This window comes from Oncorhynchus mykiss, chromosome 8 (genome assembly GCF_013265735.2).
Source record: "Oncorhynchus mykiss isolate Arlee chromosome 8, USDA_OmykA_1.1, whole genome shotgun sequence".
Classification (NCBI taxonomy): Eukaryota; Metazoa; Chordata; class Actinopteri; order Salmoniformes; family Salmonidae; genus Oncorhynchus; species Oncorhynchus mykiss.
Genome location: NC_048572.1, coordinates 61,922,075 through 61,985,606, shown reverse-complemented (window position 1 = coordinate 61,985,606; position 63,532 = coordinate 61,922,075). Strand labels below are relative to the sequence as shown.

The window sequence follows — 63,532 nt, the reverse complement described above, 5'->3', positions numbered from 1 at the left end:
GGCAGATGTTACGGTTTCATCATGGCATTATGAAATAAGTTTGTGTGTTGTAGCTTCATGATGATCGTAGGCTTAGATGATAAAAGTATGTCAATTGATACAGAGGAATGTAGCAAAATGCATAATAATATGAGTTCATATTTAAAGATCTTAATTTTTCAATGAATATTTAGCATTTTATCTATGAAAAGCTGATTTGGAAATGGTTATTTTTTAGTGCAGAGTAATTGCCATGGTCTGTATCTCAGTGTGAATGCCCAGGTGGGAGGAAAGCTTATTTTTGGGAGTGGAACAAAAATGATTGTGGGGACACGTAAGTTTAATTTACTTATTGCTTAAATACTGAATGAAATGCATTTTGAACAGCAGAAATATGGTATTATTTGGATTTAACCCCAAAAACTCAGAGTTAATATATTCTTAAAAAGTTTACAAAACATTCTGTGTTCATACAATGTTTTTTTATATATATTTTAGTTACTTAAAATAGTGACGTAAAAATGTCTACTCAGGAAGTCAGGGCAAATCAGATTTTTAGTGAGCAAGAATACACTGTGAGACAAAATTACTTTTGCACGTGGGACTCAACTGTTTGTCGAGAAAGGTGAGATTATTTCAAGTATAACATCACTGGGATTTGTCTTTAACAACTACCGTAATTAAATACATAGTTTAGCTACTGTTACCTGATTTGTGTATCTCACTAACTACAGTGTTGCCATTGTGTGGATAAAGGGCAGAACATCTATTCAAATAACAACCTAAAGTTTGCTTGAGTGATTTCAAGATATATCTGAGAATGAGTTAAAAATGCATTGTCTCGTCTGAAGACTTACAGTATTATATAAGTGCACAACAAACTGCTGTAATTGTACTGCAGTTTAATGCTGTGTGGCTACTCTGACAGCAGGAAAACTTGTGTTTGGTAGTGGAACCAAACTTTTCATAAATACTGGTAGGTGATGAATCCATCATCATAATTTAAACTTATTTTTATATATTTAGCATTGAATCAGTTTGGACAGGTTCAGATTGTAACTTTCAACTGTTTTATGCTGAGATGAGGTGACCTATGCATTAGAAGTTTTTATACTGGTGTGTCAGGCTGTGTGAATGATGCCGGTACAAAGATCATTTTTGGGAGAGGCACAAGGCTACTAGTATTAAGTGGTAAGTGCAGTTTGCTTTAGAAAGAAGGTCAAACTGCCTTTTTGAATAATATCATGCAGTCCTTGTTCAGTATTTTCATGGTTTTGCATGTCTATAGGCACGTAAGAATGGAAAAGAGGCTTTCATATGGTGTTACTCAGAGGTTTGTGTGGAGTTCTACATAGATATAAGGACAGATATTACGGTTTCATCATGGCATTATGAAATAAGTTTGTGTGTGGTAACTTCATTGGGCTTAGCTGATAAAGAATGCCAATTCATACAGTAGAATGTAGCAAAATGCATTATAATATCACTGAAAAGCTGATTTGGAAATGGTCCATTTTTAGTACAGAGTAATTGTCATGGTCTGTATCTCAGTGTGAATTCCCAGGGGGGAGTAAAGCTTATTTTTGGGAGTGGAACAAAAATGATTGTGGAGACACGTAAGTTTAATATATTTCTCGCTAAAATACTGAATTAAATGTATTCCCAACAGTAAAATATATGGTATTATTTGGATTTAACCCCAAAAACTCAGTTAGTTAATGTTCTCTTAAAAAGTTAACAAAACTCTGTGTTCCTACGTTTGACTTTTTTGGATGTTGTTTCCATTGGGTAACCAGAACTTAATAGTGAGAAGTTTCTAAAATAGTGACTTAAAATGTCTAGTCAGGAAGTCTGGGGAAATCAGGTTTTTAGTGAGCAAGAATACACTGTGTGACAAGAACAAGTGACAAAATTACTTTTGCACGTGGGACTCAACTGTTTGTCGAGAAAGGTGAGATTATTTAAAGTATAACGTCACTGGGACTTTTCCTTAACAACTACCGTAATTAAATACATAGTGAGATACACAAATCAGGTAACAGTAGCCTAAACTAACTACAGTGTTGGCTTTGTGTGGATAAAGGGCAGAACATCTATTCTAATAACAACCTAAAGTTTGTTTGTTGAGTGATTTCAAGATATATCTGAGAATGAGATAAAAATGCATTGTCTCGTCTGAAGACTTACAGTATTATATAAGTGCACAACAAACTGCTGTAATTGTACTGCAGTTTAATACTGTGTGGCTACTCTGACAGCAGGAAAACTTGTGTTTGGTAGTGGAACCAAACTTTTCATAAATACTGGTAGGTGATGTATCCATGATCATAATTTAAACTTATTTTTATATATTTTTGTACTGATTTTATACTGAATCAGTTTGGACAGGTTCAGATTGTAATTTTCAACTGTTTTCTGCTGAGATGAGGTGACCTATGCATTGGGAGTTTATATACTGGTATGTTAGGCTGTGTGAATGATGGCAGTACAAAGATCATTTTTGGGAGAGGCACAAGGCTACTAGTACTAAGCAGTAAGTACAGTTTGCTTTAGAAAGAAAGTCAAAGTGTTTTTTTGAGTAAAATGTTCAGGATTTTCATGGTTTTGCATGTCTATAAGCATGTGAAAAAAAAGCTTTGATATGGTGTTGCTCAAAGGTTTGTGTGAAGTTCTACGTAGGAATAAGGACAGAAATGAAGGTTTAATTATGGCATTATGAAATAAGTGTGTGTGGTGTAGCTTCATGATGACTGTAGGCTTACATGATCAAGTATGCTAATTGATACAGAGTAATGTGACAAAATGCATTACAATATTGGTGGTACGAGTTTAAAATCTTCACATCTATAAAAGGATAATGGATTATTTGCCATTTACTGTAATTTACCTTGTTAGAATGATTACATATTGGCAATTGGTCTACCCTCTACCACACTTAAATGTTAGAGTATTTGGTAAGGTGTGTAGCTCAGTGTGACTGCCCAGGGGGGATACAAGCTTATTTTTGGAAGTGGAACTAAAGTGATTGTAGAGACACGTAAGTAAAATCTGTAATTCACTGTAAATATACTGTACATGAAGTAGAGGGAGTTAATATAAAAAAGCACTATTCCATTATTTTGTCTTGTTCGAATTTGGCATCTGGTTTTTAGCTGGTAACAAAATACTGTGTGACAAGAGGGAATAGTAACAGGCTTATCTTTGGAAACGGAACCCAACTGTTAGTTGAATCTGGTAAGTAAAACAAAATACTGTGCATTTTTATAACTTCCTAATAAGTTGTTCATGAGAAATAAGGACATAGAAAATGAAAAGAAGACCATCTAGTAAAGCATGTTGTAAATGTATTGTAATCTACCACTGTGTGTCTAACTCTGGAGGGAAGCTTACATTTGGAACAGGAACAAAGCTAATAATTGAGACAAGTAAGAACCTATATTCATTAATTGATTTTTTTGATATCTTTAAATGTCCATTGGATTTTAAACTAGAAACAAATATCTCCCTATAATGAGTTTATAACTGAATCAAAAAGTATTCTTGGTAAGGGGTTATGCCTGTATTCATTCCAATCATTTGATGAATTGATACACAGAGCATCAATTGAATTGTTTATTTTGTTCAAAGTGGGTGCTGTAACTACTGAGCTCTGGTGTCAACCCCAGCAATTCAGATTTTAGGGGTGCAGTTGAGCTATTTGTATATGTGCTTGAACCAGTGAAATTAGTCAAACAAACGTTTTTACCTTATATAATATCTAAGAAAGAGAGATTTACATTTTTCATGAGAAAACATGTCAATATGGCATTCTTGATTATGTCATGATTATGTAATCAATTGTAAGGAATTGACCTACAACAGGCTAAAATAAACTTAGAACATCGCTATTAGTGAATATCGTGAAATCTATATTAGTTGTTATATTCTTCATTCAATCTCAATTTGTTGAATACAAACTATGAGCAGCTTTTCAACATAGACAGTGTACAGTTTATGTTGTGTGGATTCATGTTGTGTGACAACTGGAGGTGGTTCTAGCAAGCTTATCTTTGGGACAGGCACCAGATTACTTATTGAATCCAGTAAGTTCATACATTTTCCCCCTTCACTCAGTCATCAGTAATAAAATGCATTTCATATTTGAAAATTGTAGTGAAATATTAGTTTATACTAGGCCTATGTAAAAGAGGCTGAAATAGATTTGAATATACTGAAAGACAGAGGTAGCTATTGCAACGATCAATAAGCAACGATCAATAAGCAAAATCCCTTCCCAACTGGCACACATTAAATAGATTCAATTTAATTTTTATGAAAGCAAATTGTGCCTGGGATATTTTTCAAAACAAGATAACTACCCCAAAAACATAGATTATGTCAAAATATGCTTCAATATGTTGTGCTTCAGATAGTCAGTCAATCAAAACGGTGTGTTTAAAAATCACTCCATGATTAATTGCTATGGTATATACCACTGTGTGTCATACGGGAATAAATTCATACTTGGTCAAGGAACAAAGCTGATCATTCACTCAAGTAAGTGAAAATTCATTAATAATATGACATTAATCATAGTTGTGTCATTTAAGAATACAATAACATAAGCAAAATACAAAAACTAACCATATAACAGTGTATTCACTGTATGTGAATATTGATTATGATGCGTTAGAAGCTCTGCTGTTGGGTTCTGCTGTTTTTGTTAAGCCTTTAGTTAGTGTGTGAATACTGGAACAGAAAAGCTGATCTTTGGAAGTGGAACAACAGTTTTTGTGCAATCAAGTAAGATTTAAAACAGATATTAATACTGTAGCTCATACTTATACCAATCCTTCACCTTAAAATGATGTTCCAGTCTCACCACGTATATGTGTTGTAAAATGATAGTACTACTCCCAAAGAATTCTAAATGCAATATCTTACATTTTCCCTTGAGATAGTTATAGAAATAAGCTTCCCAAATGTTCTCCAAACAGGACCTCTACAAGTGGCATTGATCATTATCCTGATGAAATATTGCAGAATATGGTTTAATAGATATGTTACGTCATTGAAATAAGATCACAGATCCACAATTCAGATAAAGACAAAATAATCATACTTTTTTTTATTACTATTTTCAAGGTATTATTTCAGTGAATCATCCACTTATTAGAAGACATTCTAGGTTTATGCTGTGTGGGTTCTTGATGTGTGACTCTTGGAGCCAACAAAATCATCTTTGGGACAGGCACAAAAGTAATAGTTAACTCAAGTAAGTTCATTTTCAATATTGTGCTAAAGATTATTTGGACAATTCACACCATGAGGTAATTAATTGAAATGCAAAACAGACATTTAGACCTTAAAAGTTATCCAAAAAGTGCCAAATTAGTCTTTAAGTTGTCTTTCTGTTGAGTGATTCACACAGTTTCAATTGACTATATACAAGGTATTGTTTCAGTGACGAAATCAATTCAATAGCAGATGAGAACAATATTTTGCTAAGAGGTTTATGTAATGTGGGTTCTTGTTGTGTGAATACGGGTGGATTCAAAATCATCTTTGGGACAGGCACAAAATTAATAGTGAACTCAAGTAAGTGCTATATTTTTTTATCAGTCCATAGTTTTGTGAACTAATGCATAACAAGTTAGGGTATGCAAACTGATAGAATTATTCAACCAAAATGTAAAGACCATTTGTGTCCGAAGTTGTGACCATGAGTAATTGCTAAGGAATATAACACTGTGTGACAAGCACCAACAAGGTCATATTCGGTCAAGGAATAAAGCTGACTATTAACTCACGTAAGTGCAAATAAATTTAAAGGACTGGATTAATCATGGTTTTGCAATTTAACAAGTGTGCAACCTTTCACATTATAAAAACAATATAATGTTAGTATTTATTAGTGGTATTTGGAAGTAGAACAACAGTGTTACGGATAACCAGATTCTCAACTTCAGAAAGACAAAATAATCAGGCAAAATCATTATGGGGGGGAAAAAAATCTAAACTGTGTAAGAGTTTCAGTATTTTCCAGTGAAATGCTCTTAGCCTTATAAGAAGAACTTGTAGTTTGCTAAAAGGTTTATGTAATGTGGGTTCATGTTGTGTGACTACTGGTGGAGTCAACAAAATCATCTTTGGGAAAGGCACAAAATTAAAAGTTGATTCAAGTAAGTTCATTAAATTAATCACATTAGTGACTAAATCCTTAAAGTGGCCTATTTACATAGCTTTACACATGCAGACACCAATTACAGTACAGTAACATGTTACATAGTACATCAGATTTTATACCTGTTCGTTTTTTGTGCTTAATTAATAATGTGCTATTTGTTTTTATTCCAACTATCAGTAGTCAGTCAGAGTTGGGGGCTGATTACACTTCATTCCAGTCAATTCAGGTGGTAAAATAAAATGTCAGATCAATAATTTAAAAATCATATTTGAAATTAAATATCCCTTTTAATTTATTGAATTGTAATTTACATTAATTTCCTTAATTGACTGAATTTACCTCATTCTTGTAAGCAAAGCCCCTGTACAGTTTATGTCATATGGATTCATACTGTGTGACTACTGGAGGTGGTAACAAGATTGTCTTTGGGACAGGCACAAGATTAATAATTGAATCCAGTAAGTAAATTATTTTTGGTGTCATTGTGCCAATAATCACTGTCTAAAAGTTGTACAAGATTCAACAGATTTAACACAAGTTAGGATAAATACCTGGCTATTGCATGATCGAGGTTAATACAAATTAAAAAAATCCATAATGTTGTAAACTAATGTAAAACAAGTCCATGTATGCAAACTGAGAGATTTAATCAACCAAAATCTAAAGACCATTTGTGTCCAAAGTTGTGTCCATGAGTAATTGTTAAGATGTCTAGCACAGTGTGACAAGTGCGAACAAACTCATATTCGGTCAAGGAATTTATTTTTTTTATTTTTTTTTATTTTACCTTTATTTAACCAGGCAAGTCAGTTAAGAACAAATTCTTATTTTCAATGACGGCCTGGGAACAGTGGGTTAACTGCCTGTTCAGGGGCAGAACGACAGATTTGTACCTTGTCAGCTCGGGGGTTTGAACTCACAACCTTCCGGTTACTAGTCCAACGCTCTAACCACTAGGCTACCCTGCCGCCAATAAAGTTGACTATTGACTCACGTAAGTGCAAAGGCAATTTAGTAAAATATTGGATTAATCATGGTTGTGCAACCTTTCACATCATTAAAACTATTTTATATGAATATTTATTAGTGTTATTTGGAAGTAGAACAACACTGTTACGGATAACCAGATTCTCAACTTCAGATAAAGACAAAATAATCACCCAAATATTATTTGAATGTAACAAAAGCACTGTTGTTCCAGCTTTGTTTAGTTGTATATTGTTGCAGCTCACTCAGATCTGTCTTGTTATTGTGTAAGAAAAGGTCCTTCATAGATATTGTTCAAGGCAGATGCATTGTGTGACTCTGTCAAGCAGTAAAGTCATCTTTGGAACAGGGACCAAACTAATTATTGAAACCAGTAAGTATTACATCATTTGTCTAGTGCCCCAAACATGCAGAAAATAAGTAGTCCAATTAACCAAGTCATTATTTAATCTGAAAACAACATCATATGAGTGATTAGTAACAGTAAGGTTCATATTATGAAGTAGTTACTGGGAAATACTGTGATTACAAGTCAAATGTTAAGTTTAAGGAGCCGTAAATCAAAGTACTTTTGCTTTATAGTTTATGTGCTGTTGGTTCATGTTGTGTGACTACTGGAGGTGGCACTGGAAAAATGATCTTTGGGACAGGCACACAAGTAATAGTTGACTCAAGTAAGTTCATTTTTAATATTGTTTTAATATAGGGGAAAACAATTCAAATTCATGAAAAAGATGAGTCTGAGTTGATATACCATAAAATAGCCTACTCTATGGTATCGCATCCACATAGCATATTGATTGAATGTCCAATATTACTCATATACTGTAATTGGAACAAAAGTTACTTGTAGTTCTAGCTTTGTTTTTGAAATGACATATTGGTGAAGCTGACTAAGATCTGGGCTGTTGCTGTGTTTGAGAATTTGGATCAGTGACCAAACGGATTATTAAACCAGTTACATTGAGAATAGTTTTTGACCACAAAACATGTAGAAAGAAGATAGTTAGTGTCTTATCCCTTTGGTCCAACAAGCCAGATCATTGTTTAATCGTATTGATATTGTTGCATAGTTTCTCATATAATGAGGCAGTTTATGGTAAATAATGTGATTACACAGAAACAGACAAACAATGTTGGCAATAAAGATGAATAATTGATATCATATCCATATCTTAAAAGATACATTTTCAAAGTAATCCAAATGTGTATGAAATCAAAAAATAAATCCAAGTCCATCGTACCTATGTTAAACTGATCCACACAGTATTTGTCCTAATGTTTTCAGTCTGATTCACAGCTAACTAATTTCCCACTATTTAGAAGATGAATTAGTCTTATGCTAAAAGTTTTATGTATTGTGAGTTCATGTTGTGTGACTAGTGGTGGATTCAACCAAATCATCTTTGGAACAGGCACAAAACTAATAGTTGATTCGAGTAAGTTTGTATTTCAAAATTATTTGGGGGGGGGCAAAAAATCTAAACTGTGTAAGAGTTTCAGTGTATTTTCCAGTTAAATGCTCTTAGCCTTAGAAGATGAACTAGTCTCTTGTTAAAGGTTTATGTAATGTGGGTTCATGTTGTGTGACTACTAGTGGAGTCAACAAAATCATCTTTGGGAAAGGCACAAAATTAATAATTGACTCAAGTAAGTTCATTAAATTAATCACATTAAACTTTAAAAGGCTTAAAAAGTGGTCTATTTACATTGTACTACAGGTGTTATACCTGTTTGTTTTTTGTGCTAATTGATCGTGTGCTATGATGTTTTTATTCCAACTAAGAGTAGTTAAAGTCAGAGTTGGGGGCCGATTTCATTATAGTCAATTCAGGTAGTAAAACTACATTTCAGATCAAGAGTTAAAAAGTCATACTTGAAAATAAACGTCCCTTTTAAATGATTAAATGGTCATTTACTTTCATTTCCTGAATTGACCTAATTCTTGTAAGCATAGACCCTGTACAGTTTATGTCATGTGGAATCATGCTGTGTGACTACTGGAGTTGGTGACAAGATTATCTTTGGGAAAGGCACAATATTAATAATTCAATCCAGTAAGTTAATACGTTTTTTTTGTGCATTGTGCCAATAATCACGGTCTGAATGTTAGACTAGATTCAATAGATTTAACAGAATATTTTAACTTCTTGTGGCTATTTAATGATTACTTAGATTTTTTTTAGTGAGTTTGTAGTCTTGAAAACTAAAGGAAAAAAAAATCATGCATACAAACTGATAGATTTAGTCAACCAAAATGTAAAGACCATTTATGTACATGAGTAATTGTTAAGGTGTCAAGCACTGTGTGACAAGTGGGAGCAAAGTCATATTCGGTCAAGGAACAAAGCTGACCATTGACACACGTAAGTGCAAATGCAATGTAAAAGATTTGATTAATCATGGTTGTGCAATTTAACAAGTGTGTAACCCTTCACATTATGAAAATGATATTATATGAACAGGTATTAGTGATATTTGGAAGTAGAACAACAGTGTTTACAGATTCTCAACGTATCTATTGTTGCAGCTCACTAAGATCTGTCTTGTTCTTGTGTAAGAAAAGGTCCTTCATAGATATTGTTCAAGGCAGATGCATTGTCTGAGTTAAACAAGCAGAAAGGTCATCTTTGGAACAGGGACCAAACTAGTTATTGAAACCAGTAAGTATTACATCAATAGCTCCCCAAACATACAGAAAAATAGTATTTAGTGACATTGCCATGTCTCTTTGGTACAACAAAGAAAGTCATTGTCTCATCTTACTGATATAGTAACAGAGGCTCACAACAAGAAGTACTTACTGGAATAAAAAATATTTTAAAAAATCAGACTTAAAGAATCCAGAGATGAAAGTAATTTTGCTGCAAAGTAGTTTATGTAATGTGGGTTCGTGTTGTGTGACTACTGGTGGCCTCGATAAAATCATCTTTGGGACAGGCACAAAATTAATAGTTGACTCAAGTAAGTTCGTTTTTTATATCAATTTAATGTTGAGGTAAAAAAAAAAATCTAAACTGTGTACAAGTTCAGTATATTTGTCAGTGTAGTATTTTCACCATTATTAAAATTTGAACTAGAGTAGTCTTTTGTCAAAAGGTTTATGTAATGTGGGTTCTAGTTGTGTGACTACTGATGGCCGAAAAATCATCTTTGGATCAGGCACAAAATTAATAGTTGACTCAAGTAAGTTCATTAAATTCAATATTCATGTAATGTAAGGGGAATGGGTCAAAGTTGAGTGTCAACTCAAATATATTAACTTTAATGCACATACATTGTCAATTATTTTAGGATCGCTGTCAATTTATAATATTTGTAAATATTACTGGGAAATAATGTACAAATCAAAAGTTGAGTTGAAGGATCCATAAATCAAGGTACTTTTGCTTTATAGTTTATGTGCTGTTGGTTCATGTTGTGTGACTACTGGTGGTGGCAACAGTAAAATTATCTTTGGGACAGGCACACAATTAATAGTTGACTCAAGTAAGTCCATTTAATTAAATATTTATGTAATGTTGGTAGAATGGAACGAAGTTTAATGTCAATTTAAGCAAGTGCATAAACAAGATAGTGGTGTTAATCGTCATAAATGTAGTGTGTTTTATGAAACAAATAATATTACACATTGCTTTAGGTAAGGTTGAGAATTAGTTAACTAGGTTGATCTCGTCAACTCTTGAAAAATACATTTTCTGTAGATCAATCAATAAACAATATTTGAATCGTCAATCTTCTAAACTAATATTGGATGTAGATGGAAGAGTGATTCAATATCTAATTGGTTTAATCCGGAGACTTAATTTTTATATACCTAACATTATTTAAACAATTGAATCTTTATTACAGTATCCATGCTGCATACACTTACTTTTTGGTTAAGGCACTAGCATTGTGTGACTGACTCTGGACTGAAGAAGGTCATTTTTGGAACAGGAATTGAATTGATCATTGAAACCAGTGAGTAACTCGGGACCTTGGTCGATTCTGTCAATCACAGATGACATAATACTTCAGGCTAATGATTTATGGCAATGTTAAATGAACTCAATGTGTTTAAAGGGAAATGATCAACAACCTAAAATAGTTTGATTGAAAAACAGTAGCCTACTTCACAAACATTTTAAAGTAAGATATTTATGAGTGGTCCCAATCCCAGTGTTTCTGTTATGTAAAATGTTACTGTATGAATGTTGGGACACGAAGACTGATCTTTGGCAGTGGAACAACACTCTAGTAAAGAACTAAATTTCACTCACCAAATTTCTGAAAATACTTTTACTTTACAGAAATAAATAGTTGAATCTGATCTGTTTCTTACAATAAGAATCAAATACTATCATACTTTCTAAATCCTTGTCTGTGACAAGCTCTGGATTTTAAACTTATTACACTAAATTGGTGAAAATGGTTATTGGTCAGGCTTGTTGTATTGTGTGACTGCATCTGGAATCCAGAAAATCCTATTTGGATCTGGAACTAAACTGATAATTGAGACAAGTGAGTGTTTCTAGCTGATTATACACGGGAGACACTGTATATACTTTCTATTATAAAAAAGAACACAAATTATACCCCACTACTATAATATGTTTATACTGTATATTTACAGTGCAGACACCTAAATAATCAATGTAATCCAACCAAGCCACCATGATTATGTTGTCTCCTTTGTAATACAATTTTGTTTAAATTAGATAGTACCAGCAATTGCTAAGATATGCAACAATGTGTGACTTATGGAGACAACAAAGTTATATTTGGACTTGGCACAAAGATGATGTTTTTTTCCAGTAAGTATTCCAAATATATCCCAAGTACATAACATTTTCAAAAAGGATTGCAAAAAAAACTCAAAGTTGCCAGTGTTTTTTGATCGGCTATGTGTGAATGATGGAATATGGAATCTGATCTTTGGAAGTGGAACACTATACATAGAATCTAGTAAGACAATCCTTTACCATTTCCATCAAATGAATATACATTTGTTAAAAGTCTTGTTTGTTACACAAACATTCAATATTATTTAGATATGGTTAATGTAAATGTCCTCATATACACTAGAAAGCATGCAATCCTCAAATTCAACACAATCAACTCTCAACATTCCTTGCTTTCTAATGTAATATGATGTACGATGTCTGTTAAGACATTTTTTTCATGCATGAAATGTTTCTAAACAAATTGACAAACAAAATAGTATAGTGATGTATTTACCCACTGTCCAAACATATTCATAATAAAACCTTTAGTAACAAATTAATGGAAAGGATGGAAAGTATTAAGTAGATGCCTTTATGGTGGTTTTAGAAACTACCACACAATTCTAATCTGAAGTAGATTGTGAAGCAGGTTATTGTTGAGGTCTAATTCAATGTGTGATTACTAACAACCAGAAAGTCATATTTGGAGCAGGAACTAAATTGGTAATTGAAACAAGTGAGTATTTATATATATATATATGCACACATTCATTTGACAGCAGAAACAAACCTTCATTGGGTTCATTTGTAATGATGCAGTGGTATTGAACATTGCAAATGATGTGAATGATTGATAGAACTAAATCTACTTTGGGCAGGTTACTAAAGTTATTGTTCAGCCAGGTTGAAATGATATTATCTTTATCAGAAATTAGTCAAGCATTGAAAGTATCAACAATCTTGACAAAATGTATATGGAAAATAAATCTTATTGTAGGCCTATAGTCAAATGGTCAGTCAAATCATGTCAACAGGTAGGGTTCTTGTAATGAAGCCATTGGCTGTGTGAATACTGGAAATAAGATAACATTTGGAGTTGGAACCCAACTAATTATACAAGCAAGTAAGTTGATTAAAATGTATCAAACAATCAATTAATTTTTATTACATTCAACAAATTGATTTACAGAGCATTAAATTGTTAATTTTGTTCGAAAGTGGTGCTGTAACTACTGAGCTCTGGTGTCAACCCCAGCATTTTCAGATGTTACAATTCTGGGGGTGCAGTTGAGCTAAAATCTACACTATGTGTACTTCAGCCAGTAAAATAAGTCAAACAAGCTTTGTTACTTCATATAATACAATCAAAGAGAAGCGTCTATATTTTTACCATGAGAAAACATGTCAATATGGCATTCTTGATTAAGTAATCTTTTTTTTGTTATGAATTTACATAAAATAGGCTGTAATAGGCTCAGAACAGAGCTGGTAGTGAATATCATTACATCTATATTAGTTATTATATTCTTCATTCAACCTCAATTTGTTGAATACAAACTATGAGCAGCTTTTCAACGTAGACAGTGTACAGTTTATGTTGTGTGGATTCATGTTGTGTGACAAGTGGAGGTAGTTACGGCAAACTTATCTTTGGGACAGGCACCAGATTACTTATTGAATCCAGTAAGTTCATACATTTTCCCCCTTCACTCAGTCATCAGTAATAAAATGCATTTAATATTCGGTGGATTTAACATTTTAGTGAAATATTAGGTTATTGTAATTAATATATTATGCTAAAGAGTGAGAAATACATTTTAGTTTATAATGCAAGACAGAGGTAGCTATTGCAATGATCAATAAGTCCACCATCTTCACCATAGTTAGCTACGGTAGGATATGGATATATAACAGTGTGCGACTGTGGGACAGAAGTTGGTGTTTGGAAAAGGAATAAAGTTAACTGTATCAACAGGTAAGCAAAATCCCTTCCCAACTGGTACACATTAAATAGATTCAATTACATTTTTATGATAGTAAATTGTGCCTATTTTAAAAAACCAAATAAACGACCACAAAAACATATATTTTGTCAAAATGTGTTTCAATATGTTGCTTTAATAAGAGTCAGATAGTCAGTCAAAAGTGTGTGTTTTAAAGTTCTCCATGAGCAATTGCTATGGTATCTAACACTGTGTGTAATACGGGAATAAATTCATACTTCATTGACTCAAGTACGTGAAATACATGTTAAAAGATGAATAATTCTGTACTTGAATCATTTAATTAAGAATACAATAACATAGAATAATACAATAACAAACCATATAACAGTGTATTCACTGTATGTGAATATTGATTATGATGCGTTAGAAGCTCTGCTGTTGGGGGTCTGCTGTTTTTGTTAAGCCTTTAGTTAGTGTGTGAATACTGGAACACGAACACTGATCTTTGGAAGTGGAACAACAGTTTTTGTGCAATCAAGTAAGATTTAAAACATACATTAATACTGTTGCTCATATTTTACTAATCCTTCAATTTAAAATGGTATCTCAGTCTGACCTCTTACCTGTATGTGTTGTGAACTGGTATTATTACCCCCAAATAATTCGAATTGCAAAATATTACCTTTTCCGTTGTAAGAACGATCTGAATAAGCTTTCCAAATAGTATCCAAAAAGGACCTCTAGAAGTGGCATTGGTTATTATTCTGTGGACATTAATCCATTCATCATTATCTTGATAAAATGCTGTAGAATATGGTTTAATAGATATCTTACATCATTAGAAGTAGATAACAGATCCACAATTCAGATAAAGACTAAATAATCATGCATTGGACTATTTTCAAGGTATTATTTCAGTGAATCGTCCACATATTAGAAGACATTCTAGGTTTATGCTATGTGGGTTCTTGATGTGTGACTGGTGCAGCCAACAAAATCATCTTTGGGACAGGCACAAAAGTAATAGTTAACTCAAGTAAGTTCATTTTCAATATTGGGTTAAAGAACTTTAGGACATCTCACACCATGAGGTAGTTTGAATTGAAATGAAATGTTTTAAACAGACATTTATGTTTAAAAAGTTATTTGAAAAAGTGCAAAATGAGTCTTTATAAATCAACTGTATTTATGTTGAATGATCCACACAGTTTTAATTTAGTATATTCAAGGTATTATTTCAGTGAAGAAATCAAGTCTCTAGCAGATGAGAACACTGTATTTGCTAAGCGATTTATGTAATGCACATTCAACATTACTTAGATGGAAAGAAAGTTACTTGTAGTTCCAGCTGTGTATATAAAATGACATGTTGTTGAAGCTGACTAAGATCTGGGCTGTTGCTGTGTCAGGAAAGGTCCTTCATAGTTTTTGTTCAAGTCAAAAAGGAGGCAAAAATGAGGCAATAAGGATGGATATACCATTTATTTTAGATCCATATCTTAAAAGAGCAATTTTCAAAGTAACCCAAATGTGTACAATATCTACCAAATCCAAATATACATGACAAAGACCAGAAGAGTAATAAACAAGAACAAGATAAGATATTATATTCAATTCAAAATACAAATAAAATAGGAGTTATACATAGGAATGACACTATTTACACACTTCATATATACACCCAAATAGTATTTGAATGTAACAAAAGCACTGTAGTTCCAGCTTTGTTTTGTTGTATATTGTTGCAGCTCACTAAGATCTGTCTTGTTATTGTGTAAGAAAAGGTCCTTCATAGATATTGTTCAAGGCAGATGCATTGTGTGACTCAAGCAAGTGGGAAAGTAATCTTTGGAACAGGGACCAAACTAGTTATTGAAATCAGTAAGTATTACATCAATAATTTGTCTTTAGCGCCCAAAACATGCTGAAAATTAGTAGTTAGTGACATTGCCATGTCCCTTCGGTCCAACACACCAAGTCATTTTTTCATCTTATTGATATGGTAACATAAAGGCTCACAACAAGATGTACTTACTGGGAAATAATGTGATTCCAAATCAAATGTTGAGTTGAAGGATCCATATATCAAAGTTACTTTGGTTTATAGTTAATGTACTGTGGGTTCATGTTGTGTGACTACTGGTGGCAATGATAAAATCATCTTTGGGACAGGCACAAAATTAATAGTTGACTCAAGTAAGTTCACTTTTTATATCAATTTAACTTTGAGGAAAAAAATCTAAACTGTGTACAAGTTCAGTATGTTTTTCAGTGTAGTATTTTCACCATTATTAAAATAGGAACTACAGTAGTCTTTTGTAAAAAAAAGGTTCATGCAAAGTGGGTTCTAGTTGTGTGACTGATGGCTGAAAAATCATATTTGGATCAGGCACAACATTTATAGTTGACTCAAGTAAGTTAATTGAATTCAATATTTATGTAATGTAAGTGGAATGGAACAAAGTTGAGTGTGAACTCAAGTAAATTCACATTACTGCACGTACATTGTGAATTATGTTAGGATCGCTGCCAATTTATAATATTTGTAAATATTACTGGGAAATAATGTACAAATCAAATGTTGAGTTGAAGGATCCATAAATCAAAGTACTTTTGCTTTATAGTTTATGTGCTGTTGGTTCATGTTGTGTGACTGCTGGTGGTGGCCAAAGTAAAATTATCTTTGGGACAGGCACACAATTAATAGTTGACTCAAGTAAGTTCATTTTTAATATTGTTTTAATATTGTTTTATATAGTTTCAGTGTGTTTTTCCAGCTAAATTTCACCATTAGTAGAGGATGAACTAGTCTTTTGCCAAAAGGTTCATGTAATGTGAGTTCTAGTTGTGTGACTGATGGCCTAAAAATAATGTTTGGAACAGGTACAAAATTAATTGTTGACTCAAGTAAGTCCATTTAATTCAAGTATTTAAGTAATGTTGGGAAAATGGAACAAAGTTTAATGTCAATTTAAGCTAGTGCAGAAATAAGGTAGTGGTGTTAATCGTCATAAATGTAGTGCATGTTATGAACGTCTGACAGTAATTGCAAAAACATAACACAATTAAGAGTGGCGAACATGGTCTCTCTGTGCTCGTTTTTGTTGAGCCTGTTTTTAGTGTGTGAATGATGGAGTGGGAAAGCTCATCTTTGGCAGTGGAACATCACTATCTGTAGAGACAAGTAAGAAACAAAACATATTATATCTTACCTTATGTGGGGTTGAAATGTATTTATTTCCTCAACTTTTGAAAAATACATATACTGTAGATCAATCAGTCAACATTATTACTATGACAATTACAATAACCAATAACCTTTGGACGGAGACTGAAGAGTGATTCAATATCTAATTGGTTTATTCGAGTTACATTTTTATATACCTAAGATTCTTGAAACAACTGAAGCATTACTACAGTATGTATGCTGCAAACAAGTCATTTTTGGTTAAGGCCCAAGCATTGTGTGACTGACTCTGGAATAAGGAAGGTCATTTTTGGAACAGGAATTGAATTGATCATTGAAACCAGTGAGTAATTCCTGACCTTGGTTGATTCACAAAAGATTTATGGCAATGTTAAGTGAACTCAATGTGTCTGAAAGAAAAATGTCAACGACCCAAATTATTTTGACTTAAAAACAGTATCCTACTTCACAAAGATGTTCAAGTTAAACATTGATGAGTGGCCCCAACCCACTATAGTGAAAAAGGGTTTCTGTTATGTCATATATTACTGTGTGAATGATGGGACTCAAAGACTGATCTTTGGAAGTGGAACCACACTGTCAATAGAACCTAGTAAGGAACCTAATTTCACTCAACATTTACAATTTCTGAATTATCTTTACTTAACAGAAGTACTATTTTTCTTATAACAGTAATCAAATACAACCATGGTTTCCAAATCAATTATCAAATCTAAGATTTAGATTATGTGAAAAGACCTTCATTTTAAACTGATTACACTAAATTGGTGGAAATTGTTATTGGTCACACAATATCATAGTGTGACTGCATCGGGAATCCAGAAAGTTCCACTTGGATCTAGAACTAAACTGTTAATTGAGATACGTTCATTAAAACAATCAGCACTCAATTCCTTGTTTTCTAATGTAATACGATGTCTGTTAAGAAATCTTTTCTTGCGTTGAATGTTTATAAACAAATTGACCAACTAAATAGTATAGTGATACATTTACCCACGGTCCAAACATATTTATGGTAATACATTTAGTGACCATTGATATGGACATTATTCTGTAGATGCATTTACGGATGTTCTATAAGCTATCACACAATTACAACCTGGAGTAGCTTGTGGAGTAGGTTATTGTTGAGTAATAATTCAATGTGTGAATGCTAACAACCAGAAAGTCATATTTGGAGAAGGAAGTAAATTGATAATTGAAACAAGTGAGTATTTAATAAAAAAGGTATGTATATGTAAATGAATTTGACAGCAGCCACAAACCTTTATTTGGTTTATTTGGTATGATGCAGTGGTTATTCAAACACATTATGTGACTGATGGACGGAACAAAATCTACTTTGGGTTGGGCTCAAAAGTTATTGTTCAGCCAGGTTAAATTGTATTATCTTTATCATAAATTAGTCAAGCATTGAAAGTATTAACAATCTTGACAAAATGTATATGGAAAATAAATCTTATTGTAGGCCTATAATCAAATGGTCAGTCAAATCATGTTAACGGGTAGGGTTCTTGTAATGAGGCCATTGGCTGTGTGAATACTGGATATAAGATAACATTTGGAGTTGGAACCCAACTAATTGTACAAGCAAGTAAGTTGATGAAAATTTACAAAAAAATACTTTATTACATTCAACAAATTGATATACAGAGCTTCAAATTGTTCATTTTGTTCGAAGTGGGTGCTGTAAACCAAAGCATTTTAAGATGCATTTCAATTTTGGGGGTGCAGTTGAGCTAATTCTACAGTATGTGTACTTCAGCCAGTAAAATATATCATTCAAGCTTTGTTACTTCATATAATACAATCAAATAGAAAGGTATATTTTTTTGTCATGAGAAAACATTTCAATATTGCGTTCCTGATTATGTAGTGATTATATTTTTATGAATTTGCCTAAAACAGGCTGTAATAGACTCAGAACATAGCTATTAGTGAATATCATTACATCTATATTAGTTATTATATTCTTCATTCAACCTCAATTTGTTGAATACAAACTATGAGCAGCTTTTCAACATAGACAGTGTACAGTTTATGTTGTGTGGATTCATGTTGTGTGACAACTGGAGTTGGTTCTAGCAAGCTTATCTTTGGGACAGGCACCAGATTACTTATTGAATCCAGTAAGTTCATACATTTTCCCCCGTCTCTCAATTATCAGTGTCAAAATGCATTTAATATTCGGTGGATTTAACATTTTAGTGAAATATTAGGTTATTGCAATTAATATATTATGCAAAAGAGGGAGAAATGCACTTTTGTATCTGCTGAAAGACAGAGGTAGCTATTGCAACGATCAATAATTCCACCATGAACACCATAGTTAGCTGTGGTAGGCTGTTTCTGTATGGATATATAACAGTGTGTGACTGTGGGACAGAAGTTAGTGTTTGGAAAAGGAATAAAGTTAACTGTATCAACAGGTAAGCTATATTCCTTCCCAACTTGTACACATTAAAAAGATTCAATTACATTTTTATGATAGTAAATTGTGCCCGAGATAAAAACATATATTATGTCAAGATGTGTTTCAATATGTTGGGCTTTAATAAGAGTCAGATAGTCAATCAAAACTATGTGTTTTCTCCATGATTAATTGCTGGGGTATCTAACACTGTGTGTCATATGGGAATACATTCATACTTGGTCAAGGAACAAAGCTGATCATTGACTCAAGTAAGTGAAAAAACATTAAAATATTAATCATAGTTGGATCATTTAGTTAAAAATACAATAACATAGAAGAATACAATAACAAACTATATAACAGTGTATTCACTGTATTTGAATATTGATTAGGATGAGTTAGAAGCTCTGCTGTTGGGGGTCTGCTGTTTCTGTTAAGCCTTTAGTTAGTGTGTGAATGCTGGCGGTCAAAAGCTGATCTTTGGAAGTGGAACAACAGTTTTTGTGCAATCAAGTAAGATTTAAAACAGATATTAATACTGTAGCTCATACTTATACCAATCCTTCACCTTAAAATGATGTTCCAGTCTGACCACGTATATGTGTTGTAAAATGATAGTACTACTCCCAAAGAATTCTAAATGCAATATCTTACATTTTCCCTTGTAAGAACGAGCTGAACAAGCCTTCCAAATGTTCTCCAAAGAGTATCTCTAGAAGTGGCATTGGTTATTATTCTATGGAACTTAATCCATTGATCATTATCTTGATAGAAGGCTGTAGATTATGGATTAATAGATATCTTACATCATTAGAAGTAGATAACAGATCCACAATTCAGATAAAAACAAAATAATCATGCATTGGACTATTTTCAAGGTATTCTTTCAGTGACTCATCCACTTATTAGAAGACATTCAAGGTTTATGCTATGTGGGTTCTTGATGTGTGATTGGTGGAGCCAACAAAATCATCTTTGGGACAGGCACAAAAGTAATAGTTAACTCAAGTAAGTTAATTTTCAATATTGGGTTAAAGAAATTTAGGACAACTCACACCATGAGGTAGTTTGAATTGAAATGAAATGTTTTAAACAGACATTTATGTTTAAAAAGTGATTTGAAAAAGTGCAAAATTAGTCTTTATAAATCGACAGTTTTTCTGTTGAAAGATCTACACAGTTTTAATTGAGTATATTCAAGGTATTATTTCAGTGAAGAAATCAAGTCTCTAGCAGATGAGGACATTGTTTTTGCTAAGCGATATATGTAATCCACATTCAACATTACTTGGAAAGATGGAAAGAAAGTTACTTGTAGTTTTTGCTTTGTATATAAAATGACATATTGTTGAAGCTGACTAAGATCTGGGCTTTTGCTGTGTCAGGAAAGGTCCTTCATAGTTTTTGTTCAAGTCAAAAAGGAGGCAAATATGAGGCAATAAGGATGGATATACCATTTATTTTAGATTCATATCTTAAAAGAGCAATTTTCAAAGTGACCCAAATGTGTACAATATCTACCACATCCAAATATACATGACAAAGACCAGAACAGTAATAAAAAAGAACAAGATAAGATATTATATTAAATTCAAAAAATAAATAAAATAAGAGTTATATATAGGAAAGACACCAAGAGACAACAAAAACACTATTTACACATTCATATTCTTATATACAGTACAGTTCAAATAGATCTTTAGAAAGATGAGAGGCACTATGATACAAGATTTGGTGTTACAGTACTTTACTGTAATACCTGTTTTCTGTGCCAATTAACTCTGAGATATTTGTTTTTATTCCAACAAGGATGAATCAAAATCAGAGTTGTGGCTGAATACATTTCATGATAATCAATTCAGGGAAAACAGTTTAGTTTATGTAATGTGAATTCATACTGTGTGACCGTTGGAGGTGGTTCCAAGATTACCTTTGGGACAGGCACAAGATTAATACTCAAATCCAGTAAGTTAATTATTTTCTGTGCATTGTGCCAATATTCACCGTTTAAATGTACTAGATTGGACAGATTTAAGTTAGGATAAATACATGGGTATTGAATGATCGAGGTTAATTTTTTATTAATGAGTCCATAGTGTTCTGCACTAATGTAAAACAAGTAAATTTAAGCAAACTGATAGAATTAGTCAACCAAATACAAGCTGGTTCTTCATGAGTAATTGATAAGTGATCTAACACTGTGTGACAAGTGCGAAAAAAACGTATATTCGGTCAAGGAATAAAGGTGACTATTGACTCACGTAAGTGTGCAACATAACATTATAAAAACATAAACAGGACTACTAATGTTGATCATACTGGAATTGGAACAACAGCATTTACGTATAACCAGTTCCTCAATTTAAAATCAAGACAAAATAATCACCCAAATAATATTTGAATGTAACAAAAACACTGTTGTTCCAGCTTTGTTCAGTTGTATATTGTTGCAGCTCACTAAGATCTGTCTTGTTATTGTGTAAGAAAAGGTCCTTCATAGATATTGTTCAAGGCAGATGCATTGTGTGACTCAAACAAGTAGGAAAGTCATCTTTGGAACAGGGACCAAACTAGTTATTGAAACCAGTAAGTATTACATCAATAATTTGTCTTTAATTTGTCCCTTCGGTCCAACACACCAAGTCATGTTGTCATCTTATTGATATGGTAACATAAAGGCTCACAACAAGATGTACTTACTGGGAAATAATGTGATTCCAAATCAAATGTTGAGTTGAAGGATCCATAAATCTAAGTATTTTATAGTTAATGTACTGTGGGTTCATGTTGTGTGACTACTGGTGGCAATGTTAAACTTATCTTTGGGAGAGGCACACAATTAATAGTTGACTCAAGTAAGTCCATTTTTTTTTATCTTGCTCTAATATTGTTGAAATCAATTACTGTGTACAAGTTTCAGTGTGTTTTTTCCGTTAAAGTTTAGCATTATTAGAGGATGAACTAGTCTATTGCCAGAAGGTTAATGTAATGTGAGTTCTAGTCGTGTGACTGCTAATGGCCTAAAAATGATCTTTGGATCAGGCACAACATTGATAGTCAACTCAAGTAAGTTCATTTAATAAAACATATATGTAATGTTGGGGAAATGGAACAAAGTTGAAATGTCAACTCAAGTTAATGCACAAACTGCACGTACCAATGCACAAGCTACACATACACATACATTGTCAATCCTTTTTAGGATAGCTACCAATTGATAGTATTTGCAAACATTACTGCATCAGTTATCCGTAACACCACAGACTATGTAGTAGCTAGTAATCTACATGAGAAAAACTGCAGAGGTTTAATATAGAAACAGAAGCTACTCTGCTGACTTACATTTCTAAGTTATGGTAACTCAGATAATCAATTTGAGTTGATAAAAACGAAGCAATTTATACTTTCAAGTTTAAATATATGAAACATGACAGTGATAGTTCTTGCTCAGCCTGTTTTTAGTGTGTGTATGCTGGAGGAGGAAAGTTCATCTTTGGCAGTGGAACATCACTGTTTGTAAAAACAAGTAAGAATCCATGTTGAAATGTCTTTATTTAGGCTTTGATTGAAAATACCTACAGTAGGGTTGCAGAAGACAACTAAAGCATAGCTCTTAGCATTAAATACGCAATTACAAAGAGTGGACGTTAAAATGATGTCTGAGAAAAATTGTTTTTCTATTCCAACAAGTTCAGTGTCATTTGAAATATATTCTTAATTCACCAATCCTGACAATCCATATTCCTAATCATGTATTTGCTTACTGGTAAATATCAAACATTGTGTGACTTTGGAGTCAACAGAGTTGTGTTTGGGCATGGGACAATGTTGACGGTCAATTCATGCAAGTGCATAAATAAGTTAGTGGTGTGGATCATCATAAATGTATTGCGTTTTAAGAATGGCTTTCAGTATTCACACAAAAAGTACACTATGAAATAGCAATAACACAATTAAGAGTAGTTGCTACTTGGTATCTCTGGTCTCTCTGTGATCATTTTTGTTGAGCCTGTTTTTAGTGTGTGAATGATGGAGTGAGAAAGCTCATCTTTGGGAGTGGAACATCACTATCTGTAGAGACAAGTAAGACAAAAAATATGAAATCAATCAACAGTTAAATTTTTTTGTTGTTGTCCTATTTGCCTCCTTTTTGCCTTGATAAATAATTATGAAGGACCTTTTCTGACACAGCAACAGCCCAGATCTTAGTCAGCTTCAACAACATGCCATTTTATATACAAAGCAAGAACTACAAGTAACTTTCATCTCATCTTAGTCATGTTGAACTTTCAATCAATAAGCTATGTTGATGCGATACCAATGAGTAGGCTATTTTACACATTGGACATAGGCTGAAGAGTGATTATATATGCAATTGGTTTGATTCAGAGATTTCATTTTGATATACTTAACGTTATTACAGTATACAGGCTGCAAACAATACATTTATAGTTAAGCCCCAATCATTGTGTGACTAACTCAGGACTGGGGAAGGTCATTTTTGGAGCAGGAATTGAATTGATCATTGAAACCAGTGAGTAATTCCTGACCTTGGTAGATTCTGTCAATCACAGATGACATAATATTTTAGGCTGATGATTTATGGCAATGATAATTGAACTCAATGTGTTGGAAGGGAAAATATCAATAACCCAAAAACAGTATCCCACTTCACAAACATTTTTAAGTTAAATATGTGTGGTCCTAAGTGAACAGTGAATCAGTGTTTATGTTATGTCATATGTTACTGTGTGAATGATGGGACAGGAAGACTGATCTTTGGAAGGGGAACCACACTGTCAATACAATCTAGTAAGGAACTTAATTTAACTCACTATTTCAATTTTCTGAAATCTTTACTTAGAAGAAGCAAATTGTTGAATCTGATACTTACATTTTTTTAAACCTTTATTTAACTAGGCAAGTCAGTTTAGAACATTCTTATTTTCAATGGCAGCCTAGGGAACAGTGGGTTAACTGCCTTGGTCAGGAGCAGAACAATAGATGTTTACCTTGTCAACTCAGGGATTCGATCTTGCAACCTTTTGGTTACTGGCCCAACGCTCTAACCACTAGGCTACCTGCTGCCCCAGGTTTCCCCCAGGTAGCCTAATAGGAATAAAATATAACCATAGTTTCTAGATTCTGTGAAAAACTCTTCATTTTAATCTGAATTAATAGTTACTAAATTGGTGAAAATTGTTATTGGTCAGGCTTGTTGTATAGTGTGGAACCCAGAAATTCCTATTTTGATCTGGAACTAAACTATTCATTGAGACAAGTGAATGCTTCTAGCTGATTATACACGGGAGACACTGTATATACTTTCTATTGTAAAAAAGAACACAAATTATACCCCACTACTATAATATGTGTTTATACTGTATATTTACAGTGCAGACACCCAAATAATCAATGTAATCCAAGCAAACTGCCATTATTTTGTGTTATAAACTGTAGATCAGTTATATTATCTCCTTTGTAATACATTGTTGTTAAAATTGCATAATAACTTCTACCAGTCATTTCTAAGAGGTGCAACACTGTGACTTGTGGAGACAAACACACATATTTTGACTTGGCACAAATATGAGATGTACAAAAAAGGAATGCAAAAACTATCTTTCACTTCTTCCAACAAGAGAAAGTCAATACTTTAAAATGCTTGTTTGATACACAATCCGTCAACAGTATTTAGATATGATTGATGTAAATGTCCTCGTAGGCTCAATTCCTTGCTTTCTAAAGCAATTCAGTGTTTTCATTAAAAGTTTCAAGAAATGTTCAAACTAAATAGGCCTCTGATCTGATATCTTTACCCCCTGTCTAAACACTTATAATAATACATTTAGTAAGCATTTATATGGAAATGATGCTGCAGATGCATTTATGGATACTCTTTGAACCGTCACACAACCTGGAGTAGGTTCTTGTTGAGTACTAATTCAATGTGTGAATGATAACAACTGGAAAGTCATATTTGGAGCAGGAACTAAATTGATCATCGAAAAAAGTGAGTCTTTTTTTAATTAAACATTCATTTGACAGCAGCAACAAACCTTTTGTTTGTTTATTACTTATTAAAAAAACATAAGTGTTACAACTTTATCAATGTGTGAATGATAGATGGGTCAAAATCTACGTTGGGATGGGCTGATTGTAATATACAGTTGTATTACTTTTATCATCATGTTTGTAAAGCAATGAGCATGTTAACTTGACAAAACAGATATTGAAAATGCATCTTAATGATCAAATGTTCAATCATGTCATGTTAACAGATTAGGTTTTTGTAATGAGGCCATTGTCTGTGTGAATGCTGGATATAAGATCATATTTGGAGTTGGAACCCAACTAATTGTACAAGCAAGTAAGTTGAAGAAAAATGAATTGATGCTAGTACCTTCACTAATTTCATTTTGTCGAAAAGGGTTTTCACATGAGCATTTTTAACTTTTAATTGATTTGTGATAAGTTAAAAGGATAGTGAAAAAAGAAAATAAGATAAAGATCAAAACTTGTTAAAATGACCAAATGAAACTATTATCAAGTATAATGACAATATATGATGTACAATTATGTACAATTAATATCTATTATGTACGATTAATAACTTTGAAACTTTAATTGTAGGCGAGAACAAAGCCTTTAAGCCTTTGAGTGTAAACTGAAATATTCAACCCTTGACCGATTAATGAATCAATTAGTGAAGAACCTCATCCAAATATATGCATTTTTGAGAATGGCAGACCACAGGAGTGCTTTAATGGGAAAAGCTGTTCCATTCACATTGTACAAGAGGGTTTATGTACTGGAGAAAAGTATTGTGTGAATTCTGTAAATGACAAAATAATCTTTGGGAGCGGTACAAAATTGATAATTGATTCAAGTAAGTTGGTTTATTTTACTAGTAATACTTTTACAGTACTTGGTATTTCAAAATATCAACATTATTTTAATTGTCAATCTTCTAAACAAATTTTGGATGCAGACTAAAGATTGATTCAATATCTAATTGGTTTAATATAGTCAAGGAATAAAGCTGATCATTAAAGAAGAATACAACAACAAATGATACAACAGTTTATTCACTGTATGTGAATATTGATTATGATGAGTTAGAAGCTCTGCTGTTGGGGGTCTGCTGTTTTTGTTAAGCCTTTAGTTAGTGTGTGAATATTGGCGGACAAAAGCTGATCTTTGGAAGTGGAACAACAGTTTTTGTGGAATCAAGTAAGATTTAAAAGAAGATATTAATACTGTTGATCATACTTATACCAATCCTTCAATTTAAAATAGTCTCAGTCTGACTACTTACAGTACATATATGTGTTGTAAACTGGTACAATTAAGCCCAAGGAGTTCTAAATGCTATGTCTTACAGCTTCCTAAATGTTCTCCAAAGAGGACCTCTGGAAGTGGCATTGATTATTTTTCTGTGAACATTAATCCAAATCAAATCAAATGTTATTGGTCGCATACACATATTTAGCAGATGTTATTGTGGGTGTAATGAAATGCTTGTCCTAGCTCCAACAGTGACTTAATATCTAACAATACACTCACAAAAATTAAACAATGGAATTAATAAATATGTAAATAATGTGTCATCATTATGATGAAATGCTGCAGAATATGGTTTAATAGATATCTTACATCATTGCAAGTAGATTACAGATCTGCAATTCAGATAAAGACAAAATAATCATACTTTCGACCATTTTCAAGGTATTCTTTCAGTCAATCGTCCACTTATTAGAAGACATTCTAGGTTTATGCTATGTGGGTTCTTGATGTGTGACTCTTGGAGCCAACAAAATCATCTTTGGAACAGGCACCAAAGTAATAGTTAACTCAAGTAAGTTCATTTTCAATAATCTGTTAAAGATCGCTTGGACAAATTAAATCATTAGGTAATTAATTGAAATGCAAAAGGATTCAGATTTGAAAAGTGATCCAAAAGTGTAAAATCAGTCTTTCAAAATGGTACCATAATCAAACTTTCTGTTGAGTGTTCCACATAGTTGTAACTGACTATATGCAAGGTATTGTTTCAGCGAAGAAATCAATTCAATAGCAGATGAGGACATTATTTTGCTAAGAGGTTTATGTTGTGTCGGTTCTTGTTGTGTGAATGCGAATGGATTCAAAATCATCTTTGGGACAGGCACAACATTAATAGTTAACTCAAGTAAGTTCATTTTCAATTCAAATCCATTTAGGAGGGTAGTCTGAACTGAGGTGAAGTACTCTAAAATAGCCTACTCTATGGTATCGCATCAACATAAACTTTCAATCATTTGGCTAACATGACTTAGATGAGATGACAGTTACTTGTAGTTCTAGCTTTATACTTAGAATTACATGTGGTTGAAGCTGACAGAAAAGATCTGTGACAGAAAAGGTAGTTATTCATAGTTATAGTTCAAGGCAAAAAGGAGGCAAATAGGACAAATATGAGGAAATATGGATGAATATACAACTGATGTCAAATCCATATCTTAAAGAGCCATTTAAAAGTGACCCAAATGTGTATAAAATCATGTCAAACTGATCCACACAGTGTTACCATTTACAGTCTGTTTCGCAGTGATTCAACAAAATCCTTTTTGGAACAGGCACTAAATTTACTGCTGATTTGAGTAAGTTCATAAAAAAATATCTAAACTGTGTAAAGAGTTTCAGTGTTTTTTTTCAGTGAAATGCTCTTAGCCTTAGAACATGAACTAGTATTTTGCTAAAGGTTTATGTAATGTAGGTTCATGTTGTGTGACTGCTGATGGATTCAACAAAATCATCTTTGGGACAGGCACAAAATTAATAGTTTACTCAAGTAAGTTCATAAATAAAAAAAATAAAAAAATATATATATATATTTTAAAGGTGGCCTGTTTACATAGTATTTACACAGGCAGACACCAATTACAGTGTAGTAACATGTTGTTGCAAGGTACTTCAGCTGTTACACCTGTTATTTGTTTGAGCCAATTGATACTGTGCTATCATATTTTATTTAAACTATCAGTAGCCAGAATCAGATGTGGGGCCCATTTCATTTCGGGAAAAATCATAAATTGAAAACTAATGTCCCTTCTAAAGGATTGGATTGTAAGTTACTTACATCTCCTGAATTGGTCAAATTGACTCTAACTTGTCAACATAGAGCCTGTACAGTTTATGTAATGCGAATGCATACTGTGTGACTACTGGAGGTGGTTACAAGATTGTCTTTGGGACAGGCACAAGATTAATAATTAAATCCAGTAAGTACATTTTTTTTCTTCTAAATATTGTACTAGATTCAACAGATCACAAGATGTTAAATTAAGATAAATACATGGCTATTGAATGATCCAGGTAATTACATTTTTGAATGAGTCCCATAGTGTTGTGCACTAACGTAAACCAAGTCAAAGTATGCAATCTGATATATTTATATGAGTAGTACTCTATGAGTAATTGCTAAGATGTCTAGCACAGTGTGACAAGTGCGAACAAACTCATATTCGGTCAAGGAATAAAGCTGACTGTTGACACACGTAAGTGCAAATGCAATTTAAAAGATTGGATTAATCATGGTTCTGCAACATAACATTATGAAAACGTATGAATATTGGAATGAACGGAGCAACAGTATATAAAACAAGATTAACTAGTATTTTGTCACAAGGCTTATGTAATGTGGGTTCTAGTTGTGTGGCTACTGATGGCCTAAAAATCGTCTTTGGATCAGGCACAAAATTAATTGTTGACTCAAGTTAGTTCAATTATTTTAATATTAATGTAGTGTTGGAGAAATGGAACAAAGTTGACTGACGATTCACATACAAATGCACAGACTACACACTGTCACATATTTTAGCTGCCAATTTATAATGTGTGCCAAAAACAGATACTAATACTGTATCTCATATATCCATAACCCCACTAACTACTCATATGTAGCATCTGGTAATCTGCACTGTAAAAACTGCATTGCTTCAACGTAAAAACAGAAGTTACCTGGCTGTCTAAATGTTTAAGTTGTCAATTCGGGGAACCAAGTTAAGTTGACAAAACTAGGCCATAAAGTACTAGCGACATTATAATATACAAGTTCATCCAACTTAACATTAAGTCAAGTTCAACTAGCTAAAACATTTACAGTGATAGATTTTGCTCAGCCTGTTTTTAGTGTGTGAATGTTGGAGTAGAAAAGATCATCTTTGGCAGTGGAACATCGCTGTTTGTAGAAAGAAGTAAGGGACCATGTTGAAATGCAATTTAGTTGATGTGGATTTGAATTGAAAGACTTACCGTAGGATTGCGTAAGACAACTGAAGCATTAAATAGGCAATTACAAGTTGAGTGTCATTTGAAATATAGACTTAATTCTCCAAATTCCTAATCATGTATTTGCTTAGATAACAAACACTGTGTGACTGTTGGGGTCAGAGTTGTTTTTGGGCATGGAACAAAGTTGACGGTCAATCCAAGTAAGTGCATAAACAAGATAGTGATGTGGATTATCATAAACGTATTGCATTTAATGAATGACTGTCAGTATTTGCACACAAAAAAATAAGCTATCAATTATCAATAACTCCATTAAGAGTAGTCGCCACATGGGGACTCTGGTCTCTGTGATTGTTTTTGTTGAACTATTTTTAGAGTGGGAATGTTGGAGTGGGAAAGCTCGTCTTTGGGAGTGGAACATTACTATTTGTAGAGACAAGTAAGACATGGTGCCAACAATTGCTGAGACACCAAATGTACTTTAATCAAGAGTGAGCAAAGTCATCAAATTAGTTTGTTTAAAAAATCCATAAAAAAATGACTGCATTATCTTACAATTAAAACATTGATGAGTGTACCAACCCCAAACATTGTGAAATGGTGTTTCTGTTATGCCATATGTTCCTGTGTGAATGATGGAACTCGAGGATTGAACTTTGGAACTGGAACAACACTGTCAATATAATCTAGTAAGGAGACAAATGTCATGTATTTCAAATTTATGGAAATGTTCATTTAGAAGAAACACTGGCTCGAAGTCCATGTACATCTATATTTAGTGGAATTTGACATTTTCCTTGAAATAGGAATCTAATACAACCATGCTTCCCAAATCCATGTCCATCTAAAAAAAATTGATTCTGTGACAAGCCATGTGTTTTTAACTGATTACTAAATTGGGGAAGATGGTTATTGGTCAGGCTTGATGTACTGTGTGACTGCGTCTGGAACCCAGAAATTCCTATTTGGATCTGGAACTAAACTGATCATTGAGACAAGTGAGTGCTTCTAGCTGATTATACACATAATATATTTGATATGCTTTGTCTTGTCAAAAATATCACCAATTATAGTATCCCACTACTAACATGTAAGTTTTACATGTTTATCGTCTAGACACCCAAAGATGAATCAATGTACTCTTAATTGGACAATATTCCAACCAAACTACTATAATTAGTAAGTCACTAATCCTTTGTGATACAGTTTGTTTAAATGACATAATAACTTGAACCAGTAATTGCTAAGAGATGCAACCTTGTGACTTATGAAGCCAACTAATTTATATTTGGACTTGGCACAAAGATTACTGTTTATTCCAGTAAGTATTCCAAACAGAATCAACTGAACATCAAAAAGATATACAAAAATGGAATGTAAAAATGCACAAAGGTGTCAGTGTTTTTTTGATTGGCCATACTTACTGTGTGAATGATGGAACGTGGAAGCTGATCTTTGGAGGTGGAACACATCTAAATGTAGAATCTAGTAAGACTATCTTTCACCTCTTTCGCAAAGAGGCTGTTGATTCTTAAAAGCCGTGTTTGTTACGTAAACATTTAGCATAATAGTATTTGCACATGGTTGATGTAAATGTCTTCATAGACACTCTAGAAAGCGTACAATCTCAAAATCTTCTAAAGGAGATCTATGAACAGGGAAAAGTAAGAATCAAAACAATCAACACTCAATTCGTTGCTCTTTAAAGCGATACAAAGAATGCTATCTGTTAAGAAATACAACTTTTCATTAAATATGTTTAAAAGAAATAGTCAAACAAAATAGAATAGTGATCTGAACTATCACACAACTATAACCTGGAATAGATTGTGGAGTAGGTTATTGTTGAGTACTAATACAATGTGTGAATGGTAACAACCGGAAAGTCATATTTGGAGCAGGAACAAAATTGATAATTGAAACAAGTGAGTATTTTTTCTAATAATATGAATTTGTCAGCAGCAATAAACCTTTTCTTGGTTCATTTGTTGTGATGCAGCTGGCATGTAAACTTTCAAATGATGTGAACAATGGATGGAATAACATCTACTTTGGTGAGGGCATAAAAGTTATTATTCAGCCAGGTTGTAACTGACAAACAAAATAGGATAGTGATCTGATATTTTTACCCACTGTCCAAGCAAATTTAGTATAATACTTTTAGTGGCCAATTATCTGGAAATTATTCTATAGATGCATCTATTGATGTTCGATAAACTATCATACAATTATAGACTGGAGTAAACTGAGGAGTAAGTTATTGTTGAATACTAATTCAATGTGTGAATGTTAATAACTGGAAAGTAATACTTGGAGCAGGAACTAAATTGATAATTGAATCAAGTGAGTATTTTTCAAATAAGTATAATTTGACAGCAGCAACAAACAATTTCTTGGTTTATTTGTTATGATGTATTTAGTTTTCACATTTTCAAATTATGTGAATGATATATGGAACAAAGTCTACTTTGGGCTGGGAACTTGTTCAGCCAGGTTAAAATTGTATGACATTTATCAGAAATAAATGAAGCAGGAAGAGTATTGTCAATCTTGATAAAATATATATGGAAAATAAATCTTACTGTATATGGAAAATAAATCTTACTGCCTATGATCAAATGGTTAGTCAAATCATGTCAACAGGTAAGGTTTTTGTAATGAGGCCATTGCCTGTGTGAATACTGGAAATAAGATCATATTTGGAGTCGGAACCCAACTAATTATACAAGCAAGTAAGTTGATGAAAAGTATGCAAAATTACTTGTTTCAAACATTTTATAAGGTTCAATAAATTGTGTTTTAGGATTTTCACATGAACTGTTTCTCTTAATTAATGCATTAGGTTAAAAGGATAGGGACAATAGAGATCTCCAAATCATAAGAAAATAACATGTTAAAATGACAAAGTAAAACATATAATGGAATTAGCCTTTTTGTCTTTGAGTATGAACACAAATATTCAATACTACTTTTAAGTGTAAAACATAGCTTACTAATTTAGTGAACCACCTCATACAGCATTTCTACATGTTTGAGAATGTGTTTTTATGGGAAACATTATCCCATTGGTGTTGTTAAGGAAGGTTTATGCAATGGGGCAAAGTGTTGTGTGAATTCTGGATATGGCAAAATAACATTTGGGAGCGGCACAAAATTGATAATAGATTCAAGTAAGTTAATTGACTAGAAATACTATTATTTTATATTTCAAGATGCGATATTTCAGTTCCTTATTGTGGGATAACTGTGTTACTCTTACTATGCAATTATAAAGTAATCACTAAATTACTATTTAACAACATGTTAATGATATGATGTGCTGTTACTAGTGCACTTACATTGTTACTACAGAAGTGTTACCAAATCCAGTTGAAAAAACTATTAGAAGATTAATCATAACTATTGATCGAATGAGGTTTCTTGTTCACATCTCTAAACTACTAGATCTTTAAATCATCAATTTTCAGTTTGGAATTTCCGTTAAACAGCTATCATTGTTGGGTTGTTTTTGCAACCAGAGATATCATTGTGTGAATAACAACTTAAACAAAATAACGTTCGGATCTGGAACAAAAGTTGTCATCTTGTCGAGTAAGTGCAATATCAACATAGCAATAAGTAATATAACTGTATATTTGTACTGTCTAAACCCATTCATATTTAATATTATATCACTAGATATCAGTAGACTACACACTGCACAGCATTGTAAGCAACACATGTATATATCAATGAACAATTTAACTATTCACGTAGACCTCCAACCATTAACCAATACGCATCAGACCCAAATCATTATTATCATGTTCCTGATAGTAATACCTTGAAGTCACAGAGAAAGTATACATGAAAAGTATACATGAAGTCTGAGTTATTTTGACAAATACTAATGCTAAATCTCTCTGAACTTTACAAATACTATAATACAATTATTATATTAATATTAGTGTAATTCGCACATTTTCTTCTGTAGGGCATATCTTATAAGTAGATCTTTAAAATATTAAGTTGCAGTTAAGTATTTACGTTTTTGCAAACTGACATATCATTGTGTGAATACCAACAATATCAAAATCATATTTGGATTTGGTACAAAACTTGTTGTGCTGTCAAGTAAGTGTATATTAAAATAAGTATAACATTTTAAGTAATAAACCTTAATATGTTTAGTTTTATATGACATTTCATCAGACTACAGTGTCGTTGTCAACAGATTTAAACATTGAAATAAATATCGTCGTTTTGCAATCGCACCACTTCAAAATATGATACTTTTTTAGATACAAAACTATTTTATATGTTAAATCTTTGAAAATCTCTTCATTACATTTTACTACAGTTTTCTTTGATGAAGCTAGATAAAGAAACGGTTATTGCTCACAGTTAATGGAACTGGAATCAATAAACATATTTTTGGAACGGGAGTAAAGATCCCTATTGAGGCCAGTACTACATTTCAAACATCCTATGTAAAACCTTACTCTTAGGTGATAATGTTGGGGAAATGGAACAAAGTTGAATGTCAACTCAAGTAAATGCTCAAACTACACATAAAAATGCACAAACTACACATGCACATACTTTAGGCAATTATTTTAGGATAGCTGCCAATGTATGTTATTTGCAAACATTGCTGCATCAAATAGCCATTACACCACAGACTATGTAGTATCTAGTAATCTGCCCTGTAAAAACTTAATTGGTTCAAAATAAAAATGGAAGTTATACAGAAGTTATATGTGTTTAAGTCATGGCAACTCAGAGAATAAAGTTGAGTTGAAAAAACTAGATCATTCATATTTTTAAGTTGAAATATACATAAAAATAACAGTCATAGTTTTGCCCCACCTATTTCCTCAGCCTCCTATTTGGCAGTGGAACATCGCTGTTTGTAGAAACAAGTAAGAAATCATGTTGAAATGTATTTAATTAGTTGATGTGGCTTTGGTTTGAAAGACCATACAGTAGGGTTGCAGAAGACAACTAAAGCAACATTGCATACCTGGCATAAAATAGGCAATTGCAAAGGGTGGATGTTAAAATTATATCTGAGAAACCAGTTGATACTAGTTTTTATATTCTGAGAAGTTTAGTGTCATTTAAAATATATACTAAATTCACCAATCCTGACAGTCTAAAATCCTAATCATGTATTTGCTTACATATCAAACACTGTGTGACTGTCGGAGTCAACAGAGTTGTGTTTGGGCAGGGAACAAAGTTGACGGTCAATTCAAGTAAGTGCATAAACAAGATAGTGGTGTAGATCATCATAAATGTATTGGGTTTTAAGAATGGTTGTCAGTATCAATTACATCGTTAAAAGTGATCACTCCATGGTAACTCTGGTCTCTCTGTGATCGTTTTTGCTGAGACAGTTTTTAGTGTGTGAATGTTGGAGTGGGAAAGCTCATCTTTGGTAGTGGAACATCACTATCTGTAGAGACAAGTAAGAAACAATGTGGGGTTCAGATTTGTTGATTTAATCGGTTGGTCTCAAGTTTTGAAAAATAATTATACTGCAGCTCAATCAATCAACAATATTTTAATTGTTAACCTTCGAAACAAATATTGGACGTAGACTGAAGTGATTTACTATCTAATTGGTTTAACCCAGAGACTTCATTTGTATATACCTAACTTTACTGAAACAATTGAAGCTTTAAAATTGAAGCAAAAAAATATTTTTTGGTTAAGGCCCAAGCAATGTGGGACTGACTCTGGACTGAGGAAGGTCATTTTTGGAAAAGGAATTCAATTGATAATTGAAACCAGTGAGTAATTCCTGACCTTTGTTGATTCTGTTAATCACAGATGACATAATACTTCAGGGGGATGATTTATGGCAATGTTAAGTGGGCTCATTGTGTTGGAAGGGAAAATATCAATGATCCAAATTAGTTTGATTAAAAGCAGTATCCCACACGACAAACGTTTTTTAAAGTTAGACATTGATGAGTGGTCCCAACCCCTACATTGAATCAGTGTTTCTGTTATGTCATATGTTACTGTGTGAATGATGGGACACGAAGACTGATCTTTGGAAGGGGAACCGCTCTGTCAGTACAATCTAGTAAGGAACGAAATTTCACTCACCATTTCACATTTCGGAAAATTGGAATCAAATACAACCGTTGTTTCCAAAATTAATGTCCAAGTCAAAGATTTTGATTCTGTGGAAAGTCCTGCATTTTAAACTGATTACACTAAATTGGGGGAGATGGTTATATTTCCCTGGTCTTGTCAAAAATAACATAAATGATTCTATCCCACTAGTATTACACATGTTGATAGCATTTGCCTCCACTCAAAAATGAATATAATGTTTGAAAATAATCCAACCAAACGACTATTATTTTGTACTATAATTTGTAAATCACTAATGTGAACTCATTTGTAGTACATTTAGTTGAAATGAGAAAATACACTAACTTGCGGCAGTAATTGCTAAGAGATGCAACACAGTGTGACTTACGGAGCCAACAAACTTATATTTGGACTTGGCACAAAGATGACAGTTTATTCCAGTAAGTATTAAAAATAAATTCCAAGTACATTAACAAATGCATTCAAAAAGGCTTGTTTGTTACAAAAACATTCAACATTATTTAGATATGGTTACCGTAAATGTCCTCATAGACACTCTATAAAACAGGCCGTCTTTAAAATCAAAACAATGGAAACTTAAATTCTTGTTTTCTAATGTAATACGGTGGAGGATGTCTGTTAAGAAATGATTTATTCAATTAATATTTCTAAACAAATTGACAAACAAGATATGATAGTGATCAAATATATTTACTCTACTGTCCAAACACATTTAAAAAATAAATTTAGTACCCATTTACATGGACATTATTCTGTAGATGCATTTATGGATGTTCTATAAGCTATCACACAATTTTAACCTGGAAAAGGTTGTGGGGTACGTTATTGCTGAGTACTAATACAATGTGTGAATGCTAACAACCGGAAAGTCATATTTGGAGTAGGAACTAAATTGATAATTGAAATAAGTGAGTATTTTATATATATATATATTGATTTGACAGCAGCAACACACCTTTATAAGGTTTACTTGTTAAGATGCATTGGGTCTTCACATTTTCAAATTATGCATGAATGATGGATGAAGTCTACTTTCGGCAGGACACACAATTTATTTTTTCAGCCAGGTTAAAATGTAATTACCTTTTATCAGAAATAAGTTAAGCAGTGAGAGTTTTGACAATCTTGCCAAACTTGATATGGAAAATAAATCTTATTGTAGGCCTATAGTCAAATGGTCAGTCAAATCATGTTAACAGGTAGTGGTTCTTGTAATGAGGCCTTTGTCTGTGTGAATACCGGATATAAGATAACATTTGGAGTTGGAACCCAACTAATTATACAAGCAAGTAAGTTGATAAAAAATGTAAAAAAAAAACTTTGTTCAAACATTTTATTAGGTTCAATAGATTGTGGGTTAGGATTTTCACATTAGCGGTTTGACTCTTAATTGATACATTAGGTTAAAATGATAGTGAATATAAAGATGTCCAAGTTTTAATAAAATACATGTTGAAATTATGAAGTAAAACATATAATGGAATATTTTGACAAAATAACAACTGTTAGTTACATTTGACAGGTTTAAAACTTCAATTGTATGTTAGGACCACGTCTTTACATATTTTAGTATTAACACAAATCTTCAATACTACTTCAAAGTGCTAAATATTGCTTAACAATTTTGACAACTACCTCGTACAACTACCTCGTACATTTGTGAACTACCTCATACATTTTGAGAATGTGAGAACTCATGTTTTCATGGGGAAAGTTATCCCATGGATGTTGTTAAGGAAGGTTTTGCAATGGGGCAAAATATTGGATATGGCATAATAACCTTGGTCAGTGTCACAAAATTGATAATAGAACAAAACTTGCTCTCTGGAACAAAACTTGTTGTCTTTTCGAGTAAGTACTATATCTACATAGTAGTAACTAATACTAGATACGTTTGTACTGTATTGTTTGACTAGATTCATATTTGATACTATATCACTAGATAACAGTATCACACATCATTGTTACCAACACCTTTCTATAACTGAATCTATTGCAATTCAACTATTCATGTTGGCCACCTACCATTCACCAATACATATCAGACCCAAATCAATGTTATCATGTTGCTGATAATGAAATGTGAAATCTCTTTTAAAATTGCTAATTCTAGTTATGACGTAATGATATATTAATATACTTTTAATTGTAGTATGTTCTTCTCCAGAGCATATCTAATAAGTAGATCTTCAAAACATTAGATTTCTAAAAATTCTTTGCCGGGCTTTTTGGGGTCAGGTTTTTATAACCTGACCTATCATTGTGTGAATAACAACAACTTCAAAATCATATTTGGATCTGGAACGAAAGTTGTTGTCCTGTCACGTAAGTGTTTATTAAAATAAGAATTACATTTGAAATAATATAACTTTACATGTTTTGTTATGACAGTGTCATTGTCAAAAGATTTAAGCTTGCAAATAGATATTCTCGATCTCAATCGCACCACTTAAAAATATTATTATTTTTACAACTATTTTATATGTAAAATCTGTGAAAGTCTATATTCTATTTCTACTACAGTTTTCATTTGATGTAGTCAGCTAAAGAAATGGTTATTGCTCATAGTTAATGCAGTGTTAGTGGAACAGGAATCAATCAACTTTATTTTTGGAGCAGGAATAAAGATCACTATTTTTTAAATAAATTTTTATTTTATTTAACCTTTATTTAACCAGGTAGGCAAATTGTCATTTACAATTGCAACCTGGCCAAGATAAAGCAAAGCAGTTCGACACATACAACGAAAAAGAAACCTGCCAAAGAAGTCAGGTGTTAAAGCAATACACCTGACACTGACCTTGTTAATGATTTATGAGGTGTTTGTAAATTGTTGTTCCGGGTATATAATTCGCCAAAATAATTTGGTTATTTTTCCATAAGAAATTTGTTACAGGAACAAAAACAGTTGTTCGTGGGAAGGTCTATGTCTGTGTGACTAGTACTATTACACTTTTTCTTCAAACAAACAAATCACAAAGAAACTTTCATCATTATAGCGCACATTGGAATTGTCAAATGTGACAGCTAGCTTGATAACTGTCACATTATGGAGTGGAATTACAGGTGGTTCAACTAAATGCCACATCAGCATGTTCACAGCATAAAGCTAAGATTGTTCTTCTAGATATTTGTCTGGACCTACACATTCTTGCAAACTAGAAATAATGGTTTTTAGTTGTAGAGTAAGAACTTGGTTGACTAGCCAGCTACCACCAATTTGCCAATATCAGGCTGTCCATGTTGTATTTAAAAAAAAAGATTATATCAGTTAATGTTTGAAAGCGCTTATATATAGGTAAAGGCCCAGTGCAGTCAAAAACTAGATTTTCCTAGGTTTTATATATCTTTCCACACCATGAGGTTGGAATAATACTGTGAAATTGTGAAAATTATGATAATGCCCTTTTAGTGTAAGTGCAATTTGAAAAGACCGCCTGAAATTCCAGCCTGTTTTGGTGACTTCACCAGGCGGTAAATTAGTTAAAAGACCAATAAGAAAGAGAGTTCCAAACCTCTCCACCAATAACAGACAGTTTTCAGTTTTCCCCTCCCGACTCAGAACACTCCCAGATAGTCCTAGCTAGATTCTTGCTTGAGAATCTGCACTTTGCTAAGAAACTATTTATGTTTCTTTTTGACCACTTTAACATTCTTGATTGTTACCCAGAAGTGATTTGATATTGAGATAAAAACGGCTGCATTGGACCTTTAATTGATGTTACATAATTCTTTATTTGAAATGCTCTGCATTTAATTGATTCATTATAGGTTAAATGAATAGTAAGATAGAAAATAAGATAAAGATCAAAACTTGTTAAAATGACCAAATTAAACTAGTAGACTATAATGACATTATAAGAAGTTAAGAACTATTGCGGACAGTTTATGAGTTCAAAAATGTAGTTGTGGGTGAGAACAAAGCCTTTAAGTCTTTGATTGTGAACAGAAGTATTCAAACCTTGAACAATTAATGAATCAATTAGTCAACATCTTCATTAGAAATTATGAGAATGGCAGAGCCCAGGAGTTATTTCATGGGAAAAGCTATTTAATTCACATGTTAGAGGGGGGTTTATGTAATGGGGAAAAGTGTTGTGTGAATTCTGGATATAACAAAGTAACCTTTGGGAGCGGAACAAAATTAATAATTGATTCAAGTAAGTCCATTTACTAGTAATACTTTATTATTATTCGCTATTTCAAGATTTGGTATTTCAATAAAGGCAGTTCCTTGTTGTGGGTTAAAAAAATATTGTTGGGTTGTTTCTGCAATCGGACATATCAGTGTGTGAATAACAACTTCAACAAAATCATTTTTGGTCGTGGAACAAAATGTGTTGTTCTGTCGAGTAAGTGCAGTATCTACATAGTATTATGTAATACTATTTACATTTGTACTACGTTGTTTAAACAATTCATATTTGATAATTTAACGGAGACTATACACTATACAACATTGCAAGCAACACATTTCTATAACCCCATTAACAATTCAGCTATTCATGTAGGCCGCTTATCATTAACCAACATGCATCCGACTCAGATTAATTTGTATCATGTTATTGATAGCCAATTAAGGATGTGTGAAACTATACATGAAGTCTGAGCAGATTTAAACTTATTTTGACCGATACTCAATCAGTAATGTCTTGAAATGCTACATCTCTGAACTTTGCAAATTCTAAGATGAAACTGTACATACAATTTTAAGTAAAATCTAGTTGTTTGTTTTTGTAATGAGGCCAATGTCTGTGTGACAAGTGGATTCAAAATATCATTTGGAAATGGCATCCAACTAATTGTGCATTCAAGTAAGTTTATAATGTGTCTATGATAGTAGTAGCAGCTGTAGCTGTAGTAGTAGCAGCAATAAATATTATAGAAAATATATCTTAAAAATTATGTATTGGTAACTTGGTAACATTTTACATTTAACTTGCTACTATATCTGTGAATTAGGGCTGTAGTACCTATAATGATTATTGGTAGACATTTACACCTCATCGTTATTATAATAATTACAATACATATAATTACAAAACACACCATTTTAACAAATTGGTTTCACCTTCCATTGTTATGTTTTTGCATGAGAATAAGTTATTGTGTGAATGAGTATCAGAAGATCACATTTGGTTCAGGAACCAAAATGTTCATTATGACAAGTAAGTGTAAAATGGCAGATCTTATCCAATTTGTAAGCTATTAGTTTTGGGTAAAAAATATTTCTAAGAAAATGTAAAATTCATCTGAAAATGGTGTAACAGTAGATCACAGTACAGTACTTTAGATAAACATTATAAACATATTGCTCACTGGCTAAAATGACAAATAAATATTGTCAATTGCAATCTTGCCACAAAAAATAGCCGTTACTTGAAATACTAAACTACTTCGTATGCACATTCAGTGAATTGAACATATTTACATATAATTTAGAATTGAGCAAAAATTGAATGTATATATTCATCTTTATTTAAATTACGCTACAGATTTAATTTGATGTAGCTAGGTAATGATAAATGGTATTGCTCACAGCTAATGAACTGTGAGTGACTGGAACAGGAATCAATAAACTTGTTTTTGGAACTGCGGTAAAGATCACTATTGAGGCCAGTTAAGTACTACATTTGAAAGATCCTATGTAAAATCTTACTCTTACGTGATTTAAATGATTCAGTATTATTACAAACAAAGTATTTCTGCTTAGATCACCAAAGGTTTGTAATGTCTGTCTGAATCCTAATTTGAAATCATGGGGCATGACATGCATTTTCAGTAAATTCTCCCATTAAATTTAATGCATGATTAATTCAATATCCTAACTTTTGTGCGTTTATCTATAAGTTAAGATGCAGCCCCTAGTGGTCATATAGGAACAGATAAAGTGTAAAAACTGGAGATAGCTACCTTGAATGCCACTTCATAAAGAAACCTGACAACTAGGCCAGGAGATAAAGACATAAATCTGACACTGACCTTGTATATGTTTGATTTAATTGATGTTCGGGGTATATAATTCGCCAACATGATTTGGTTATTTTCCCGTAAGAAATCTGTTACAGAAACGAAAACAGGTTTTTGTGGGTAGGTACATGTCTGGGACAATCTTTGGGTAAGGGATTACACTTTTTCTTAAAAAAACGAATGAAAATGATAATGTAGCGTACATTAGAACAGCCAATGTGACAGCTAGCTTGATAACTGTCTCATGATGGAGTGGAACTACAGGTGGTTCAATTAAATGTGGAATCAGCATATTCACAGCATAAGGCTAAAGTAGTTATTCTAAACATTCATGTAAATGAGAGATAATAGTTTTGAGTTGTATAATCGGAACTTGGCTGACTGGCCAACTACCACCATTTTTCCAATATCAGTGTCCATGTTGTATTTTTTTGAAAAATTGTTAGATCAGTTCATTTTTTAAATGCTTAGACCTAGTTAACCGATGTAACATCATTCTTTATTCGACATGCTTTGCATTGTCATGATGCCACTATTTTGAATCCAACCAAGGTATTAGAAATGGAGGCCCAAGTTCTTAATAAATGTATATTTTTGTGTTTTACAGGAGAGAAACATGACCCATCTTACTACAGCTTGAAGTCAAGAAATACCACAGCTTGCCTGGCTACAGATTTCAGCGCACACAATGCTACTACGCACTTGGAATTATTCAACAAGACAGAGGCCACCAGAATGAATGGGGACAGCTACTACAGCCAGGTTGCCCTCGGAGGAGAAAATTGCACTGAAGGTACTTTTCAGATGATGCCAAATCACAGCATATGTATGTGCAGCATATGTATGTGCACTCATTGTGAACATAATTTGTGTAGATTAAGATGACAATTACAAATGTTGCCACTAACCATACTGTACGATATACTTAACAATTTATTTTCTCTATTTGCCAGTAGGTGGTTCAGAGAAATGTGAAGCAAACTGGTATTTTGACACAGGTACATATCAGAGCATTTACTCTCTTCATTTGTGATATGATCAAACGTCTCAAAAAAATATCACCCTATTTGGCACTTGTTTCTTATAATATAAGATATTGATCACTATGGTATTTCCATTTCTAGATGCAAAGATCAACTTCCTATCCCTGACCATTCTGGGCCTGAGAATTCTGTTCCTGAAGACCATCGTTTTCAACGTGCTGATAACTCTTCGACTGTGGATGAGTTAGAGTGAGTTCATAGTTGCACAGTTTCTCTTTACAACTCAATCTGCAAGGCATAACATAGTTTTGTGATTGAATATTTTTATGGAAAGGTATATTGTGAACAAGACAATGCCTTGTTTTCCAAGACTGATATTTAGCATGACACTTAACTCTGAGCATGTGTATGTGTATATCATGCACTAATTTGTTTTTTAAATTTATATATTTTCAGAAGATGTCCATCAGTCCCTCAAAGACAACACAAGAAATCCTTCCCAGAAGAACTATTGAATTGAATTGTAATTACATCCTCACTGTAGGAAGTAGATTGCACTCATTGGAATCTCTTGATTGTCTGGAATGTCAAATACATCACTATCCTCCCAGACAGACATTGGTTCAAATTAAGAATCCAGCATTGATTAGCAGAAAACATGTCTGTTGAAGGATTTGTAAACATGTTCTTCAAGTCATAAATATGATATGATATTCTAATTTGCTTACCTGTATATATATATTTCTCTCCAACTGTTGTGACTTGTGATAGTACATCAAATTGTTTTTGATTCTGCTCTCTCTTTGCTTGAAATATAATGAACCTCAATTTGTATTATTCTTTAGAGTAAAAATATATATAGCTAAATGTAACGGAAATATATAAGAAACTATTCCTTTTTTTGTATATTGATTTAAAAAACAGTCTTTGTAAAGTGTTTTGTTTTGATGAAAATATTAATTAAATAAATACATTATATGGAGTTATTTGTTTTGCCTAAAGTTTGTAATGTATATTCAAAGTTGATTACATTTATATTAGTTGATTACATTTATATTACATTTATAACATACTATATTCGTTTTCACAAAAATCCTCCAAGTCATTTCCTTTATTCCTTCATGATGAGTATACCTCGTATACGTGCTCGGTTCTCTTTTTCCTGTAGTCCACAATCATCTCACGTTGAGGGAGAGGTAGTTGTCCTGGCACCACATGGCCAGGTCTCTGACCTCCTCTATATAGGCTGTCTAGTAGTTGTCGGTGATCAGGCCTAAAACTGTTGTGTCAACGGCAAACTTAATGATCGTGTTGTAGTCGTGCCTGGCCATGCAGTCATGAGTGAACAGGGAGTACAGGAGGGGACTGAGCACGCACCCCTGAGGGGCCCCTGTGTTAAGGATCTGCGTGGTGGATGTGTTGTTACCTACCCTTACCACCTGGGGGTGGCCCGTCAAGAAGTCAAGGATCCAGTTGCAGAAGGAGGTGTTTAGTCCCAGGGTCCTTAGCTTATTGATGAGCCTTGAGGGCACTATGGTGTTGAACGCTGAGCTGTAGTCAATGAATAGCATTCTCACATACAGTTGAAGTCGGAAGTTTACATACAGCTTAGCCAAACACATTTAAACTCAGTTTTCATAATTCCTGACACTTAATCCTAGTAAAAATTCCCCGTTTTAGGTCAGTTAGGATCACTACTTTATTTTAAGAATGTGAAATGTCAGATTAATAGTAGAGAGAATTATTTATTTCAGCTTTTATTTCTTTCATCACATTCCCAGTGGGTCAGAAGTTTACATACACTCAAGGTTTGTAGGCCTCCTTGCTCGCACACGCTTTTTCAGTTCTGCCCACAAATTTTCTATAGGATTGAGGTCAGGGCTTTGTGATGGCCACTCCAATACCTTGACTTTGTTGTCCTTAAGCCATTTTGCCACAACTTTGGAAGTATGCTTGTGGTCATTGTTCATTTGGAAGACCCATTTTTGACCAATCTTTAACTGATGTCTTGAGATGTTGCTGTAATATATCCACATGATTTTCCCCTCTGATGATGCCATCTATTTTATGAAGTCCACCAGTCCATCCTGCAGCAAAGCACCCATACAACATGATGCTGCCACCCCCGTGCTTCACGGTTGGGATAGTGTTCTTCGGCTTGCAAGCCTCCCCACTTTTCCTCCAAACATAACGATGGTCATTATGGCCAAACAGTTCTATTTTCTATTCATCAGCTCAGAGGACATTTCTCCAAAAAGTATAATCTTTGTCCCCATGTGCAGTTGCAAACCGTAGTCTGGCTTTTTAATGGTGGTTTTGGAGCAGGGGTTTCTTCCTTGCTGAGAGGCCTTTCAGGTTATGTCAATATAGGACTCGTTTTACTGTGGATATAGATACTTTTGTACCTGTTTCCTCCAGCATCTTCACAAGGTCCTTTGCTGCTGTTCTGAGATTGATTTGCACTTTTCGCACCAAAGTACGTTCATCTCTAGAAGACAGAATGCGTCCCCTTCCTGAGTGGTATGACGACTGCGTGGTCCCATGGTGTTTATACTTGCGTACTATTGTTTGTACAGATGAACGTGGTACCTTCAGGCATTTTGAAATTGCTCCCAAGGATGAACCAGACTTGTGGAGGTCCACAATTTATTTTCTGTGGTCTGATTTATTTTGATTTTGCCATGATATCAAGCAGAGAGGCACTGAGTTTGAAGGTAGGCCTTGAAATGCATCCACAGGTACACCTCCAATTGACTCAAATGATGTCAATTAGCCTATCAGAAGCTTCTAAAGCCATGACAACATTTTCTGGAATTTTCCGAGCTATTTAATGGCACAGTCAACTTAGTGAATGTAAACTTCTGACCCACTGGAATTGTGATACATTGATTATAAGTGAAATCATCTGTCTGTAAATAATTGTTGGAAAAATGACTTGTGTCATGCACAAAGTAGATGTCCTAATTGACTTGCCAAAACTGTAGTTTGTTAACAAGAAATGTGTGGAGTGGTTGAAAAACAAGTTTTAATGACTCCAACATAAGTGTATGTAAACTTCCGACTTCAACTGTAGGTGTTCCTTTTGTCCAGGTGGGAAAGGGCAGTGTGGAGTGCAATAGAGATTGTTTTTTTTTGATTAACCAGATAGTACACTGCAAAATTTGAGTCTGTGTATTTAACTAATATGAGGACATTTACTAGTCTCTAGACTGTTTGTATTTGTATATATTATGGATCCCCATTGGCAGCAGCTGCTCTTCCTGGGGTCCAGCAAAATTTGACAGTTATATACAATAAAAAAAACTGATTTCACAGCACATGAAGTATGTGCCCTCATGCCACTACTATCACATATCTACAACACAAAATCCGTTTGTACGTGTCTTCATAGTGCGTATGTTATCATGTTTTTGTGTATTCCATGTATTCATGGCTTTATATAGTACAGTACTGTGCACCTCCCATAGTCTGTTCTGGACTGAAAAACAGCTTCTATCTCAAGGCCATCAGACTGTTAAACATCCACCACTAACATTGAGTGGCTGCTGCCAACATACTGACTCAACTCCAGCCACTTTAATAATGGGAAAATTGATGTATAAATGTATCACTAGCCACTTTAAACATCTTTATGTAATACATGTATCACTAGCCACTTTAAACAATGCCACTTTTATATGTTACATACCCTACATTACTCATCTCATATGTATATACTGTACTGGATACCATCTACTGCATCTTGCCTATGCCGTTCTGTACCATCACTCATTTATATATTTTTATGTACATATTCTTCATCCCTTTACACTTGTGTGTATAAGGTAGTTGTTGTGAAATTGTGAAGTTAGATTACTCGTTGGTTATTAATGCATTGTCGGAACTAGAAGCACAAGCATTTCACTACACTCACATTAACATCTGCAAACCATGTGTATGTGACAAATAAAATTTGATTTGACTTGGGGACTGTGAAGAGACCACTGGTGGAATGTTTTGTTGGGTATGCATGGGTGTCTGAGCTGTGTACTAGTAGTTTAAATAGACAGCTCGGTTGGTTCAACATGACAATACTTCTCACAAATACAAGTTGTACTAATATGCATGTCAATCTCTCCTGGCTCAAAGTAGAGGGGAGATTGATATGCATATTATTAATGTTAGCTCTCTGTGTACATTTAAGGGCCAGCCGTGCTGCCCTGTTCAGGGCCAATTATAATTTTCCTAAGTTCCTCTTTGTGGAACCTGACCACACGACTGGACAGTAGTCCAGGAGCGACAAAACTAGGGCCTGTTGGACCTGCCTTTTTCCTGCCTTTTTGATAGCATTGTTAGGAAAGCAGAGCAGCACTTTATTATGGACAGACCTCTCCCGATCTTAGCTACAGTTGCATCAATATATTTTGACCATGACAGTATACAATCCAGGGTTACACCAAGCAGTTTAGTCTCCTCAACTTGTTACATTTCAACATTATATACTGCAAGATTTAGTTAAGGTTTAAGGTTTAGTGAATGATGTGTCCCAAATATAATGCTTTTAGTTTTTGAAATATTTAGGACAAACTTATTTCTTGCCACCCATTCTGAAACTGACTGCAGCTCTTTGTTAAATGTTGCAGTTGTTTCACTTGCTGTGGTAGCTGACATGTATAGTGTTGCGTCATAAGCATATATAGACACACAGGCTTTACTCAGAGCCAGTGGCAGGTCATTAGTAAAGATTTTTTTTAAAATAAAGGTGCCTAGATTGCTGCCCTGGGGAATGCCTGACTCTACCTGGATTATGTTGGAGAGAACACCCTTTGTGATTTCATAATTCATAAATCAAAGCCCTCTTTAACATACTTGCATACAGAATTACCAGTGTTTTGCAGTTTTGCTTCCAGAATTATATTCAGCATTATTCATACTGTAGTTCAATATACATTGCCTTGCAAAAGTATTCAGAACCCTTAAATTCTTCCCATTTTATTGTGTTACAAAAGTGCAATTAAAATTGATTGTAATTGTAATTTTTTGACAACAATATACACAAAATACTCTGTAATGTCAATGTACAAGACACATTCTAGTATAGTCTTTGCATAAGTATTCAGCTCCCTGAGTCAATACGTGTTAGAAACACCTTTGGCATCAATTACAGTTTTGAGTCTTTAAGAGTTTTGCACTCCTAGACTGTGCAATATTTGCACATTGTTCTTTAAAAACATATTCAAGCTTTGTCAAGATGTTGGGGATCATGGCTAAACAGCTATTTTCAAGTCTTTCCATAGATTCTTAAACATATTTAAGACAATACTGTAACTTGGGCACTTAGAAACGTTCACTGTCTTCTTGGTATGCAACTCCATTGTAGTTTTGGCCTGGTGTTAGGTGAATTCACCTTATTGTCCTGCTGAAAGGTGTATTCCTCTCCCAGTCCCTGGTCTAAAGCAGACTGAAGCAAGTTTTCCTCTAGGATTTGCCCTGTCAAGCATACCCCTACCATGATCCAGCCACCACCATGCTTAGAAATAAGGAAGCTGTTATTCAAACATAGTTTGAAATGTTATTCCTTTGCTGTATTTTTTGTTGTTACAGTATTACTTTAGTGTCATGCTGCATTCAAGCTGAATGTTTTGGAATATTTATATTCTGTATATTGTATTCTTCTTTCACTCTGTCACTTAAGTCATTATTTTGGAGTCACTACAACGTTGTTTTCTCCCATCACAGCCATTGAACTCTGTAGCTGTTTGAAATCACCATTAGCCTCATGGTAACAGTCCTGAGCAGTTTCATTCCTGTCCTGCAGTTCAGTTCAGCATGACGACTGTATCTTTGATCTTTGATGTGGTTTAATACGTAATCCACAGCATAATTATTATCTTGACCATGCTTAAAGATATATTCAATGTCCGATTTGTTTTTGTTACCCATCTACCAATCACTGCCCTTCTTCAGGAGGCTTTCAAAAAGCCCCCTGGTTTTTGTAGGTTAATCTGTGCTTGAAATTCCATAATTGACTAAGGGACCTTACAGATGTTGTGTATGGGGTACAGAGGAAGGGTTAGTCATTCAACAATCATGTCAACCCCCTATTATTTCCCACATAGTGAGTCCATGTAACTTACAGTTTTATGTGTTTTGTTAAGTCCAATGTTTATTCTGAACTAATTTGGGCTTGCCTAAAAAAAGGGTCTGGATACTTACAGTATGCAACGACTATATTTTGGTTATTCATTTTTTATCTATCTTAAAAAATATACACCTTTTCTTTGACTTTGACATAACGTTGTATTTTGTGTGGATTATTGACATTTTTTTTCTCAATCAAATCCATTTTAATCCCAATTTGTAACTGTAAGGGAGCAATGCAGAAGATGAGAAGCAGGTACAGGTAGTGAATGTTTATTAGCTGATGGACATGAAACGGAACAGGAACAGCCTCTGGACAGGAACACATAACAAACACAATACCGAATAATGCGGACACAGGGAACACAACCAAAGAACTGACAGATGTACAGGGGGTAATCAACAAAGTGAAGGAGTCCAGGTGAGTCCCGGTGAGTCCAATGAGCGCAGCTGCACGCTACCTGACACACTAGACCCACTCCAATTTGCTTACCGCCCAAATAGGTCCACAGACGATGCAATCGCAACCACACTGCACACTGCCCTAACTCATCTGGACAAGAGGAATACCTATGTGAGAATGCTGTTCATCGACTACAGCTCAGCATTTAACACCATAGTACCCTCCAAACTCATCATTAAGCTTGAGACCCTAGGTCTCGACCCTGCCCTGTGCAACTGGGTACTGGACTTGACGGGCCGCCCCCAGGTGGTGAGGGTAGGTAACAACATCTCCACCCCACTGATCCTCAACACTGGGGCCCCACAAGAGTGCATTCTGAGCCCTCTCCTGTACTCCCTGTTCACCCACGACTGCGTGGCCATGCACGCCTCCAACTCAATCATCAAGTTTGCGGACGACACAACAGTGGTAGGCTTGATTACCAACAACGACGAGACGGCCTACAGGGAGGAGGTGAGGGCCCTCGGAGTGTGGTGTCAGGAAAATAACCTCACACTCAACGTCAACAAAACTAAGGAGATGATTGTGGACTTCAGGAAACAGCAGAGGGAACACCCCCCTATCCACATCGATGGAATAGTAGTGGAGAGGGTAGTAAGTTTTAAGTTCCTCGGCGTACACATCACGGACAAACTGAATTGTTCCACCCACACAGACAGCGTCGTGAAGAAGGCGCAGCAGCGCCTCTTCAACCTAAGGAGCCTGAAGAAATTCAGCTTGTCACCAAAAGCACTCACAAACTTCTACAGATGCACAATCGAGAGCGTCCTGTCGGGCTGTATCACCGCCTGGTACGGCAACTGCTCCGCCCACAACCGTAAGGCTCTCCAGAGGGTAGCGAGGTCTGCACAACGCATCACCGGGGGCAAACTACCTGCCCTCCAGGACACCTACACCACCCGATGTCACAGGAAGGCCATAAAGATCATCAAGGACAACAACCACCTGAGCCACTGCCTGTTCACCCCACTATCATCCAGAAGGCGAGGTCAGTACAGGTGCATTAAAGCAGGGACCGAGAGACTGAAAAATAGCTACTATCTCAAGTCCATCAGACTGTTAAACAGCCACCACTAACATTGAGTGGCTGCTGCCAACACACTGACTCAACTCCAGCCACTTTAATAATGGAAATTGATGGAAAAATATATCACTAGCCACTTTAAACAATGCTACTTAATATAATGTTTACATACCCTACATTACTCATCTCATATGTATGTGTACAGTGGGGCAAAAAGTATTTAGTCAGCCACCAATTGTGCCAGTTCTCCCACTTAAAAAGATGAGAGAGGCCTGTAATGTTCATCATAAGTACACTTCAACTATGACAGACAAAATGAGAAAACAAAAATCCAGAAAATCACATTGTAGAATTTTTTATGAATTTATTTGCAAATTATGGTGGAAAATAAGTATTTGGTCACCTACAAACAAGCAAGATTTCTGGCTCTCAACTGTGGGAGCAATTATTAGGAAATGGAAGACATACAAGACCACTGATAATCTACCTCGATCTGGGGCTCCACGCAAGATCCTCCTCGTGGGGTCAAAATGATCACAAGAACGGTGAGCAAAAATCCCAGAACCACACGGGGGGACCTAGTGAATGACCTGCAGAGAGCTGGGACCAAAGTAACAAAGCCTACCATCAGTAACACACTACGCCGCCAGGGACTCAAATCCTGCAGTGCCAGACGTGTCCCCCTGCTTAAGCCAGTACATGTCCAGGCCCGTCTGAAGTTTGCTAGAGAGCATTTGGATGATCCAGAAGAAGATTGGGAGAATGTCATGTGGTCAGATGAAACCAAAATATAACTAGGGCGTGGAAGTCTGACGAGCAGGCTTAGGCACCCCTGGTTCCATCGGCTACGGCCTCCGGGTCCGACGTCACCCACAAAACAAAAAGAACTCCCCGATGCCTCTTGTAGTGGTGTCCGCATTCTGTAAGGGAGCGACGCAGGAGATGAGAAGCAGGTACAGGGAGTGAAGGTTTATTAGCTGACGGACATGAACCGGAAGAGCGCCAGGGGGGGGGGGGGGGGGGGGGGGAGCGGGTCTGAATACTTTTTGCAAGGCGCTATATGTACCGATAATCTGCTAAATGAATGTATATTGAATAGTTTCTAGTTGAAGCAGGTCAGATGAATTCCCTCATCCTATGGTCTCCAGTTTACCGACTGGGCTGTGCATCAAGTGGCAAAAGTTTTTCTTTAACTCTATCTTAAGACAAGCTTTTTCTCATTCTTTTGATTCAAAGTTTATATGTTTTCTGCCATTTCATTAATCCCTTTAATCATCTATTTAATATTCCACAGCACAATGTAACTACTGATTGATTGATTGATTGGTTAATTTGGGAATAATGCTCTGAGCACAACCCAGGGAATAACACAAATTTCCCTTGTCTCCAAGGTGGTCCCCGATGGATTACACACAAAACAGACAAAACACAAGAAAACAACAGTAATCCCTACAGTACAAAACAGCCAAGTAGCTGTCAGGGAAATGGAGGTGAATGCATTGAAGGTAAGAGTCTGATGGGTGTATCACTACTGCAATGCCAAATCACAGTACATTTCAGTATGTGCGCTAAGTGTGTATATGAATATGTAAATTATGAATGTTGCAGCTAACCATACAACATACTTAACTATTTATTTTTTCTATTTGCCAGGAGGTGGTTCAGAGAAATTGTAATTTGACACAGGTACATATCAGAGCATTTACTCTCTCATTTGTGATATGATCAAATGTCTCCAAAAAATATCACCCTATTTGGCACTTGTTACTTATAATATAAGATATTGATCACTACGGTATTTCCATTTCTAGATGCAAAGATCAATTTCCTATCCCTGACCATTCTGGGCCTTGAGAATTCTGTTCCTGAAGACCATCGTTTTCAACGTGCTGATGACTCTTCGACTGTGGATGAGTTAGAGTGATTTCATAGTTGCGCAGTGTCTCTTTACAACTCAATCTGCAAGGCATAACATGGTTTTGTGATTGCATATTTTCATGGAAAGGTATATTGTGAACAAGACAATGTCTTGTAGATGTGTATTTGTATGTCATGCGTTAAGATGTTTGTTTATTTTCTATTTTCAGAAGATATACATCAGTCCCTGAAAGACAACACAATAAATGTTTCCCAGAAGAACTATTGAGTTGACTACTGACCACGTCTCATCATGCTTTGCCAGAATAAAATACAAATATTGATGAACTGTAAATACTTCAGTCAATTGCATTGTAATTACATTCTGGATGTTTGAACTGGATTTTGGACTGCCAACTAAATGACTGTCCTCACAGACACATATTGGTAGAAACAAAGAATCTGAAGCATTTTAATAAATATTCATGAAATAAATTAATTATGTGGAATATTTTTTCTCCTGAAGTCTTCAAATCTTACTCAAGTCTGTCTGCTCCCTCACACAAAGAAGAAAGTGAAAAAATACATCATTTTACATTCTAACTGTTATACCTGTTTGTGGAACTTTGTGTGGGTGGCTGCCTAGAATCAAGTACATGTGATCTACAGTAAACATATTCATCTCAATCATTCATCACTCAGTCATAAGTCTAAAGCAAATTATGTGCTGAGGGCAATTAAAACTGTCTGAGACACGCTTATGTACTAAAATACTAATGCATAAATGCTTTATACATAAAAATACATGCTTACAATGCTCATATTTTGTAATGTTTATACAGCAGATGTTTATGAATTCAATAAATCCCATTTCATAGTAGCATATATAGTGTACATACTTTATGAATAATAGTAATAATACATTGTACTCAAGGTTTATTAAGGACAGTTACATTATATAGTTCCATCAGTCAAGTTGTTTTAATGTTAAGTTTGTAGACGCCCAATTTTTGCACAGCACTAAGAACTAAACCCCAAGTTGATTTTGTCATTATATGTGTCAGGCTTTCCAGGGTATACCAAGAAGGCTGTGTGAATGGAAAGTTAAACACATGGCTGGCAGCTGCCTCTGCTAAGCCTGTGAGCTCCATAAATATATCCACAACCCACATCCACACCACCTGTTTTCCATCCAAATAAAACCACTTACATTTCCTTTGTTTTTTTTTTACATTGTCATCCTGTATAGTTTCAATTGAATACTCAGCTAGTACACTGTAACATTTGATTCTGTGTATTTAACATACGAGGATATTTACCGTCTATAGACTATTAAGATTTCACATTTAAAGCCCTATGTAACCTGCTTGCATAAAGAATGACCTGAGTTTTACAATTTTGCTTCCAGCATTATCTTCAGGATTATTCCTACTGTAGTTCAAAATATGTGCCATAAATCTTCTACATTAAAGCACATTGAATAGTTTTGAGCAGAAGCAGGTCAGATGAATTCCCTCATCCCATGGCCTCCACTTTACCGACTGGGCTGTGTATCCAGTGGCAATAGTTTACTTTTACGTATCTTAAGACGTAAGCTTTTGCTCTTGATTAAAAATACATTTTATTTCTGCAATTTCTTTAATCCGTTTAATCATCTTTTTAATATTCCTCAGCGCACTGTAAGTACTGATTGATAGATTGATTTTGAAATATGCTCCGAGTACAACCCAGGGGATATCACAAATTGGACTTGTCTCCAACGTGGTCCATGATGGAATACACACAATACAGACAAAACACAAGAAACAACAGTAATCCCTACAGTACAAAACAGCCAAGTAGCCCTTATGGGAAATGGAGGCGAATGCATTGAAGGTAAGAATCTGATGTGCGTATCACTACCGCAATGCCAAATCACAGTACATTTCAGTATGTGCTCTGTGTTTACTAATATGAAAATGAAAAGTGTCGCAGCTAACCATACAAAATACTTAACTATTTATTTTCTCTACTTGCCAGGAGGTGGTTCAGAGAACCTTAAGACCATCGTTTTCAACGTGCTGATGACTTTATCTGTGGATAAGTTAGTGAGTTCATAGTTGTACAGTTTCTCTTTACAACTGAATCTGCAAGGCAGAACATGGTTTGTGATTGTTCAGAATGTTGTCATTGAAAGGTATATTGTGAACAAGACAATGCCTTGTTTTCCAAGACAGATATTTAGCATGACACTTACCTCTGTCGATGTGTATTTGTATATCATGCATTTATATGCTAGTTTTATTTATATATTTTCAGAAAATGCCCATCAGTCCTTCAAAGACAACACAATAAATTATTTCCAGAAGAACTACTGATTTGGCAATTGACCACTTCTCATCATGCTTTGCCAGAGTAAAAAACTATATTTGTGAATGGTAAATACTGTAGCCAGTTGCATTGTTATTACATTCTAGAGGTCTGAAGCTCTTTAAGTTTTATTCATAAGAATGTGTTAATTCTTTGGACTGCCAGCTAAATCACTGTCCTCACAGACACAGATTGGTGGAAACAAAGAATCCAAATAATTTTACAAATATTAATGAAATAAATGAATTGTATGGAATATTTTTCTCTCCTGAAGTCTTCAAATCTTACTCAAGTCTGTCTGCTCCCTCACACAAAGAAGAAAGTGAAAAAATACATAATTTTACATTCTAACTGTTATACCTGTTTGTGGAACTTTGTGTGGGTGGCTGCCTAGAATCAAGTACATGTGATCTACAGTAAACATATTCATCTCAATCATTCATCACTCAGTCATAAGTCTAAAGCAAATTATGTGCTGAGGGCAATTAAAACTGTCTGAGACACGCTTATGTACTAAAATACTAATGTATAAATGTTTTATACATAAAAATACATGCTTACAATGCTCATATTTTGTAATGTTTATACAGCAGATGTTTATGAATTCAATAAATCCCATTTCATAGTAGCATATATAGTGTACATACTTTATAAATAATAGTAATAATACATTGTACTCAAGGTTTATTAAGGACAGTTACATTATATAGTTCCATCAGTCAAGTTGTTTTAATGTTAAGTTTGTAGACGCCCAATTTTTGCACAGCACTAAGAACTAAACCCCAAGTTGATTTAGTCATTATATGTGTCAGGCTTTCCAGGGTATACCAAGAAGGCTGTGTGAATGGAAAGTTAAACACATGGCTGGCAGCTGCCTCTGCTAAGCCTGTGAGTTCCATAAATATATCCACAACCCACATCCACACCACCTGTTTTCCATCCAAATAAAACCACTTACATTTCCTTTGTTTTTTTTTACATTGTCATCCTGTATAGTTTTAATTGATTACTCAGCTAGTACACTGTAACATTTGATTCTGTGTAATTAACCTATATGAGGATATTTACCGTCTATAGACTAAGATTTCATAATTAAAGCCCTATGTAACCTGCTTGCATAAAGAATGACCTGAGTTTTAAAATTTTGCCTCCAGCATTATCTTCAGGATTATTCCTACCGTAGTTCAAAATATGTGCCATAAATCTTCTAAATTAAAGCATATTAAATCGTTTTGAGTAGAAGCAGTTCAGATGAATTCCCTCATCCCATGGCCTCCACTTTACCGACTGGGCTGTGTATCCAGTGGCAATAGTTTACTTTTTTACGTATCTTAAGATGTAAGCTTTTGCTCATCCTTTTGATTCAAGGTATGTTTAATTCCTGACATTACTTTAATCCATTTAATAATCTATTTAATATTCCCCTGCACACTGTAACTACTGATTGATTGATTGATTGATTGATTTGGGTATAATGCTCTGAGTACAACACAGGGATAACACAAAACTCACTTTTCTCCAACTTGGTCCCTGATGGATTACACACAAAACAGACAAAAAAACAAGAAAACAACAGTAATCCCTACAGTACAAAACAGCATCATACACCATAGAATAACTAAATAACTAAAAAAGTAAAGATTCAGTCAACCTATCCTAATCTCATTATTTGTCCTCCTGGACTCTAAAAGAATTATACATCAATAAATCTATGTCCTTATCAATAAAACTATAATACTAAGATGGCCTTAAGGCCAGAGCTCTGCCTGTCCCTTTCTCTTGTAGCAGAGGCATAAATGCCTGTCATTGACACTAAGTGATACTCAACCTTCTCCAAAGAGCTCTGACCTGTCCTGGGACAATTTAATAGGCAGTGGGAGGCTATTCATTTACGTTTAACAGGCACTCTTATCCAGAGCGACTTTTACAGGAGCAATTCGGTTTAAGTGCCTTGATCAAGGGCACATCAACAGATTTCCCACCTAGTCGGCTCAGGGATTCAAACCAGTGACCTTTCGGTTACTGTCCCAAAGCTCTTAGCTGCTAAGCTACCTTCCACCTATTCCACAACAGAACACCAGTGTAGAAGAACAAGTCTCACTATTGACCCTTGGCACCTTACAGCTGTGCATGCTGGCTCTTGTGTTATGGACAAGAATATGAACAATAGCTATCTGTGAGCCTAAGTAGTCAGAAGCAGTACCACTAAGATTCTTATACTTAAGCAATAAGGCCCAAGGGGGTCTTATTACGTCATGCCTGTGAACAGCCCTTAGCTGTGGTATATTGGCCTTATATCAGAAAACCCTGAGGTGCCTTAATGTTATCATAAACTGGTTACCAACGTAATTAGAACAGTAAAAATACATGTTTTGTCATACCCGTGGCATACTGTCTGAAATACCACATCTGTCAGCCAGTCAGCATTCAGGGCTTGAACCACCCAGTTTATATGGTTACGCTTCAGCTGTTCCACCCTGAGCTATATGGCAACAGACCCACTGCTAAGAATGAATTTCCTCCAACATGTGTTCAGGAGGGTACATTTAGCAGATATCTAATGACGTTGTTTTGCACAACCTGCATCTTATTCTTTCATTTTGTCATCAGCCCACTGTTCCACGCAGATGAGGCACAGTCAAAATGACACTGTATCCGTGTTGTCAGTTTTTTTGTATTTTGATGTAAAACTGATTTGTTCTGCGGTAGAGAAATATGAGTTTACTGGCACTCTTGGACATAACTCCACCAGCAATAGACTCATCTGTGAGTGACAGATCTAATGTATGCCTAAATATGTGACAGATGCTTTGGAAACAATTGAATTTCTATTACAGGTCACCATTAGCTATCTACCTTCTGCAGTCTCTGTTTAATGCCGAACAGTATGAATTCAGTTTTGCCTAAAGGTAATGACAGCTTGTTGTCTGTAAGCCACTCCTTAACTGACTCCAACTCCCTACCAAGTATATCGTCAATCTGTGATGTATCCTTCCCGGACAATAGCAACAACAGTCATCAGCATATAGTAGTAGTTTGCGTTTTACTGCTGCTGGCATGTCGTTAACATAAATAAGAAACAAAAGAGGCCCAAGTAATCTCCTTAGCCTCTAATAGGGTCCCATCAACATCCCAGACCTGGGATCTCCTTGTAAGATCACAGGCCTGGGATCCCCTTGTAAGGTCACAGGCCTGGGATCTCCTTGTAAGGTCACAGGCCTGGGATCCCCTTGTAAGGTCACAGGCCCGGGATCCCCTTGTAAGGTACGACCTAAACCAATTCACAGCGGTTTTGTTTAGTCCCATACACAGTTTAAACATCAGTAAGGCATGGTCTACGGTGTCAAAGGCTTTGTGAAGGTCAAGCATTACCATGCAAGTATAATGTCCCTTCTCATTTTCCAATCTGATGTGATAAAAGAGATGAGTAAGGCATGTGTCTGTAGATTTGGCTGCGCGGAACCCTGTCTGGTATTCATACAGTAGGTTATGCTGAATGAGATACTCCTGAACCTGATCATAAAGAACCTTTCAAAGACCTTGGATATTGTGGTCCGAATTGAGACAGACCTGTAGTTCCCTACCTCAGATCTACAATTCTTCTTGGTTTATAGACAGGTTTACAATGTGGGTAATGGGTTTGTAGGTGACACCTGAACTATCTTTCAAGAATCTGGCTGGGATCTGATCCAGGCCAGTTGACTTGTTTGCACACAATCAGAACATCATTTTGCTACCTTCTCCTCTGATACAGACACGGTCTCAAATTTGTAATTTACAGTAGGTAGTTTAGAAACTGGTGGGACAACAAAGGTTGTAAAAAATGTATTAAAATGTCCAACTGTTTTCAGTTGTTCAAAGCAGATTCCAGTGTCTGTATCTATACCATTAAAACAGGATTTTGTTTTACATCTTCTTGATGAGTCCAGATCTTGAGGAACTTTCCAGAGTTTTTTGGGGTGATGTACATTTTCATTGAGAGCATCCACATAATACTGAGACTTTGCATTCTGAATCTTATGGCTAGCTTGATTTATACTGTAAACATATATTTCATAGTCTTCCTGCAGATTTGACTTCTTAAACTATGCCTCTTCTGTTAAGATTACAAAATAGTCTCTATTGTGAAATTGTTTTGAAATTGTGCAAGCCTCAACAGGTACTGTAGAACTATAAAAGTTCTATTATAACTATTATAACAGTTTCCTGTTTTGGTGCTTTGTTTGGCCATGTGCACTCTGTAGCACTACAATTACACTGTAAATGCTGTGCTAACCTATGAATTAACCTACACACACTGACCCATCAACTTAGTTTTGCACCAACAAAGCTATCATGCAACTGTATCGTTCTTTGCAAATTCAAATTGTATTGATGAAAACACCCTAATGAGCCGAGAGCATTCATAACCTGGTGAACATCATAACTGTTCTAACATTAAACACTGGTAAACTATGGAGGCAGATATCATTTTCTGAAACCACTAAGTTGTTTAGTCTCTGTGCTGATTTACAGCTCAAAATGGGTAGGTGGGGTGGAATAACATTGGGGTTGGGTTTTGCATGATTATTTCCACGGGATGTGGTCTCAGTATTGAGCTGTGTAAAATGGTCTGATGCTGGCTGACTGCGTCAGAGGCGTATGTGGTTGTTTCCACCTCAAGCTGTGCCTGTGACAGGATGTGTGTGTGGGCGTTGACAGAAAATGAGGGCAAGCATGCTTTGCAACGCATCGAGAAGAGTGTGCATAAGGTCTGCAAACGTGGTCGAGGGGGTATCAGCCTGAGAAAATAGATCACACTCTAAATTATACAAACACATGCTTGCTTTGATGTATTTTATTGTTAATATATAACAAGTCATGTTATTAACATTGAGACATGAAGACACCACAGAAAAACGTAGACAAAGACACAAGAAGATGAGCATATGATAAGACCTTTCAAAACACTAAGTTAGTGTTGCATACATCTCCTGTACATATATTATATATATATTATATATATGTCCTGCACAATATTCTTGCTTGATTTCAGGGTCCGGCAATACTGGAAGCAGAATGGAAATCACAAAGGGTTATGGTTCCGGTTACTGTTGATCCGGGGTGTGGACATTGAAGCTAGGGTTATGGCTAGGGTTAGGGTTAGGGTGAGAGTTAGGTTTAGTGTTGATCCGGGGTGTGGACACGAAGCTAGGGTTAGGGTTAGGGTTAAGATTAGGATTAGGGTTAGGTTGAGGGTTAGGTTTATTCTTGATCCGGGGTGTGGACATTGAAGCTAGGGTTATGGCTAGGGATAGGGTTGAGCCGGGGTGTGGACATGAAGCTTGGTTTAACCCTGGCCTATATTATATATTGTTGTACACAATTTAGTAATGAATACAGTTGACTCTGCCTGCATGCACTTTGGAAAACCACAATCTGTTCATATAAAATAAATGCAAATTGTTAACACAAGAAGCACAAACAAAATATGCAATTGCGACTTAAAAGGGTTAAAACATAATGAATGTATATTCTGTTTGGTGGGGAAATTATTCTACACAGACACCTGTAAAGTGTTGGCATGGCGCATGCGTCATTTAAAGGAATGGGAGCAAATTGATGAGTCTCTACTGACACCTATTGACTCTCACTAGTAACTTACCCTTGAAAATGCAAGCAATGTCAAGGTTTCACCAGAATGTAACTTACCCTTGAAAATGCAAGCAATGTCAAGGTTTCAGGCAGAATGTTGAACACTAGATGGAACTATTGTATCATTATTATACATAGAAAAACCTTGTCACTGGGCTTCATAACTGTGGAGGGCAGTCTATAGGAGTATGACACACAAAGAAGATCTGTCAAAAACTGATCAGGAGTCAGAGAGAACATCTCATTGGTTGTGGCTGAAGAGTGAGAAGCAGTGGACGAGCCACCTGGCTCACTTGGGCCTGATCAACCCATCCTTCAGAAGGGGTAGTGGGCAGCACATGTAGGCTAAGTAGTACCTCACCTGAAGATCAGCCAGGAGCTGCAGAAATGGCTGTTTGTGGGTAAATATTTAGGAAAAACCTAGCTACGTACACTTGCTTGCCTTATTTAAATGTTGAGGAAGTTATGAGAATGACAAAGGTGAATTATCATTCTAATGTCTATTTTTTGCATAAATAACTCATTGTCAATTACACACTATTGTATGCTGTGCACATTTCAATTTATGGAACACTAAATCCTCACACAAATTATGAAACATTACAACATGACAATGTGTGAAATGTAATTAGTTTTCATATCTTGTGACCTGGACCAGAATGTAGTGGTCTCTGTCTAAAATCACTATTGTCATCCATTTAGCACTCTTACAGTTTTGTTGCACATATGTACATAGTTGGCTACTTGCAACTATTGTATGATACCTCTTTGTAGTATGTGTAATTCATTCAAACACGTATTAGACTTGCAAACCAATGTAAACTCATTTGGCTTTAACCACCCCTCTTCCATTAGGTTACACAATAGTCTCCATTGTGAAATTGTCGTTGCAATTGTGCAAGCCTCAAAAAGGGACTGTAGAACTATAAAAGTTATGACTATTTATCATTATTATTATTATTATTATTACGATTATTATAGCAGTTGCCTGTATTGGTGCTTTATCTGGCTTTATATGTGTAGTCTGCAACACTGTAATTTGACAGTACTTGCTGTGCTAACATATTAACCTACCAACACTGATCCATCAACTTTGCTTTACACCACCAAAGCTATTATAAACATGCAACTGTATCGTTCTTTGCAAATGTAAATTGTATTGATGAAAACACCTTAATGAGCCAAGAGAATTCATAACCTGGTGAACATCATAACTGTTTTAACTTTAAACACTGGTAAACTATGGAGGAAGATTTCATTCATATATTTGCTTTATTTATATATTTTCAGGTGTTCATCAGCCCTTCGAAGACAACAGTTGTCCTTTCCAGAATAACCCAAAGGACATTCAGCCAACTTGACACAACTGTGGAAAGCATTGGAATCAACATGGACCAGCATCCCTGTCGAACACTTTTGACACCTTGTAGATTCCATGCCCCGATGAATTGAGGCTGTTCGAAGGGCAAAATGGGGTGCAACTCAATATTAGAGTTAAAAGAAGAGAGTGTAGAGTTAAAAGAAAATGTTAGATATTTTTACAAATACATTGTTTTCAATGTTGAGTTTGTAGACTGCACAACACTAACAACTAACCCCTAAATTGATTTAGTCATGATACAGAGCCTTCAGAAAGTATTCATACCCCTCAGCCTTTCCACAGAGCTTCTTTTGTTGGCACTGCAATAGGTCCCATAAACATCACAATTGGTCCTTTTGTTCGATTAATTCCATCCATATATATCCAAAATGTCAATTTATTTGGCGCGTTTGATCCAGAAAAAAACAGCTTCCAAAATGCGCAACGTCACTACAAAATATTTCAAAAGTTGCCTATAAACTTTGCCAAAATATTTCAAACTACTTTTGTAATACAACTTTAGGTATTTTAAACGTTAATAATCGATCAAATTGATGACGGGTCTATCTGTGTTCAATACAGGAAGACAACAAACCAAGCTACTTTTCAAGTCTTGCGCAACGCTCAACAGTGTTACACAGTTCCTAGTTGTCCCTACTTCTTCATTGCACAAATGAATAACCTCAACCAAATTCCAAAGACTGGTGACATCCAGTGGAAGCGGTAGGAACTGAAAACAAGTTCAGAAGAAATATTGTCTGCCAATGAGATCTCAGTGAACAGACAGAGACCTAAAAAAAAAATCTAAACGGTTAGTCCTCGGGGTTTTGCCTGCTACATAAGTTCTGTTATACTCACAGACATGATTCAAACAGTTTTAGAAACTTCAGAGTGTTTCCTATCCAAATATACTAATATTATGCATATCTTATATTCTTGGCATGAGTAGCAGGAAGTTGAAATTGGGCACGATATTTATTCAAAAGTGAAAATGCTGCCCCCTATACCTTAAGAAGTTAAAAAATACAAATCTAATTAATAACATATTCAAAGCTGAAATGTCTTGAGTCAATAAGCATTAAACATCTTTGTTGTGACAAGCCTAAATAAGTTCAGGAGTAGAAATTTGCTTAACAAGTCACATAATAAGTTGCATGGACTCACTTTGTGTGCAATAAGAGTGGTTAACATGATTTTTTATTGACTACCTCATCGTTGATCTGTAAGGTCCCTGAGTTGAGCAGTGAATTTCAAACTCAGATTCAACCACAAAAACCAGGGAGGTTTTCCAATGTCTTGTAAAGAAGGGCACCTATTAGTAGATGAAAAATTAAAGCAGACATTGAATATCCCTTTGAGCATGGTGAAGTTATTGATGACACTTTGGATGGTGTATCAATAATCCGAGTCACTACAAAGGTACAGGCGTCCTTCCTAATCCAGTTGCCGGAGAGGAAGGAAACCGCTCAGGGATTTTACCATGAGGCCAATGGTGACTTTAAAACAGTTACTGAGTTTAATTGCTGTGATAGGAGAAAACTGAGGATGGATCACCAACAACCAGGTACTAAAGTAATACTGCAAAAAAAAATGGAAAAGCAACTCACCTTGTCCTGAATACAAAGTGTTATGTTTGGGGCTAATCCAATACAACAGATTACTGAGTACACCTCTCCAGGGTAGCCTAGTGGTTAGAGCGTTGGACTAGTAACCGGAAGGTTGCAAGTTCAAACCCCCGAGCTGACAAGGTACAAATCTGTCGTTCTGCCCCTGAACAGGCAGTTAACCCACTGTTCCCAGGCCGTCATTGAAAATAAGAATTTGTTCTTAACTGACTTGCCTGGTTAAATAAAGGTAAAATAAAAAAAAAAAAATATATTTTCAAGCATAGTTGTAGCTGCATCATGTTATGTGATGCTTGTAATCATTAAGGACTGGGGAGTTTTTCAGGGTAAAAAAGAAACGGAATGGAGACAAGCTCAGG

The 63,532-nt window shown here is 34.7% G+C and overlaps 1 gene segment (V, D, J or C); it reads left to right on the top strand.

Annotated features, from left to right (window-relative positions):
• The first annotated feature begins 7,230 nt into the window (after nucleotides 1–7,230).
• LOC110530298 lies at nucleotides 7,231–43,723 on the top strand. The segment is given in 5 exon segments: nucleotides 7,231–7,505; nucleotides 42,366–42,551; nucleotides 42,715–42,756; nucleotides 42,883–42,990; nucleotides 43,198–43,723. Coding segments are annotated over 4 exon segments (405 nt in total).
• The last annotated feature ends 19,809 nt before the right edge of the window (nucleotides 43,724–63,532 follow it).